This window comes from Lithobates pipiens, unplaced genomic scaffold (assembly GCF_037356315.1).
Source record: "Lithobates pipiens isolate NorthernLeopardFrog02 unplaced genomic scaffold, aLitPip1_a1.2 Scaffold_41, whole genome shotgun sequence".
Lineage (NCBI taxonomy): Eukaryota > Metazoa > Chordata > Amphibia > Anura > Ranidae > Lithobates > Lithobates pipiens.
Window position 1 is genome coordinate 4,064,924 of NW_027507861.1, and position 72,089 is coordinate 4,137,012.

Below are 72,089 nucleotides of genomic sequence, written 5' to 3' on the forward strand. Positions count from 1 at the left end.
TCCTAGGGGTGTGTTTCTAACTGTGGGGGGGCTGGGCTTTCATTTAGTGAACACTGATCTCTGCTCCAATCACATGGAGCAGAGATCAGCGTCACTAATTGCTAGGCAGAACGGGGAGATGCTGTTTACAACGACATCTCTCCATTCAGCCGCCCCGTGAGACGATCGCGGGTATGCCCGCGGTGATTGAGTCCGCGGGACCCGCGACCGGACTCACGGGGGTCCCGACCGGCACGCAAGCGCGCCGCCAGTGGCACGCTCGTGATGGCAGGGCGGCATTGAAGATTGGATGTACCTCTACGCCAATATGCCTGCCCGTGCCATTCTGCCGACGTACATCGACGTGTGCCGGTCGGGAACTGATTAAGGACCGCCTCACACCGATATACGTCGGCAGAAGGGCACAGCTGGGTTCAAGCAGGTACGTTGCCCTTTAAATGCCCAGCATTGACCGTGGCAGCGGGACCCGCAGGCATAATCGCCGTCGGTGTCCCGTAATTGGGTTACAGAGCTGAAGAACGAGGAGAGGTAAGTGTAAACAAACCTCTCCTCGTGCTTCCTACTGAGCCTGTCACCGATCGTCTGTTCACTGTTATAGGAAAAGACGATCAGTGGCGTCAGACGCCAAGCCATGCCCCACTACAGTTAAAAAAACACATACACACTTAACCCCTACACTGACCCCTAGTGGTTAACCCCTTCACTGCCAGTGACATTTTTACAGTAATCAGTGCATTTTTAATTGCACTGATTGCTGTATTAATGCCAATGGTCCCAAAAATTGGTCAAAATTGTCTGACGTGTCCACCATAATGTTGCAGTCATGATAAAAAACGCTGATCGCCGCCATTACTAGTAAAAAAAAAAAAATATTAATAAAAATGCCATAAAACTATCCCCTATTTTGTAAACGCTATAACTTATGCTGTATAAATGACAATGGTCCCAAAATAATGTCAAAAGTGTCCGATGTGTCCACCATAATGTCGCAGTCACGACAGAAATCGCAGACCGCCGCGATTACTACAAAAAAATAATAAAAATGCCATAAATCTTTGCCCTATTTTGTAGATGCTATAACTTTTGCGCAAACCAATCAATATACGCTTATTGTGATTTTTTTTTTACCAAAAATATGTAGAAGAATACGTATCGGCCTAAACTGAAGGAAAAAAATATGTTTTTTTTATATATTTTTGGGAGATATTTATTATCGCAAAATGTAAAAAAGAATGCGTTTTTTTTTAAAAAAATTGCCGCTCTTTTTTTGTTTATAGCGCAAAAAATAAAAACCGCAGAGGTGATCAAATACCACCAAAAGAAAGCTCTATTTGTGGGGAAAAAGTATGTCAATTTTTGTTTTTCCACATCGCACGACCGCGCAATTGTCAGTTAAAGTGACGCAGTGCCGGATCGCAAAAAGGGGCTTGGTCCTTTAGCTGGAAAATGGTCCGGGGCTTAAGTGGTTAATGCACAGATATCGATAAATATAATATGTATACATTTAATGTTGTAGTTAGGTCCAGACTGGCAACACTTGATAAATAGACAGAAAGTAATAACAAATAAATCTGGGTATAGATAAAGTCATTAGGATCTTATTATTCCATGATTAGAGAGAAATAGTGGTAACTGAAGGCTCTACGCATTTCGCGGTATTGTAACCGCTCATCAGGAGCATACATCATGGAATGATTTAAAAAAAAAGAAAATATTTTATATAAAAAAAGGAAGAATAAATAAATAAGCGGGAGACGAGGAAAATATATCGGAATAGTTTAGTTATGTAAAATAAATTTAATGTTGTGCGTCCAACTCACGTCTGCATCCGCGATCCAGTAAAACAGCAACCAGGATCACAAAAAAAACGCTGCCGGGCGCCAGTGTGACCTGTGGAAATGATATAACTGCCACAGGCACATCCAGTATGGGAGGGTGCAATTAGTGTAGGATGCAGAGATCCATGTGGGAAACCTGAATGAGACAAACCATATGTGATGGGTCTGTTGAATGTGTATGGCCCTTGTACACACGGGTCGGACATTCCGACCACAAAATCCGTCTGATTTTTTCCGACGGATTTTGTCCCAAACTTGTTTTTGCACACACACACGGTCGGACAAAGTTGTCGGAAAATCCGATCGTTTGGAACGAAGGTGACGTAGAAAACGTACGACGGGACAACGTAGAGGCCAGTAGCCCCAATAGCTTTGGTCTCCAAATTTCTTCTGAGCATGCGAGGCACTTTGTGCGTCGGAAATTCTCTACACACACGATTGGAAAAAGTCAGATCGGATTTTGTTGTCGGAAAATGTTAGATCCTGCTCTCAAATTTTTTCAGTCGGAAATTCAGATGGGAAAAAAAGTCCGCTAGAGCTCACACACGATCGGATTATGTTGTCGGAAAATCCGATCGTGTGTGAGCTCTAGCGGACTTTTTTTCCCATCTGAATTTCCGACTGAAAAAATTGGAATTTTTCCATCTAAATATCCGACCCTGAGTATGGCGGGGGGCATATGAGAAAAATGTAAAATAGAGTGGTATAGGGACTAGCATGAAATGAAAAAAAAAAAGGGTTTAAATTAAAAAATGGTGTAATAATACAACTGAGTGAGGAACAGAAACCAAGAAAAAGCCCAAACATAAAAAAGGGGGAAGAAAAGATGTGGGAAGGATAGAAATGGAAAGAGATGTATTACCTAATGTGCTCAGTGATTAGACATAGTCCAAACACGTGAATGTGATCGATCGGGGGAAAGAGAGTGGTATGTTTACCCAACCTAGAGGATGCCTATATAGGTGTACCATCACGGTCCCACCCCCAACGTCAAGCCCACAGATCACGCCTGAGAGTGGAGCACTTTCACCTGGGAGACTCAGCCATCTGGTGATAAGTGCCGATCCATCTCCCCAGTGTGACCGCTGAGCGATGACACACTGCTGGCAACGCTGAGCCACGAGGACGTCTGATGCTGTGTTTGTGGGGACACTATACTATTGGGGACACTATACTAATCGGGACATTATACTATTGGAGACACTATACTGTTGGGGACAATGTACTATTTGGGGACACTATACTATTGGGGACATTTTACTATTGGGGACACTATACCGTTGGAGACACTATACTATTGGAGACACTATACTGCTGGGGACATTATATTATTGTAGACAATGTACTATTTGGGGGCACTACACTATTGGAGACATTATACTATTGGGGACATTATACTATTGGGGACACTATACTATTTGGGGACACTCTAATATTGGGGACATTATACTATTTGGGGACACTCTAATATTGGGGACATTATACTATTGGGGACATATTTTTGGGGACAATGTACTAGTTGGGGACACTATACTATTGGGGACACTATACTAATGGGGACATTATACTATTGGGGACATTATAAGGAATGAGCCCTGCTGCAAAGCATTGCATCAAAAATTGTAATTAAACGCCGCTATTAAACAGGGGCTGAAAAAATTGGGCCTTAGACACTGGTGCTGGTGCCCCGACACTGCAACCTCTCCCATATACTCTAGTTGTAGTGCAGAAATGAGCCCTGCTGCAAAGCATTGCATCAAAAATTGTAATTAAAAGCCCCTGTTAAATAGGGGCTGAAAAATTGGGCCTTAGGCACTGGTGCCACGACACTGCAACCTCTCCCATATACTCTAGTTGGAGTGCAGGAATCAGCCCTGCTGCAAAGCATTGCATTAAAAATTGTATTACATGCCCCTATTAAACTGGGGCTTAAAAATAGGGCCTTAGACACTGCTTGCTGGTGCCACAACACTGCAACCTCTCCCATATACTCTAGTTGTGGTGCAGGAATGAGCCCTGCTGCAAAGCATTGCATCAAAAATTGTAATTAAACTCCCCTGTTGAACAGGGGCTTAAAAATTGGGCCTTAGGCACTGGTGCTGGTGCCATGACACTGCAACCTCTCCCATATACTCTATTTATAGTGAAGGAATGAGCCCTGCTGCAAAGCATTGCATCAAAAATTGTAATTAAACGCCCCTGTTAAACAGGGGCTTAAAAATTGGGCTGATGGCATCACCCAGAACCAAAAATGTTCTTCCAAGATATCAGTGGAGGAGGAAGAGGATAGACAATCAACATAACAGGACAGTCACTCAGCATCAGCATAGGCAGTCTTGAAGGGATGTGATATTTAAAAAAAAAAAATTATTCGGTTACATCAGCTTCAGGTGCTTGGTAGCTGTGGGTGATCCAAGACTGATTCATCTTTATGAAGGTCAGTCGATTAACCGAGTCGGTGGACAGGCACACCCTGTGATCGGTAACAAAGCCACCAGAAGCACTGAAGGTGCGTTCCGAAAGAACGCTGGATGCAGGACAGGCCAGTAGCTCAATTGCATACTGTGCAAGCTCTGGCCAGTGATCCATCCTCAAGACCCAGTAAGCCAGAGGATTTTTGGTGGGGAAGGTGTCCAAGTCTGACCTTGCCCCTAGGTATTCCTGCACGATGTAAATCAGACGCTGGCGAAGGTTGCTGGAACCGATCATACCTTAGGGCTGTGGACTAAAAAATTGTCTAAACGCATCGGTCAGATGGCCACCTTCTCCACCGCTCCTTCTAACCAATGCCTCAGCAACATGTTGTCCAGGACCAGGAGTTTGTAATTTCCCAGTCTCTGGGAACACATTGCACAGACCTTTCTGCAAGGCCTCCTGGAGATGTCTCATCCTCTGCTCCCTCTGCAATGGCAAGATAAGGTCGGAAACCTTACCCTTGTACCGTGGATCAAGGAGAGTGGCCAGCCAGTAATGGTCCTTGATGCGAAGAATACGAGGATCCTTCCGCAGGCTTTGCAGGATCAGGGAGGCCATGCAGCGTAGGTTAGCTGAGGCATTCGGTCCGGAGTCCTCTGGGTCATTAAGGACAACATGATCAGCAGCTACATCCTCCCAGCCACGTACAAGTCCACGGGTTTCTTGGGACTGTAAATCATCCCTACAAGACTCCTGCTGCTGCTGAGTGCCAGCCTCCACTTCCATGCTGACACAATCATCCTCCTCCTCCTCCTTGTCCTCTTCCTGTGTGATGGGAAGGACAGCAGGAACACTGTCTGGATAAAGGGGGCCTTGAGAGGCAAGGAAGTCCTCCTCTTCCTTCCTCTGTTCTGCCTCAAGTGCCCTGTCCATTATTCCATGCAGCGTATGTTCCAAGAGGTGGACAAGAGGTACAGTGTCACTGATGCATGCACTGTCACTGCTCACCATCCTTGTGGCCTCCTCAAATGGTGACAGGACAGTGCATGCATCCCTGATCATGACCCACTGGCGTGGTGAGAAAAAAACGAGCTCCCCTGACCCGGTCCTGGTGCCGTAGTCGCACAGGTACTCATTGATGGCCCTCTGCTGCGTGTGCAGCCGCTGCAGCATGGCCACCATTGAGTTCCACCTGGTGGGCATGTCACATATAAGGCGGTTCTTGGGCAGGTTCAACTCCTTTTGGAGCTCAGCCAGCCGAGCACATGCATTAAATGATCAGCGGAAATGCACACAGACTTTCCTGGCCTGCTTCAGGACATCCTGCAAGCCCGGGTACCTGCCCAAGAAATGCTGCACCACCAGGTTAAGGACATGAGCTACACAGGGCACATGGGTCAGTTGTACCTGTCGGAGGGCGGAGAGAAGGTTGGTGCCATTGTTGCAAACCACCATTCCTGGCTTAAGCTGGAATGACGTCAACCACCTCTCGGCCTTCCCCTGCAGAGCTGACAAAATATTTGCCCCAGTGTGACTCCTGTCCCCCAAACAAACCAGCGCAAGCACGGCATGGCATCGTTTTGCCTGCGTACTTGCGTAGCCCCTTGAACGCCTACGGAGCACCGCTGGTTCTGAGGACAGAGCACTGGAAGAGGCCATGGAGGAAGAAGAAGAGGAGGGGTGGAGGAGAGAGGTGTGTCACAACCAGTAGTAGCATTTTGGAGGCGTGGTGGCGGAACAACCTCCAACACTACTGCACCTTGTCCTGCATCCTTCCCAGCTGCCAGAAGAGTGACCCAATGGGCCGCGAAAGACAGGTAACATCCCTGTCCATGCCTGCTGGACCATGAGTCAGCGGTAATATGCACCTTACCACTGACCACCCTGTCCAGCGAGGCAAGAACATTGCCTTCCACATGCCGGTAGAGAGCCGGAAACGCCTTCCGTGAGAAAATGTTTGGGGACCTGTCACTGAGGAACCACACTTTGTACAAACTCACGGAAGGGGGCTGAGTCTACCAACTGAAAAGTTAGCAGTTGAAGTGCTAGAAATTTAGCCAAGCTAGCATTCAACCGCTGGGCATGTGGATGGCTGGGAGTGAACTTCTTTCGACCGTCCAGCAGCTGGGGCAGGGACATTTGCCTGCTATAATCGGACGTGGGTGTACTGCTAGCAGAGTGCCCGGAAGCACTTGGCTGTGACACACCTAATTCTACACCTTAATTCCTCTCAGAGCAGGTTTCAGAGAGGACTGAAGGTCTAGTGGGGTTGGAGATCCCAGCTGATGAGGAGCAAGGAGAGGTCTGCTTTGTTCTTTGGTGTGGGTCTTTGAAGTATGCTTGCCAACGAGCTGCATGGCAGGTCAACATATGTCTGGTCAAGCATGTGGTGCCCAAGTGGCTGATGTTTTGGCCACGCGATATACGCTTGAGACATATGTTGCAAATAGCAGCTGTGCGATCTGATGCACTCGTCTCAAAAAAGGCCCACACCAAAGAACTTTTAGAATAACGTACAGAGGCAGCGCCCTGCACAGGCGGAGCTCTGCGGTGTGATTCAGTCGGTGTGCTGCCCCTAAGCTGGCCCCCAGAGGGCATCCTGCCTCATTGGACATGTGCCTCCTCCTCCTCCTCTCTCCTACCAGGCACCCACGTGGAGTCAGTGCCCTCATCATCCCCTCCCTCTTTATCACTGGAGCAAACCTGGCAGTATGCTGCAGTTTGTGGAACATGACTGCCAGATTGCTGTCCTTCTTGAGCATCCCCTCTCTCTGCACTCACATTACTGCCTTCCTCTAGCTGAGTTTCATCATCAGAGCCTACAAAACACTGGGCATCCTCCTGGAGCATGTACCCAACACTGTGCTCAAAGAGTTCAGGGGACTCCTCAGGAGGACGTGGTGGGTCTTGGGAAGGAGTCACTGATGATGACATTGAGACGAGGGAAGAGGATGTGTTGGCAGCTGCTTTGCTAGTACCCTGAGCCTGGGTGAGAGAGGATGAGGAGGATGAAGAGGGCTTGGTCATCCACTCTACCAAGTCTTCGGCATGATGTGGCTCAACATGTCCAGCTGTTGAAAATAAAGACAAGCGTGCCCCATGGCCACGTGCTGATGATGATGATGCACTGCATCCACGACCAGCACTGTTGTCTCTAGACACAGAGCCCGCTTGCCCTCTTTTATTGGCTCATGCCTGTCTGCCTCTCCTTGTTGGCCTTCCAGACATGGTAATGTCCTGAAGGGAGATGGGAAAACCAACAATTGGGTAGTGTATATTGTGCTGGAGGCACACAACACCCACTAACTCCTGCAGATGCCTTTATTAAAAAACAGGAATTAAAGGGTAGATACCGGTGTATACTGTGCTGTGCTGGAGGCACACAACACCAACTAACTCCTGCAGATGGCAGATGGCTCAATTAGAGAAGACCTGTATAGGTGGATAATGGTGTATACTGCGGTCAGGGCACACAGACAACACCCACAAACTCCTACAGCTGACTGAAAGCTCTATTACAGAAGAGCAATATAGCTTGCTATATAGGTGGATATAATGGTGTATAGTGCGGTCAGGGCACGCAGACAAGACACCCACAAACTCCTGCAGATTGCTAAAAGCTTAATTACAGAAGAGCAAGAACGCTAAATCGGCTGATAACGATCGGTGTATACTGTGTTGAAGGTACACAGAGAACACCCACTAACTACTACAGACGCCAACACACTACACAAGGCCGCCACGCTGGCGGCCTTATATAGTGTGGGGCATGTACTACACAGCCTGAGCTATGATTGGCCACAGGCATCCTGCCTGTGGCCAATCATGGCTCTCCTCGCTGCTGGTGCTGTGATTGGCCAAGCATGCGGGGTCACAGTGCATGCTTAGCCAATCATGAGCCAGCAATGCACTGCGATGGCGCAGTGCATTGTGGGCCGTGAGCACCACACAAATTTGGCACGAATGGCCCATAACGTTCGGTATTCGCCGAACGTGCGAACAGCCGATGTTCGAGTCGAACGTAGGTTCGACTCGAACATCAAGCTCATCCCTATTGGGGACATTATATTATTGGGGACAATGTACTATTTGGGGATACTATACTATTGGGGACACTATATTAATGGGGTTATTATATTAATGGGGTTATTATACTATTGAGGACACTATACTATTGAAGACACTATACTATTGGGGACATTATATTATTGGGGACAATGTACTGTATGGGGACGTTATACTATTGGAGACATTATACTATTGGGGACACTATTTATGTTTTGTCTGATCAGGATGACAGGCATTTCTCCCTGAAGGCAGAGCGCTCTAAACACGAGGTAAATGTGGTGCAGCATTTATCCCGGGCCAGCTGTAGTGTAGACTTTGACACGCTGCAGGCAGCGGGGGCTGGGCGCTGTACCTGTGCCTACCAGGTGTATTATAACGCCAGCATTGCACACACAGGGGCTGGACTCCCCATGTACAAGGGACCTAAGACATACAATCAGATTGTCACCCATTCCACCAGACTCCTACAACTGGAAGATTACATTTTTGGGGGGATGAGTTGTAGAAGAACCCAGACCACGGTGTTGTGCGGTGAAAATATCATCCAACTTTATTAATCATATATTATGTGACACTTCAACAACAGAAGAAAAGAGATAGATTGTTTACATTTCTAGGATATATTTATACCATTTATATCATCTATGCTAAGAAACTAATTACCATATGACACGCCCCTCATTAATACCAGCCCCACCCACTTATGTAACCTTCTAAACATCCAAATCCCTGTAAATTACCAGAAGACACTTTAATCTTTTATCCATAACAAGCTGATTGGGTACAAGATAACCCAGAGCCCCTTTTTAAATATTGGTGCTACATTGGCTTTTCTCCAATCAGCTGGTACCATTCCAGTCAGTAAAAATTAGGAACAATGGTCTGGCAATTACTTGACCGAGTTCCCTAAGTACCCTCGGGTGTAAGCCATCTGGTTCCGGTGATTTATTAATGTTAAGTTTTCTAAGTCTAAGTTTAATTCTGTCCTCTGTTAACCATGGAGGTGTTTCCTGTGATGTGTCATGAGGATAAACATTGCAGTTTTTGTTACTGAAGCCCCCCGATTCCCTTGTGAAGACTGAGGAGAAGAATAAATTCAATACCTTTGCCATCTCCCCATCCTTTGTAACCAGATGTTCTTCCTCATTCTTTATGGGGCCACTATGGTCTGTCCTCCCTTTTTTACTGTTTATGTAGTTAAAGAATTTATTTTGCTCTCCTCCGCTATGTGTCTTTCATGTTCTTTTTTTTTTTTTTTCAAATGAAAAGGTTTATTGGAAATAAACAATCAGCATACAGTATATGTAAAACAAGGCCATTACAATGTAGTACAAAAAAAAAAAAAATGTGGTCACAGTGCGATGGAAGAAGGCACTTAACATAAAGACATCGTAAGACCAACATCAACACAGGTGAAGAAGTAATTATGAAACAATAAAACTTAGTCGATCTGATAGTTGAGTAAGTCTAACAGTGAACCAATGCTAAGAAAGGCAGTGTATAATAAATATAGGCATGCGCCATGTCTGTGGACATATTATAGCATCTGCCTGTAACATAACCGAACAAAAGCATCTAAAAACATACAGATGTAACAGAAAGAGTAAAAGGAGTACGAAGTCAATTAGTCATTTCAGTAACATCAAGAGAGATGGAGGGATGCGGTCTCGGACCTCAAGCGATCCCTCTTGAAGAGACATCTAGAAAGAAAACAATAACTCAGCCCATAAAGGGTAAAGGGGGTGCAGGAAAGACCGGGGAAAAAGATAAAATAAAAAGAAAAACAAAGTCCCATACAGGGAGAGAGAGGGGAGTAAGAGGAGTATAAAAAATATATACGATGGGGCGGTATGTACCTCACCTACACATCTAAGAAATGTTTGGTGTAATAAGCGGGGAGGTGCTAAAAGGATACAATCTTGCCTAAAGAGAGTAAGGGGAGTATGGCACACCTATAATTTGGTTCTGGGAACTACGCCTCGCCAACTGTGAGCAAAAGTTTATATTCATTGGACAATTTAAAATGAGTCCAGCAGGACCAAACAGTCCTATATTTGTTAGCTGTATCTTTAGATTGATGAATGAGCTCCTCCATCTCAGCAATTCTGGAAATGCGCCGAAACCAATCAGCCGTCGTGGGAATTTTTGTAGATTTCCAGAATGCAGGGATGCACATCTTTGCCGCATTAATTAGGTGTAGAGCAAGTGAGCGGTGATAATGTCGGAAGGGAATGGAAGAATAATGTAGTAGCATTTGGGCTGGAGAAAAGTCAATTTGATAAGTCGTGACATCAGAAGTAATTTTGTGGACTGTTTTCCAGAAGGGTTGGATTTTGGGGCATGACCACCAAATGTGTAACATTGAACCAATACCTTCACAACATCTCCAACAAGTGGGAGGTATTGATGGGGAGATCTTGTTCAACTTAGTTGGGGTTTTGTACCATTTAGAGAAAATTTTGAAGCCATTTTCCTGGGCTGACACATTGATGGAACCCTTGTGGATAAGAGTATAAATGTTTTCCCAATCTGCAGAGGAAAGATTGATGGAGAGGTCTCTTTCCCAACTTTGGGTGGCAATGTTGGATTTAGGATCATGAGTCGAGAATAGTAAGGGATACACGCTGGAGACTAGGTGTCGCTGCTGTTCCGTTTGCGAACATAGAATCTCAAATGGGGAAAGTGGTCTAGAGAAGTCATCACGTTTGTGGGGATCATTAAGAAAGTGTCTTAGTTGGAAATACGTCCAGAGAGGGCAAGGTAAATCCTGACTTCTCGAGGGTACATCAGAGAGATTCAGAAACTTCCCATTAGTAAAAAGGTGTCGGGCCTGAAACTCAGCAAGAGGCCAGAATTCATTCATAAAGAGGGGAGATAAACCTATCGGGAAGTCCGGATTTTGTCTAATTGGGGTCAGGGGGCTCTGTATCGAGGAGAGACGATGAAGTCTGCAGGCCTTCTGAAATGCTTTTATAGTACTTCCTACGAGCGGGTGCTGCGTACAAGATTGGGGGGTATGAGTAGGGTCCAACCAAGGTAGTGAACCTAGCGGAAATCGAGCAAATACCTGTTCTATGTTGGTCCAAGCTTTCGAACTCCTGTGCACATTCCAATCAATGATACGTATTAGTTGGCAAGCCCAATGATATTTGGATACGTCTGGCAATCCTATACCACCTTTCAATTTGGGTAGGGAGAGTCTCTCAAGGCTGAGTCTGGGGCGTTGTTTACCCCACAGAAATTGACTAATGGCAGCCCTGTAAGAGGCAAAAAATGTCGGGGGAACTCGAATGGGGATAGTCTGAAAAATATAAAGCAAGCGAGGGAGGATGTTCATCTGCAGTATGGCTGCCCTGCCAAACCAGGAAAATAGTCCAGACGCCCAAGCTTTAAGATCCTTCTGAATGTTTTGGAGCAGGGGGATGTAATTGTATGAGTATAGGTTGGACAGGCGTGTCGGAAGTTTGATTCCTAGATAAGTGATGGCGTCATTTACCCATCTAAAAGGGGAATTTGCTTTGCACCTTGAGAGATCAGCTGGGGGCAAAGAGACATTCAGGGCTTCTGACTTAGTAAAATTAATCTGGAGGTTAGACATGGTCTTAAAAGTGGCAAAGTCTGCGAGTAAGTTGGGAAGTGACGTGTGGGGTTCTGTCAGGAAAAGAAGGATGTCGTCCGCAAAGGCGGCAAGTTTATATGTGGTGTCTGCTATTGTGACTCCTTTAATGTCAGGATTGGCTCGAAGTCGTTGAAGCATCGGTTCAAGAGTCAATACGAATATCAGGGGGGAAAGGGGACATCCTTGGCGCGTGCCATTCGACACGGAGAAGGCGTTCGACAGGGTTCCATTAACACGCACCCTCGCGGTTGGGACTGAGTAGAGGGCTAAGATATATTGAAGCATGTGTTCACGTAAACCTATCTTTTTGAGAACTGCCGACATATAGTCCCAGGCCACCCTGTCAAACGCCTTCTCCGCATCAAGGGACAGAAAGAAGCCTTTGTGTTGGGAACATGAGAGCCAATGGTGAATATTGATAGCTTTGGTCGTATTGTCTCTTGCCTCTCTGCCTGGGATAAATCCTACCTGATCTAAGGAGACCAGGTCAGGCAGAAGAGGCAAGAGACGATTAGCAAGCATTTTAGCGTAGATTTTAAGGTCCACATTTAGTAAGGAAATGGGCCTATAATTAGTCACTAGGGAAGAATCTTTATTCGGTTTGAGGATTACGGAAATGTGGGCTGTTAGTAAATCTCTAGGAGGGGGAGAACCAGAGGCTAGAGAGTTGAATGCTGCTAAATAATGAGGTTTAAGGGAATCAATAAAAGTCTTGTAATAACCCGTCGTCAATCCGTCCGGACCCGGGCTTTTACCAGGTTTCAATTGTTTGAGAACTGTATCCAGTTCCGTTGAAGATAAGGGTCGTTCCAGGTCCAAAGCAACATCCTCAGACAGAGGATCGGGGGCGTAAGAAGCAAGGAAATCTTCAATCAAACGAAGACGAGAAGTAACCTGTGTGAGGGGAGCATCAGGGCCTAGATTATATAGTTGGGAATAATAATGTACAAATTGGTTTGCGATTTGATCATTAGCAGATAGTTTCTTACCTTGAGGGTCAACTATAGAATGAATGGTCATATCTGCTTTTTTCTTTCTGAGAGCCCTGGCTAGGTATTTACCAGCCTTGTTGCCATACTCGTAAAAGGTTTTATGTGCGAGGGCATAGTTTCGTCTGATCTGAACATTTAACGCCTCTAGAAGCTCCCTGCGGGCCTGAAGTAGATCTGGAAGGGCTGCTAACGCTAGAGAATTTTTATGGGCAGCTTCTAAAACGTGTATGCGCTTAGATAAATTAGAAATGTGTGCGATTCTATCTCTCTTCCTCTTGGACGCAATTGCCATAAGTTCTCCCCGTATAGTGCTTTTATGCGCTTCCCAAAGCACCATAGGGGAGACCTCTGGTGAGGAATTTTCTTGAAAATAAAGATTCAGTCGTTGAGTTATGTTGGTGGTGACAGTTTCGTCCGTAAGAAGTGATGGGTCCAGTCTCCATATAGAGGATCTATTGAGGATAGAGTGTGCTATGTCTACAGTCAGTGAGATCGGACTATGATCTGAGAAATACATAGGGTGGATCGAAGTGGCGCGTATTGAGGGCAGATCAGCTTGTGAAATAAACATATAATCTATTCTGGAGTACTTATTACGAGGGGATGAGTAAAATGTGAAGTCTTTGACATTGGGATTTAACGTTCTCCACGAATCATGCACTGCTAAATCGCGCAATCGCTTCTTAATTGTCTTAAGTGCAATGTAAGGTACAGAGGAAGCCCCATTAGACGTGTCGAGGGAAGGGTTCAAAGGGATATTGAAATCCCCTCCCAAAAATAACATGCCTTCCTGAAATTCAGCTAGTTCTCGAAGAGTCGCACTGAAAAACGGGACCTGCCCAGTGTTGGGTGCATAAATATTGGCAAAGGTGACAGGTTTGCCGTAAAGCGTGCCTTTCACAAAAAGGAATCGCGCGTCTTTGTCAATACAAGTATCCTTAAGGTGGAACGGGCAGTGTTTCGCTATCAAGATGGACACCCCTTTGGTTTTTGCCACGTGGTTAGTGGCATGGAATGCGGTAGGAAAGCGGGCATTGGAGAATTTCGGTGAAGACCCCGTTTTAAAGTGCGTCTCCTGGAGAAAGGCCACGTCTGCTTTGTATCTGTGTAGCCCGAGTAAAACTTGTGAGCGTTTCTCAGGCAAATTCAACCTTCTAATATTGATAGACACTATAGTAGTGAGTACTTTTTTAGAACTACAATGCGGTTTGGCCATTGTTATCAGATCAGAGTAAGATACCTAATATCCTGAGGACGTGTGATCACTAACAGAGAGGAGCAAGTGTAATTTGTGAGAGGCGTAGGCCCAGAACCAAAGGCCGGAAACTAGACTGGTGCGGTAACACAAAAAAAAAAAAAAAAGAAAAAGGAAACAGAAAGATATCCACTAAAAGTCAGTAATAAGGTATATGGCTATTAGCAAGAGCCTGCTTGCTAATCAGTAGGGAACAGAGAGACTGAACCCTAACAAATAAACCAAAATGAGGCAGTGGGGAGAATTAATACAACAGTTGAAAAACCCAAATAATAGGTCCACTGAGTGGGGTTGGCTAGAGACAGCGGGTAGTGGTGTAGCGACGACAACGGACTAGCGTTAGCCGACTAGAGAGAGATTAAAAAGTAGATTAAGGGAGGAACGCTCATGTAGAGCGAGAGCAGACAATTGGGAGCTCGCCCACACCCCAGGACTAAGGTACGATGTGTAATAAGGAGCCACATTGATTTGGCCATGTCCACGCTAACGGTGGGGCAATGTGTATGCTCAGTGAGCAGGAACGTGGACCGACAGAGCTAAGAAAAGAGGCAAAAGAAAAATGAAAAGAACCCTGTGTGTCTAACCAGTTTTAATGCTAAACATATGACCACCAATATAGCCATTTATAAATAAACCTCTATTCCCTAGGACCTGAGAACATAGGGAGAACAAGCAAACTGTCTCGGGGTATCAGATGCAGGTGGAAGCCCTCCCATGCTGTATCCAATAGGAAGTGACTGGGACATGTGGAGAAATGAAAGACATTGGGAGAGAGAATTCCCTCAATTACATACGTTTACCAGTTTTTTTTCTCTTTTTTTTTTTTTTTTTCTTTCCCTTTTTTCTTTTCCTCTTTCCTTTAAAATATAATCTGGTGAGAATACACTGGTCTAGAGCTTTAGGGAGAGGTAATGCAATAACATCCTCAGGTGGAACAAATAAAATATGTGCAAGAACGCATGTAGGGTGCCCTGACCCGGAACGACACCCCGAGACAGCAATAAGCCAAGACAGAAATATCTAAAATTTTACTATTAAAGAGGAAATTAATAACTAATCAAAAGGGACCGAGAGCAACTCCATGTTAAATAATGAATCATATAGTATCACACATATTTGACATTGAGAGGAGGGGGAAGGGGAGACAGCACTAGGAAAGAGAGTTGAGGCAAAATCCAATAGTAGTTACCCAGGGCGAAAGCAACGATAGGGAGGCCAAGGTAATGGGTCATAAAACAGTGTTGAAGTAGTTCAGAGCAAAGACAGGCTCTAGTGATCCCTTAGCCGGGACAGCGGGGCCCGTCAGCAATGCAGGAAACTAAGCAGGTGACTTAGCAAGCCAAAGAGATTTTTCAGCGTCGCTCCTCAACGGTCTCGACGAGCTCTCCTGGGATGAGGAGCCTTGGTCGGGCTTAGACCGTGTTGCGGACCAGCAGCAGCGGGATGTTCTCTCGGAGCAGAGGGTGATCTTCTCCTCCTGGGGCGTGCATCCTGGGTATCCATTCCCTCTTCGATCGGAGCAGATCTTCGGAAAGCCGCCGGTCTGAAATCCGCATACCAGTCCGGAACCGCGGTGAACGGTATTTCAAGTGTTTCGCAAAAATAGCGTAAATCCTCTGGAACCCTGAGGAGAGCAGAGCGGCCGTGTGCAGACGCAGATAAGCCGAACGGGAACCGCCAACGATAGGGGATTCCCTTGGCCCTCAATACTTCCAGGAGTGGGCGCAGTTCCCTCCGACGCTGCAGGGTGATGCCTGACAAGTCCTGGAACATTTGTACAGTTGCACCATTATGAGTAAGCGGGTTTGCGTCCCGAGCCCTCCTCAGTATTTCCTCCTTCAGCTGGTAATCAATCACACAGCAAATTACATCACGAGGAGGATCGGAATCTTTACCCCTCAGGCGTAGAGCGCGGTGAATACGCTCCATACCGATCGGGGTAGATGGAGGCCTGTCCAGTAATTCATTGAAGAGGGATGTTACCTCCACTTGTAAATGCTCTGCGTCGATGGTTTCTGGCATGCCACGGATGCGGAGGTTGTGCCTCCTACCGCGGTTATCCAGATCCTCGATATGTCGGTTGAGGTCCCTCAGCTGTAAGGTATGCGTATCAATTGCTTGACAGGAACGGCGGAGCACTGTGGAATGAGATGCCATTACCGTCTCCACTTCCTGCACTCTTCCTGTAATAGTTTGAATATCTACTCTGAGGTCAGAGATGGCCGCTGTGAGGGCTGCGGTTAGAGTCTCTTTTATATCGGTAGCCACCGATCTAAGGTCTTGCAGACTCGGTTGTTGTTGTGGCGTGAGTACAATGCCCTCATCCTCCATGGGGATTCGCTGGCGCGCAGCATGGGATCTGCCTGAGGCTTGTGAGGTGCCTCGTGGTGCCGCCATGTTGCTGGCCTGGCTCCGGAACATTTCAGGGATGTTCTGACTCACGCGCCCGGTATGCTCTCTAGGAGATCTGGAGCGGGATGCAGACGAGCTTCGGGAAGACGTTCCCATGGTGCTGGAGGTGAAACGGGTGTAGAAATCCTCCGATATAGGCTGAAGAGTCTCTCAGTCGGCCGGAGCTAAAGGATTAGGCAGCCATTCTCCACCGAGGTCAAGCCACGCCCCCCGTGTCTTTCATGTTCTATCTTAGCCGTCCTTATTGCACCCTTACATTTCTTGTTGCATTCTTTATAAAGTTTGAATGCTGATGATGATCCCTCAACCTTGTATTTTTTTGAAGGCCTTCTCCTTTGCTTTTATATGCATTTTTACATTGGAGTTAAGCCATCCAGGACTTTTTTTTGCTCTTTTAAATTTATTACCCAATGGGATGCATTGGCTAATGCCCTTATTTAATATGGTCTTAAAGCAAACCCATCTCTCCTCCGCTTTCTTTGTTCCTAAGATTTTATCCCAATTTATGCCTTCTAGTAAGGTTCGTAGTTTAGGGAAGTTGGCTCTTTTGAAATTCAGTGTCCTTGTATTCCCCTTATGTTTCCTATTTGTGTGATTTATATGGAAGCCAATTGACCTGTGATCACTGTTCCCTAAATTGCCCTATATTTCCACATCTGTGATCAGGTCTGTATTGTTGGTAATCAGTAGGTCCATTAACGCTTTATTTCTAGTTGGTGCGTCTATCATCTGGCTCATAAAATTGTCCTGCGTGACATTTAGGAACTGGCGAACCTTAGATGAATGCGTGGTTCCCTCCGCCCAGTCTATGTCTGGATAATTAATATCCCCCATTATGATAACACTTCCCATCATTGCTGCTAATCCAAATTCTGATAGCAGATCAGTCTCCCCTTCCTCCCTCAGGTTATTGAGGTTAACCTGGCATTCTGCCAGTATTTTTTTCCCCTTAGAAGCTCTACCCATAAGGATTCCACCTCCTCCCTAGTTCCCTTAGTGATGTCATCTCTCACATTGACTTGTGCATTATTCTTGATATATAGGCATACCCCTCCCCCTTTTTACCCTCTCTATCCCTACAATAAAGGGTATATCCTTGAATGTTTGCCAGCCAATCATGAGAGCTGTTGAACCAGGTCTCTGAAATTCCCACAAAATTCAAATCCTCCTTGTAGGAATATGACCACACACTCAGCACTTGGTAAGCTCAGATCTCTTGTAGCTGTGCTGTGTGAATAGTCTATTGAGATGAGTAATAGCTTAACTGTGTACGAAGATATTAAGTATATGTGATCTTAACCTAATGGAATCCCTGAGACATTCAGCAGAATCAGATGGAACACAAGTAGCCATCTGAACTTAAGTGGTATTGTTGAATGCATCCCATAAACATCAGCAGCTCAGTGTTGAAAGGCCTACGGCAGCTTGGAACATTGCTTTCTCCCCAGAGACTTCTCCCTGGCTGGGTTCCCAGTCACAGACCTGCCTGTAAAGATGTCATCCATGATAGGAGATGAAACATGTAAAGGAGCCATTAGTCATGGGAGGGGAAGTAGAACATGTAGTCGAAGGTTTGGAGAAGGTGGGCTTAACTGGAGCACTCAAGCCTGGTTTAGGGTTTATCAATAGTCAGAAGAATCTGAATGGACTTTTTCCAGTGAGGCTTCAGAGGCTTTGCAAGATGCCACTTGACCCCATTCTAGCCTCCGACAATGAGGCAGTCTTGGTCAAGTATTGGCTCAGGATCTAGCAATGAAGAAAACACTTGGGAACACAGCTCCATATACCACATGTTTAGTCAAAGCTCCACAAAAAATAAAAAGATGAGAATTATGAGGAAAACAGTTCAGTCATCAGTGCTTATCTGAAAAAAAGGTAAAAAAAAAAAAATCACAGATCTTCTAAGTGTGTGTCTGATAGGCATAAGCACTAAAGTCACTGCATCTGATCATTGCATTCCAATTTGCTCACAAATTTGTTTTTTTTTCGTATTTCTAAAGTAGCATTTTATTGTTTCACTTTTTCCCTAGCTTGTGGGATGACGTTGGGGCTGATGGGACAGACACAATTCCTTTAACATCCCCCTGCTTCCAGAGTTTCCACTCTACAAGCTTCTCTGCTGAAGCTGGTGAATCCTCTGTTGATAAATTAGCCCGGTATTAACTGTAAAATCTTTGTCACATTCTGAGCATTAAAATCACTTCTCTCCAGTGTGAACCCTCTGGTGCCTGATAAGGTGTGACTTCCTTGTAAAAGCTTTTCCACATTCAGAACACTGATATGGCTTCTCTCCAGTGTGAACCCTCTGGTGTCTGATAAGGTGTGACTTCAATGTAAAAGCTTTGTCACATTCAGAACACTGATATGGCTTCTCTCCAGTGTGAACCCTCTGGTGTCTGATAAGGTTTGACTTCAATGTAAAAGCTTTGTCACATTCAGAACACTGATATGGCTTCTCTCCAGTGTGAACCCTCTGGTGTCTGATAAGGTTTGACTTCAATGTAAAAGCTTTGTCACATTCAGAACACTGATATGGCTTCTCTCCAGTGTGAACCATCTGGTGTGTGATAAGATTTGACTTATTTGTATAAGCTTTGCCACATTCGGAACACTGATATGGCTTCTTTGCAGTGTGAACCATCTGGTGTGTGATAAGCTCTTTCTTGGTTATAAAAGCTTTGCCACATTCAGAGCACTGATATGGATTCTCTCCGGTGTGAATAATCTGGTGTCTGATAAGATTTGACTTCATTGTAAAAGCTTTGCCACATTCAGAACACTGATATGGCTTCTCTCCAGTGTGAAACATCTGGTGTCTGATAAGCTCTTGATTGGTTGTAAAAGCTTTGCCACATTCAGAACACGGATATGGCTTCTCTCCAGTGTGAACCCTCTGGTGTGCGATAAGCTCTTGATTGTTTGTAAAAGCTTTGCCACATTCAGAACACGGATATGGTTTCTCTCCAGTGTGAACTCTCTGGTGTTTGATAAGATTTGGCTTAATTGTAAAAGCTTTGCCACATTCAGAACAATGATATGGCTTCTCTCCAGTGTGAACCCTCTGGTGTGTGATAAGCTCTTTCTTGTCTTTAAAAGCTTTGCCACATTCAGAACACTGATATGGTTTCTCTCCAGTGTGAACTCTTTGGTGTGTGATAAGCTCTTTCTTGGTTCTAAAAGCTTTGCCACATTCAGAGCACTGATATGGTTTCTCTCCAGTGTGAATCCTCTGGTGTGTGATAACATCTGACTTCTGTGTAAAAGCTTTGCCACATTCAGAACACTGATATGGTTTCTCTCCAGTGTGAATCCTCTGGTGTCTGATAAGCTCTCCCTTGGTTGTATATGTTTTGCAACATTCAGAACATTGATACAGCTTCTCTCCAGTGTGGACCCTCTGGTGTATGGTAAGCTCTCCCTTGGTTGTAAAAGCTTTGCCACATTCAGAACACTGGTATGGTTTCTCTCCAGTGTGAACCATCTGGTGTGTGATAAGTTTTGACTTAGTTGTATAAGCTTTGCCACATTCAGAACACTGATATGGCTTCTCTCCAGAGTGAACCCTCTGGTGTGTGATAACTGTTGCCTTGGTTGTAAAAGCTTTGCCACATTCAGAACACTGATACGGCTTCTCTCCAGAGTGAACCCTCTGGTGTGTGATAACTGTTGCCTTGGTTGTAAAAGCTTTGCCACATTCAGAACACTGATACGGCTTCTCTCCAGTGTGGACCCTCTGGTGTATGGTAAGCTCACCCTTGGTTGTAAAAGCTTTACCACATTCAGAACACTGATATGGCTTCTCTCCAGAGTGAACCCTCTGGTGTGTGATAACTATTCCCTTGGTTGTAAAAGCTTTGCCACATTCAGAACACTGATATGGCTTCTCTCCAGAGTGAACCCTCTGGTGTGTGATAACTATTCCCTTGGTTGTAAAAGCTTTACCACATTCAGAACACTGATATGGCTTCTCTCCAGTGTGGACCCTATGGTGGCTAAAAAGTTTTGACTTCAATGCAAAAGTTTTATCACATTCGGAACACTGAAATGGTTTCTCTTCATTGTGAACCTTCTGGTGTGTGAAACATTTTGTCTCCATTGTAAAACCTTTGTCACGTTCCAAACAAGAAATATCTTCTAAAAAAAGTCTCTTATGTATTCATGGGTTGGACTTTACTGTAAAGCCAAAGTTACTTCCAGAGAACGGAAGGACTTCTCTCCTGTTTTCTGAGGCTGGATCATTATTGAAGAGGATCCAAAACATTAATGACATTTAGAACATGGATATGTCTTGTGTCCTGCGTGAATCCTCCAATGAATTGCAATAATGAATTTCAGTCAATTATAACACTGATATGGCTTGTTTCCCGTGTTTTATTGATGAAGGCCAACATGACCAAAAACTTGGTTCATCAAATCCACCTGTAGAGAAAAACAAATAGAAGTCAGAATTCAATAAAAAGGTTTAATAAAGCTGCTTCCTTTTTTGACATTTATTATTAGCTGCTTCCTGCTCGGACTATTGTAATATTACGGCCAAGCAGCAAAACTGTAGTTCTGGGAGAACAGATCTCATGTGGCCCTGTAGGGCCAAGCTCCAGTGAAATCTGTGACTCGTTGTTTTCACTGGACACAGCAGGTGACTGATCAGTGTACTGGCCCGCTGCCGGTACCATGTGATCGCTGTGACCAATCAAAGCGGATCACATGACAATTGTAAACAATGAATGGCTTATAGCAATGAAAGGCACTGCTATAAGCAATCAAAGTGTGTAAAAAAAACAAAACTGATTACCGCCCCAAAGTAGTACAATGTTACTATGGTAACACTGTATTGCTTTGGTCACAGTATGTATGTAAAAAAAATATATAAAAAAAAAAAACTTGAAAATACTTAATTTATTTTTTACATACTGTCACCAGTTGGTGTCCCTGCTGACCTCCACACCCGTTATATGATGACGCTGTACTGCACTGGAGACAGTAAATAATCCAAAATATTGTAACAATGACAACTTCATAAAACCTGCTATGCCTCTTACTAAATACCTTGGAATGTCTACTTTCCAAAAAGTGTTTGGGGGCTATTTGTGCCGTTCTGACATTTTAGGGCCTCGAAAAATTAGATTGACCATCATTACATCAGGATTGATCGATTTCCAGATATATATCCCAGTTTGTGGACTCTATAACGTTCCTACAGACTAAATCATATACACTTATTTGGGATATTTTCACCAAAGAAGTGTAGCAGAATACATTTTCCAGGATGGGAGAGGCTTTGAAGAAGTCCTGGGAGGTGACCATAGGAGGAGGTTACGTGGGAGCTAGAGAGTAGTAGGTCTTGTGAGGAATGAAGAGAACGGTTTGGTTGGTATTTTAGGACAAGGTTGGTGATGTAGCTGGGGGCAGAGTTGTAGGGGGCTTTGTAAGATGTTGTTAGTATTTTGAATTTGTAATAGGTAAGGGATTGTCAAACAAAAGAGTCCCCCTGGCATTATTGAACCTCTAACAGGTAGGAGAGGTTGTGGGGAAAATTGTGTGCAAAAGTAAGGACTGTATACCATCTGGTCAAACGTTTATCTCTGGACAGTGCTGGAAAAGGGGGATTTGTGAGCAAAGAATAGGATATGATCTGTCTAGGTGAATGTGTGCCCCAAATCTCTTCCCATGTCAGAAGGATTGGAGTTGTGACATTTTTGTTTTGATTGGTAAGGAAGTGATGATATGGAAATTGTGTGACCTGTTGGCTGACTTCATCTTTATTCAGACATCATGCAGGAATGCATTGTCACCTGACCCGGCTGTAACGCTCATTAATAAGTGTCTAAATAAATGCATAATCCCTTGCCAAAGACAATACATATATATATAGCCATTTAAATTGTTTACAGGGGTTATGGCTGAAGCTGGCAATTCTGTTTTGCATAAAAAACGATCTAAGCAGCTGATTAGCTGCCGGATCACTTTTAGCCCCCATACACACGCTCGGAGAATCCGTCGGAATGTGTCCTATCGGGCCGTGTTGTCGGATAATCCGACTGTGTGTGGTATGCATCGGACTGTTTCCGTCGGAATATCCATCGGACCAAATTTTCCAACTTGTTGGAAATATTTTCCGACAAACTGGTCCGATAGGACATACTCCGATCATGTGTAGAGAATTCTGATCGGACAAAGTGCCACGCATGCTCAGATCAAATTCCTACATCAAAGCTATTGGCTACTAGCCTGAACGTAGTCCCATCGTAACGAAATTACGTCATCACATTCTGAAAGATCGGATTTTTCCACAACTTTGTACAACCGTGTGTATGCAACAGTTTCGGACACAATCCGACGGAAAAAAAATCAGACGGATTTGGTTGGCAGAATGTCCGACCGTGTGTACGGGGGCTTAGAAGCAGTCAGAAAGATCATCCGTCCTCCCGTTGCTTGCCGGTGTTTCTCGGGATTACTGTACTTACCTGTTTTCAAGCCTTTTGGTATTAAAGTACTGAGAGTATAGATCCAGTATTTCTCTTTACATAGTAAAACCCTCAAATCAAAGTCTCCTCTCCTAGGGGATACATTTAGGGAAAGATCCCCTTCACTTTCAGGCCATCTGTTTTTCCCGTGTGGATTTTCCTAAAATATTGTACTAAGAGATTCTCTTTTTCTTTCTCATCTTTTACAGGTTTCTTGATGTCCCTCAGATGTTCACATATATGGATTTTTAATTGTTGCTTTCTTTTCCGTATATAGAATTTTTTACATGGACATTCCAACATGTAAATCACTTTGCTTGTAGAGCAATCAATACATCTTTTAATTTTAAATGTTTTAAATCGATCCGAATCAGTGAATATCTGAGGAAAATGAGAGGTACAGAAACCATGAATCAGACTGAGACAGAAGTACAATTAAATCACACTTGTTTATTAATAAAAATAAAAAGGTAAATAGAAAAAGCGTAGTCAACGCATAGCCAGAGTCCAGTAACCGGATCGAGTAGTCAGCCAGGCCAGAGTTCAATAACCAGATCAAGTAATCAGCCAGGCCAGAAGTCAGGGATACAAGTAGAGCAACAGCAAGCAGGATAAGGAGCCAGAAAGGATGTCAGCAAGCCAGTCTCTAAACAAACCACAGGAGATGGTTTCAGTGATGTGACCAGGGCAAAGGCAGAGGTGAAGTGAGCTGGAAGGCTTTAAGTAGGCAGGTCAGACGAGCATCATCAGGAACAGCTGGTAACTGTGGAGAGAGAAGAGAGCTGGCAATTAGCCGACAGCTGAGCAGCCAGCCCAGAGAAGGAAGGGCTAAGCCAGCCCTGACAGTATCCCCTCCTCAATGACCGCTCTCCCTCGGAGGGCCACCGGGCTTGAGGGGAAATCGTCTATGGAACTCGCAGAGGAGCACAGGGACATGTACGTCAGAGGATGAAACCCAGGAGCATTCCTCCAGACCATATCCCTTCCAATGCACCAGGTACTGTATGCGCCCACGGAACCTACTGGAGTCAACAATGGATTGTACCTCATACTCCTCATGGTTCTCAACCTGAATAGGGTGAGGACGTGGCACCGAGGTGGTAAATCGGTTACAGACCAACGGTTTCAATAAGGAGACATGAAACACATTTGAGATGCGCATACTAATCCTGCAAAGGATATGGAAAGGCCCAATAAACTGAGGTGCAAAATTCAGTGAGGGAACACGAAGCCGGAGGTTGTGAGATGACAGCCAGACCCTGTCCCCAACCTGGTAGGAAGGCGCAGGCAGGTGTCTGCAGTCAGCATGGAGTCTGTACCTATCATTAGCATGACGCAAAGCCTCCTGGACTTGTACCCAAGTGGAACAAAGATCACGGAGATGCTCCTCTACTGCAGGAATACTCTGCGGAACAAACGAGTCAGGCAACATGGAAGGTTGGAAACCATAATTTGCCATAAATGGAGACAATCGGGAGGCAGAATTCATGGCACTGTTGTGAGCAAATTCTGCCCAAGGTAATAGGTCAGACCAGTTATGATGGTCAGAAATATAGCAATGTAGGAATTGCTCCAAGGACTGATTGACTCGTTCTGCGGCCCCATTAGACTGCGGGTGATACGCAGGAGAGAACGCAAGCTGGATTCCCAACTGTGCACAAAAGGCTCGCCAGAACCGGGAGACAAAACTGGCTGCCCCTATCCGAGACAATCACTTTGGTTAGCCCATGTAAGCGAAAGATCTCCCAAGCAAAAATGGAAGCCAGTTCCTTAGAGGTGGGCAACTTCTTAAGTGGAATACAATGAAACATCATTGAGAACCAGTCAGCCACCATAAGGATAACAGTGTTGCCTTGGGAGTTGGGCAATTCCACAATGAAATCCATAGACAGGTAAGTCCAGGGCCTCTCTCCATTGGGTATGGGTTGTAGGAGGCCCACTGGAAGGTGTTGTGGAGTCTTACTCTGAGCACACACGGGACAGGCAGCTACGAAGGCAGTAACATCAGCCCGTAGGACTAGGCCACCAGAATTGTTGGGAAATGGCTCAAATGAGTTGATTCTTCCCAGGATGGCCAGCTGCCTTGGGAGAATGGTAAGTCTGGAGCACAGCAGTACGGAGACTCTCTGGGACAAAGCGGTCACACGGTTTATCAGGAGGAGCATGGACCTGAGCAGCAAGAATTTTGTCACCCAAAGGAGAAGTAAAACTGGTGCGAACCGTAGCCAAGATATGATCAGGAGGAATCATAGGAACCGGAACCAACTCTGGCTTGGAAGTGGAGGAAAATTGTCATGACAAGGCATCAGCCCTTACATTCTTAGTACTGGGTAAGAATGAGACAAGGTAATTAAAGCTTGACAAGAAAAGAGCCCATCGCGCCCTTCTGTGATAGAGTCGCTTAGCCTCAGACAAGAATGTAAGACTCTTATGGTCAGTAAGAATAAGAACGGGCACAGTGGTACCTTCCAGGAGATGTCTCCATTCTTTCAGGGCTAAAATTATCACCAACAGCTCTCTGTCACCAATCTCATAATTGCACTCAGCAGGTGACAATTTCTTGGAAAAGTAGCCACACGGATGCATAGCGCTCTCAGAGTTAGGACGTTGAGACAGAAGGGTGCCAACTCCAGTCTCAGAAGCATCAACTTCTAGGATAAAAGACAACGTAGGATCAGGATGTGCCAAAACAGGAGCAGAAACAAAGGCAGCCTTGAGAGTCTCAAAGGCCTTAATGGACTCCGGAAACCAACTTTGTGGGTTACTGTCCTTTCTGGTCATATCAGTCAGGGGCCTGACCAGAGACGAGAAGTTACGAATAAACTTCCAATAGTAGTTGGCAAAGCCCAGGAAATGCTGCAGAGGATGTAAACCCACAGGTCGAGGCCACTGTAGGACTGCCGAAAGTTTCTCTGTGTCCATCAAAAAACCAGCAGTGGAAATGACATAGCCCAGGAATGTAACCTGTTCACGATGGAACTCGCACTTCTCCAGTTTACAATAGAGATTTTTCTCTCTTACTTTCTGAAGCAAACGACAGACATCTGTGTGGTGGCTCTCCAGGGACTTGGAAAATATGAGGATATCATCGAGATAAACCACCACACACAATTGCAACAAATCTCGGTGGACATCGTTAATTTTTTCCTGGAAAACTGCCGGGGCATTACAAAGGCCAAAAGGCATTACCAGGTATTCATAATGGCCTATTCTGATATTAAACGCAGTTTTCCACTCGTCGCCCTCCTTAATCCTCACAAGATTGTATGCCTCTCTCAAGTCAAGCTTTGCGAAAACCGTTTCTCTCTTGAGGCGGTCAAATAACTATGTAATCAATGGAATCGGGTAGGCATTCTTAAGCATGACACGATTGAGACCCCTATAATCTATACAAGGTCTCAGTTCACCGCTCTTCTTTTTCACAAAGAAGAAACCAGCACCAGCAGGAGACGAGGACTTGCGCATGACCTTATCCTCCAAGACCGACAAAGGGTAAACCCGACCATGAGGAGGTATAGCACCAGGTTGAAGGTCAATTGCGCAATCATAAGACCGGTGTGGAGGCAAACTACCGGCTTGATCTTTATCAAAGACATCGCTAAAAACGCGGTACTTCTCCGGCAGGGAGGGGAGTAAAGAGGTGCACAGGACCTTGGATACCTTCAGGAAACATGTCTCACTGCATTGTGGTGACCAGGAGAGAACCTCAGCACGGAGCCAATCAAAAGAGGGGTTGTGCCTCTGTAACCAAGGATAACCAATAAACAGCGGAAACCTGGGTGAGGAAATAACTTGGAATTGGATTATCCCATGGTGAAGATCCCCTATGGCCATGGACAATGGAACCGTCTCATCAGTCACATGGGCAGGCTGTAAAGGTCTCCCGTCAAGAGCCTCAATGGCAAGTGGAGTGTCACGCAGCTGCAGCGGAATCGAGTGCTGCGATACAAAGGCAGCATCAATGAACAGACCTGCAGCCCCAGAGTCGATTAGAGCCTGTATCTCGATGGACGACTCAGCCCAAGAAAGGGTGACCGAAACCAGGGGCTTATCCTTCTGGATAACTGGGAACGAAACAACGCCACCTAAGGTCTGTCCATGACAGGACCTCAAGGTTCGGGCGTTCTCTGGACGGGTAGGACAAGACTTCAAAAAGTGACTTGCCTGGCCACAATAAAGGCACAATCGCTCCCTCCTCCTAAAGGCTCTCTCATCTGCAGAGAGACGCGTGAAGCCAAGGTGCATGGGTTCATCTTCACTGACCAACTCGGTACCAGGAGGCATGGAAGGTGAGGGAGGCATGGCTGGGGCTACAAAGCTTGGAGGCAAATGTACAGGAGGCTTCCGCAAGCGCTCCTTAAGAGAAAGTCTTTCTCTGAGTCTGGAGTCAATGAGGATGGCAAACGAGATCAAGCTCTCCAGCTCAGTGGGTATATCTAAGGCTGCTATCTCATCCTTGATGGAATCCGAGAGACCATGAGAAAAAGCAGCCATGAGGGCCTCATTGTTCCAAGCAACCTCTGCTGCCAGAGTATGGAATTCAATGGCATAGTCGGCAACAGTTCTCATACTCTGTTTGATGGACATGAAGCACTTGGCAGCAGAAGCGGAGCGTGCGGGAACGTCATATACCCTTTTAAAGGAGGCCACAAACTGAGGGTAACTCAAGACAACAGGTTTTTGCGTCTCCCATAGAGGGTTAGCCCAGGCCAAGGCTCTCTTAGAAAGCAAAGATATCACAAAACCTACTTTGCTTCTGTCCATGGGAAACGCCTCGGGCAGCATCTCGAAGTATATCTCAACCTGATTGAGAAACCCTCTGCATTGAACTGGATCAACCCCAAATCGCTGGGGAAGCGGAACAGAACCAGACATACCTCTTATAGAGGTAATACTCGAGGCGGGTGCCTGCACAGAGACTTACGCAGCAGCAGGGACGGCCTGTGACTCAGGTTGTACCGGAGCAGCCACCGTGGGGGATTCCAGGTGAGCCGTGCGATTCAGGAGCGTTTGTAACGCCAAGGCAAACTGATCCATGCGGTGATCTTGCACATCCAATCTGGAAAAAATATTACCAACAAGTGGATTGACTGTATCTCCTGAATTCATGGCCTTCGCCTACTGTCAGAAAACATGAATCGGACTGAATCAGAAGTACAATTAAATCACACTTGTTTATTAATAAAAATAAAAAGGTAAATAGAAAAAGCGTAGTCAAGCATAGCCAGAGTCCAGTAACCAGATCGGGTCGTCAGCCAGGCCAGAAGTCAGGGATTCAAGTAGAGCAACAGCAAGCAGGATAAGGAGCCAGAAGGGATGTCAGCAAGCCAGTCTTTAAACAAACCGCAGGAGATGGTTTCTTGTGATGTGACCAACGCGAAGGCAGAGGTGAAGTGAGCTGGAAGGCCTTAAGTAGGTAGGTCAGACGAGAATCATCAGGAACAGCTGGTAACTGTGGAAAGAGAAGAGAGCTGGCAATTAGCCGACAGCTGAGCAGCCAGCCCAGAGAAGGAAGGGCTAAGCCAACCTTGACAGTATCCCCCCTCAATGACCCCTCTCCCTCAGAGGGCCACCGGGCTTGAGGGGAAACCATCTATGGAACTTGCGGAGGAGGACAGGGGCATGTACATCAGAGGATGAAACCCAGGAGCGTTCCTCCAGACCGTACCCCTTCCAATGCACCAGGTACTGTATGCGCCCATGGAACCTACGGGGGTGACAACAATGGATTGTACCTCATACTCCTCATGGTTCTCAACCTGAATAAGGTGAGGACGTGGCACCGAGGTGGTAAATCAGTTACAGACCAACGGTTTCAATAACGAGACATGAAACACATTTGAGATGTGCATACTAATCCTGCGAAGGATATGGAAAGGCCCAATAAACTGAGGTGCAAACTTCAGTGAGGGAACACGAAGCTGGAGGTTGCGAGATGACAGCCAGACCCTGTCCCCAACCTGGTTTCTAGTGATGTGACCAAGGCGAAGGCAGAGGTGAAGTGAGCTGGAAGGCTTTAAGTTGGCAGGTCAGACTAGCATCATCGGGAACAGCTGGTAACTGTGGAGAGAAAACAGACCTGGCAATTAGCCGACAGCTGAGCGACCAGCCCAGAGAAGGAAGGGCTAAGCCAGCCCTGACAGGTACATTGAATGAAAGTAAAAATGAGTGAATTAGTAGATAGAGAATGTTGAAAAAGGACAGACAGGGCAGACATGTGACCCCCTGATAGTGCTAAGGGTTAAATATTTTTCTACCCCAACAGAAAGAAATAATACAGCCAAATGAAAAGCCCTATGGGAAACCTCCCAAAGTCTCAAACAGGAAGATAGGGATTATCGAGGCACCCACTGATTTGGGAGCCTTATTTTAAGGCTTTGGCTAGCTCCTTCCCCACTACCTACCTGAGCATACACCTGAAAAAAGGAGAACATGCCAGTCCGCACCTCCAACTGCTGCTACTTATCTGTTATTTAACGGATTTGGGAATTCATTGTTCTAGACTTTGATCTTAAGCTGACGTTGACCTGTAGCCCCATCCTGACAGCTGCCCCACTTGCTCGTTATATGAAGCTACTCTATCTGAGCTAAAATATAGGTTTTTGATCGTACTTACACCTACTCTTTACACCTGATGGAGGTGGAAATGCGTTGGATACCAGGGATCACCATCCACTGGAGAGTACTAATATCATTTTATATGTACTGTTGTATCATGTTTTGTGCTATGTTTGTTTTATCATACAAAATTTGTTGTTAGACGTCTTTTTATGATTGTCTGATCCACTTGTTTCATGTAACCAATAAACATATTTCTATGTTTAATGCCCCGACAATTTGGGTTTTTGCCGAACAGCTGAACAGCCAATGTTCAGGCTTAATTCATGCCTGGGCAAAACTGTTTGCCCATCACTAGTGTATATATGTTGCAACCGCAACAGGAGTTACATGCCCTGTCATGGTTTGTGGGTGCCATGGTTGGTGGATGTCATGGTTGGTGGATGTCATGGTTGGTGGGTGTCATGGTTGGTGGGTGTCATGGTTGGTGGGTGTCATCGTTGGTGGTTGGAGGGTGTCATGGTTGGTGGGCGTCATGTTTGGTGGGTGTCATGGTTGGTGGTTGGTGGGCGTCATGGTTGGTGGGTATCATGGTTGGTGGTTGTCATGGTTGGTGGGTGTCATGGTTGGTGGATGTCATGGTTAGTGATTGGTGGGTGTCGTGGTTGGTGGGTGTCATGGTTGGTGGTTGGTGGGCGTCATGGTTGGTGGGTGTATGGCTGGGGGCTGTAGCACCTGCCAAGCATGACCCATTCAAGTGAATGAGGCCACTCTGCAAATGCCCTGCAACCTTGTGAGTACAGCAAACAAAAGCATTAAAGCAGGCAGCATTTTGTTGCTTTCTCACCAACTGCTTTAACCCCTTGGACTCCTCTGCATGCAGTTGTGGGGCACTTGTAGAGTTGCCCCATTTACTTGGGTTGGTTGCGATTGACAGGTGGTAGCACCCACCAAAAGCACCATGAAGAGTCCCCAAGCCTGAGCTGGACTATTTTTATTAACCAGTTCCTGACCACTGCACGCCGATGTATGTTGGCAGAATGGCACGAGTGGGCAAATGGGAGTACCTGCACGTCCCACCCTCCCCGTGGGCGGTGGGCGCAATAACGCCCCCTCCCCATGCCCGCAGCGTTCGGGTCCCTCCCCATGCCCGCGGCATTCGAGTTCATTAGGGGAGTGATCAGTCTCCAGGGCCAGGCCAATGATTTATGGTCTGGACTTGGCGATCACTTCCAAGGAATGAAGAGCTTCCCCTGCCTGTGTAAATGTAAACACAGACAGGAGGAAGCGATATCATCTCTCCTCGTGGAGTCTTTTCAATTCCAGTGAGAGAGAGGAGACATCTAACCATGAGTTGCACCAACAGCACACTAACACCAGTACACACAGGTACTCTTTCCACCCCCTGATCATCCCCAATCGCCCCCCCCCCGTTAACCCCTTCACTCCCTGTCACTGTGTCACCAATTGCAGTTTTCAGATTTTTCACTGATCACTGCATTTGTGACTGAAATAAGCATTAGGGCAGTTAGTATTAGCCCCAATTAGGTCTAGGTTACCCTCCCTAAGCCCCCCTAATAAAGGTTTAACCCCTTGATCGCCCCCCAGTTAACCCTTTTACCCCCTGTCACCAATGTCACTAATCGATCGCTGTATTCATGTCACTGGTGACGCTAGTGTAGCACTGACCCCCGAAGGAGCTGCTGGTTTTATTTGGGCTTACCGTTTCCTCCTTGTTTGCTTCTCCGTCTAGGGGTTCTTGTGGTAGATGGCCCAAAGAATGTGGAAAATAACACTGAATCCTCTTTTGGGTTATTTATTTAGAACATAAACAGAGTCTTTCAATAAAGGGTAGAGGGTTAGGAGTGAGTTCAGGTACTTAGATTGCAAAAATAATAGAAGTCCTTAGAGAAAATCCAGAGAATAAAGACCATTTCACAACTGGATTTAACAACCCCCAGATAGACCTCCTCGCACTAGGACTAGTAGCCGGTAGGGTGCTCGGTAAAGTCTCTGCCACAGACTTGTGATGTATATTTGAGCGTTTAAAGAGTTAACATACGGTAACAGGTTCTCTCAGCCGACCCGGCGATACCATATGAGTGTTGATCCAGGCTGTGTCCTTCAACTAAGCATCCAGGCTCCTTCAGAGAAGCCAGCCTTGCGCACGGCCTTCTCCTGAAGAGTCCTTCCCTGGGGTTCATCAGTTGCTGGGTCTCTCCCTTCATATGAGACGGCACCGGACCACCCTTGGATCAGTAGGCCCCGGAACTTCACTCGGGCCTGTCCCTGTAGTTGTGTCGCCTCGGGCCAGCCGGCCCCGAGACTTGGAATCCATGGTTCCACACCCCAGGCCAGGAGGGCCATGGGGCTGAGTCAGGAGGACCACCAGAACCGAACAGACAGAAAATCCAAAATGGAACCCCAAACCACGTGGCATCGATACCTTAAATACCACCCCCCAGAATGCACAGCAGGAAAACACTCCCACTGGGCTGGTTCCGAGAGACTAGTGGCATTCAAAGCACCCAGCTAGACTGTGTTTCTACTCTTGCCTGCAGTGACAGCGACACCTGTTGTCAAGAAGAAGCCAGTGCAACCCAGCTGGACTGGTTCTGAAACCAGAAATTTAGAGAAATAGTTCCAAAATCCAACTGTGGTTTCAGGCAAATTAACTTTTCAAAAAACAATAGTGTCTGCTCATCAGGAGCCAGCGCTATACGAGTTAGTGAGTTATGTGAGTTAGCCACTGATAATAGCACACTGACTGTCTAGTAGCACTGAACAGAGTCAGGTTCTATCTCTCTCCATTCCGCTATCGCACTGCAAATGGCTGCTCTGGGAAGGAACATTTTATAATGGGGTGGGTCTATGATCAATGAGCCATGATTGGATACAGTCATCATTACTATCTCCAATCATGGCTCTGACAGAGCTCTGTGCCCTGATTGGACAAATCCTTCATTGCTTTAGCCAAGCAGGGCTTCCAATGCACTGTGTGGCATTTAGTGCATTGTGGGGCAATCGGCGGGCCAAGCAAATGGTTGAATGCCCGGACAATTTGGGTGTTTGGCGAACAGCTGAACAGCCAATGTTCAGGCTTAATTCATGCCTGGACCAAACCGTTTGCCCATCAGTAGTGTACAGATGTTGCAACCACAACAGGAGTTACACGCCCTGTCATGGTTGGTGGGTGTCATGGTTGGTGGGTGGCATGGTTGGTGGTTGGTTGGTGTCATGGTTGGTGGGTGGCATGGTTGGTGTCATGGTTGGTGGGTGGCATGGTTGGTGGTTGGTTGGTGTCATGGTTGGTGGGTGGCATGGTTGGTGGGTGGCATGGTTGGTGTCATGGTTGGTGTATGTCATGGTTGGTGGGTATCATGGTTGGTGGGTGTCATGGTTGGTGTTTGGTGGGCGTCATGGTTGGTGGATGTCATGGTTTGTGGTTGGTGGGTGCCATGGTTGGTGGGTGTCATGGTTGGTTGTTGGTGGGTGTCATGGTTGGTGGGTGTCATGGTTGGTGGGTGTCATGGTTGGTGGTTGGTGGGTGCCATGGTTGGTGGGTGTCATGGTTGGTGGTTGGTGGGTGTCATGGTTGGTGGTTGGTGGGTGTCATGGTTGGTGGGTGTCATGGTTGGTGGTTGGTGAGTGTCATGGTTGGTGGGTGTATGGTTGGTGGCTAGTTAGCCAGTTAGGTGATTTGTTTCGAGACACTTTTTAGTCACTTGTTTGATCATCAAAGTGGCACATGTGTCACCATGCGATCTAATCATCGGGGCTTTCCCCAGCAGCTTGTAGATTCCCATATTAGGCTGGGGGAGAGAGCCTGCTTGAGATTTAATAATTTGCTCACTGTGAAGTAGAAGGATAATAAGAATGTTTTCGTTCTTTCCTCCCTTCATGCAGACACAGTGGTCCAAATTCCTACGGCGACTGGTGTTGTGGAGAAACCCCTCTGTGTCCACAAATATAACCTTAAATATGGGAGGGGTGGACCTCAACGGCCAGTTGTTGTTGCCATAACTAATTGCCTGTAAGGCCAGACGCTGGTACAAAAAAGTGTCCGTATATTTATTCCAGTTGGCTCTGCTGAATGCTTTTGTGCTATACAAAGATTCAGGAGGAACTGGATCCTTCCTTAAATTCCAGCAAGAGATCATCACAGCCCTTCTATTTCCAGACGGTGCTCCACCTCACCTTCCCAATACAAATGCAGTAAGCCGGCTGCATGGGAGGCATTTTCCTTATGTCCTCCCGAGTACCCCGACCAGGGGCGGACTGACAACTCATGGGGCCCCCGGCCAATAGGAGATTATGGGGCCCCCCAGGCAATCAGAGATTATGGGGCCACACAGTAGACACAAACACACACACACAGTATACAATCACACAGTATACACAAACAGGTTTCTATTGGCTGAGAAGGTACTGGAGAGGTGAGGCAGCTATAATCTTGGGATTTTTAGACCAAAAGGATGTCGGTAAGGGACATTTCAGAGACAGATGTAAAAAAAACACAGATTTTTACATACTGTCCCTGTTTTTACTGAGGCTGGCAACCCTGATGGGGCCCCCTAGTGGTATGGGGCCCTCGGGCAGTGCCCGAGTGGCCCAATGGTCAGTCCGCCCCTGACCCCGACCCAACCTAAACAAAAAGTGTCAGAAAGGGCTTTGTCTTCAAGTGGTTAGAAGAGTGGGTGATGTGCGACATAAGCTTCTAAATGTTGTGCATAAAATGCCAGGACAGTTCAACCCCCACCATGACTCCTTTTTGGAAACTAGACAACCCAAGCTATTTGCTGATCGGCATGTTGAGTCTATGAAATATTTTATATTTTGCCAAAAGTTTCGGGAAAATTACATTTGTTTTTTTATTTATTTTTTTTTGCACAAAGTTGTCACTAAATTATATATTGGTCAAACATAGCATGGTTATATGTGGAATTACATCCCAAAATACATTCTTCTGCTTCTCCTGAGTACAGGGATACTACATGTGTGTGACTTTTTGGGAGTCTAACCGTGTACAGGATCCCGAAATCCATCGCCGCCTTCAGGATTTCTAAGGATGTAAATGTTTGATATCACTCCTCACTACTAGGGATGAGCCGAACACCCCCCGATTCGGTTCGCACCAGAACTTTCGAACGGACCCCGCGTTCGTAACGAACGTTAGAACCCCATTGAAGTCTATGGGACTCGAACGTTCGAAATGGAAAGTGCTAATTTTAACGGCTGATATGCAAGATACTGTCCTAAAAAGGGTTTGGGGACCTGCCTCCTGCCTCAGGGGACATGGGTCACTGCAAAAAAAAGTTTTAAAAATGGCCGTTTTGGCGGGAGCACTGATTTTAATGACGATTAAAGTGAAAAAAAAAGTGAAATATTCCTTTAAATATGGTGCCTGGGGGGTGTCTGTAGTATGCCTGTGAAGTGCCACGTGTTTCCCGTGTTTAGAACAGTCCCTGCACAAAATGACATTTAACGGAAATAACACCATTTAAAACTGCTTGCGGTTTTAATGTTATATCCGGTTCCTGCAATATGGTTGAAAATCATTGAGAAAAATGGCATGGGTAGCCCTCCCTGCCCATTACCAGCCTATTTGGGTCTTGTACGCATATTAAGGGGAACCCCGTACCCATATTAAAAAAAGGAAATACGTGTGGCCCCCAGGCCCTATATACTCAGAACAGCAGTATACAGGCGGTGCAAACAAGACAGGGACTGTGTAGGTTTGTTGTGTTAAGTTGAATCTGTTTGTAATTTTCAACAGGTACATTTTTAAAGTGTAGCTCCAGTCAAAAAATCTATTTTTAAGCTTTTTGGAAAACATAGGGAAGGGTTATCACCCCTGTATAATTTGTTTTGTCGTACATCTTTTTTCATCTCACTTGCTGTTGTCTCCTTCCGTTTGCAAGTAGGAGATGTTTGTAAATTGGATGTTTGAAAGTGGGGCCTGCCCTATATGCTCTGCAGAAATGGTGGAACAAGGTGTTGGTTTTGCCACAACATTGTAAGCCCTCAAAGTGACTCTTGGTGGGCGCTGGAGCGCCCTGCTGTGAACGATTATATCAAGAATTGTAATTACATGCCATTGTTGAACAGTGGTAGAAAAATTGACCTTTGGTGGTTGTGGTGCTGGTGCCACAACACTATAAGTCCTCACCGTTACTCTGGGTGGGCACAGGAAGGGGCCCTCCTGTGAAATATTATATCAAGAATTGTAATTACATGTCCCTGTTAAACAGGGGCAGAAAAATTGGGCCTTAGGCACTGGTGCCATCACACTGCAACCTCTGCCATATACTCTAGTTTTATTGCAGGAATTAGCCCTGCTGCAAAGCATTGCATCAAAAAATGTAATTAAACACCCCTGTTGAACAGGGGCAGAAAAATTGGGCCTTAGGCACTGGTGCCATCACACTGCAACCTCTGCCATATACTCTAGTTTTATTGCAGGAATTAGCCCTGCTGCAAAGCATTGCATCAAAAATTGTAATTAAACGCCCCTGTTAAACAGGGGCAGAAAAATTGGGCTGCTGGCATCACCCAGAACCAAAAATGTTCTTCCAACATATCAGCGGAGGAGGAAGAGGATAGACAATCAACATAACAGGACAGTCACTCAGCATCAGCATAGGCAGTCTTGAAGGGATGTGGTATTTCAAAAAAAATTATTCGGTTACATCAGCTATAGGTGCTTGGTAGCTGTGGGTGATCCAAGACTGATTCATCTTGATGAAGGTCAGTCGATCAACTGATTCGGTGGACAGGCGCACCCTGTGATCGGTAACGAAGCCACCAGCAGCACTGAAGGTGCGTTCCGAAAGAACGCTGGATGCAGGACAGGCCAGTAGCTCAATTGCATACTGTGCAAGCTCTGGCCAGTGATCCATCCTCAAGACCCAGTAAGCCAGAGGATTTTCAGTGGGAAAGGTGCCCCTAGGTATTCCTGCACCATGTAAATTAGACGCTGGCGATGGCTGCTGGAACCAATCATACCTTGGGGCTGCGGACTAAAAAATTGTCTGAAAGCATCAGTCAGACGGCCACCTTCTCCACCGCTCCTTCTGACTGATGCCTCAGCAACACGTTGTCCAGGACCAGGAGTTTGTGACCTCCCAGTCTCTGGGAACGCGTTGCACAGAGCTTTCTGCAAGGCCTCCCGGAGATGTCTCATCCTCTACTCCCTCTGCGATGGCAAGATAAGGTCGGCAACCTTACCCTTGTACCGTGGATCAAGGAGAGTGGCCAGCCAGTAATGGTCCCTCTCCTTGATCCGAAGAATACGAGGATCCTTCCGCAGGCTTTGCAGGATCAGGGAGGCCATGCAGCGTAGGTTAGCTGAGGCATTCGGTCCGGAGTCCTCTGGGTCACTAAGGGCAACATGATCCGCAGCTACCTCCTCCCAGCCACGTACAAGTCCACGTGTTTCTTGGGACTGTAAATCATCCCTATAAGACTGCTGCTGCTGATGCTGATGCTGAGTGCCAGCCTCCACCTCCATGCTGACACAATCATCCTCCTCCTCCTCTTCCTCCTCCTCACCCTCTTCCTGTGTGATGGGTGGCACAGCAGGAACACTGTCTGGATAAAGGGGGCCTTGAGAGGCAAGGAAGTCCTCCTCTTCCTGCCTCTGTTCTGCCTCAAGTGCCCTGTCCATTATTCCACGCAGCGTATGCTCCAAGAGGTGGACAAGAGGTACAGTGTCACTGATGCATGCACTGTCACTGCTCACCATCCTTGTGGCCTCCTCAAAAGGTGACAGGACAGTGCATGCATCCCTGATCATGCCCCACTGGCGTGGTGAGAAAAAACCAAGCTCCCCTGACCCTGTCCTGGTGCCGTAGTCGCACAGGTACTCATTGATGGCCCTCTGCTGCGTGTGCAGCCGCTGCAGCATGGCCAATGTTGAGTTCCATCTGGTGGGCATGTCACATATAAGGTGGTTCTTGGGCAGGTTCAACTCCTTTTGGAGCTCAGCCAGCCGAGCACAGGCATTAAATGATCGGCGGAAATGCACACAGACTCTCCTGGCCTGCTTCAGGACATCCTGTAAGCCGGGGTACCTGCCCAAGAACCGCTGCACCACCAGGTTAAGGACGTGAGCTACACAGGGCACATGGGTCAGTTGTCCCTGTCGGAGGGCGGAGAGGAGGTTGGTGCCATTGTCGCAAACCACCATTCCTGGCTTAAGCTGGCGTGGCGTCAACCACCTCTCGGCCTGCCCCTGCAGAGCTGACAAAACATCCGCCCCAGTGTGGCTCCTGTCCCCCAAACAAACCAGCGCAAGCACGGCATGGTATCGTTTTGCCTGCGTACTTGCGTAGCCCCTGGAACGCCTACGGAGCACCGCTGGTTCTGAGGACAGAGCACTGGAAGAGGCCATGGAGGAAGAAGAAGAGGAGGGGGTGGAGGAGAGACGTGTGTCACAACCAATAGTAGCATTTTGGAGGCGTGGTGGCGGAACAACCTCCAACACTACTGCACCTTGTCCTGCATCCTTCCCAGCAGCCAGAAGAGTGACCCAATGGGCCGTGAAAGACAGGTAACGTCCCTGTCCATGCCTGCTGGACCATAAGTCAGCGGTAATATGCACCTTACCGCTGACCGCCCTGTCCAGCGAGGCAAGGACATTGCCTTCCACATGCCGGTAGAGAGCCGGAATCGCCTTCCGTGAGAAAAAGTGGCGTTTGGGGACCTGCCACTGAGGAACCGCACACTGTACAAACTCACGGAAGGCGGCCGAGTCTACCAACTGAAAAGGCAGCAGTTGAAGTGCTAGCAATTTAGCCAAGCTAGTATTCAACCGCTGGGCATGTGGATGGCTGGGAGTGAACTTCTTCCGCCGGTCCAGCAGCTGGGGCAGGGACATTTGCCTGCTATAATCGGATGTGGATGTACCACTAACAGAGTTCCCGGAAGCACTTGGCTGTGACACACCTAATTCTACACCTTCATTCCTCTCAGAGCAGGTTTCAGAGAGGACTGAAGGTCTAGTGGGGTTGGAGATGCCAGCTGATGAGGAGCAAGGAGAGGTCCGCTTTGTTCTTTGGTGTGGGTCTTTGAGGTAAGCTTGCCAACGAGCTGCATGGCAGGTCAACATATGTCTGGTCAAGCATGTGGTGCCCAAGCGGCTGATGTTTTGGCCACGTGAGATACGCTTGAGACATATGTTGCAAATTGCAGCGGTGCGATCTGATGCACTCGTCTCAAAAAAGGCCCACACCTAAGAACTTTTAGAATAACGCGCAGAGGAAGCGCTCTACGCAGGCGGAGCTCTGCGGTGTGATTCAGTCGGTGTGCTGCCCCTAAGCTGGCCCCCGGAGGGCATCCTGCCTCGTTGGACATGTGCCTCCTCCTTCTCCTCCTCCTCCTCCTCCTCCTCCTCCTCCCTCCTTCCAGGCACCCACGTGGAGTCAGTGCCCTCATCATCCCCTCCCTCTTCATCGCTGTAGCAAACCTGGCAGTATACTGCAGCTTGTGGAACATGACTGCCAGATTGCTGTGCTTCTTGAGCATCCTCTCTCTCTGCGCTCACGCTACTGCCTTCCTCTAGCTGAGTGTCATCATCAGAGCCCACCAAACACTGGGCATCCTCCTGGAGCATGTACCCAACACTGTGCTCAAAGAGTTCAGGAGACTCCTCAGGAGGACGTGGTGGGTCTAGGGAAGGAGTCACTGATGATGACATTGAGAGGAGGGAAGACGATGCGTTGGCAGCTGCTTTGCTACTACCCTGAGACTGGGTGAGAGAGGATGAGGAGGATGAAGAGGGCTTGGTCATCCACTCTACCTAGTCGTTGGCATGTTGCGGTTCAACATGTCCAGCTGCAGAAAAGAAGGACAAGCATGTCCCATGGCCACGTGCTGATGACAATGCACCGCGTCCATGACCAGCACGGTTGTCTCTAGACACAGAGCCTGCTTGCCCTCTTTTATCGGCTCGCGCCTGTCTGCCTCTCCTTGCTGGCCTTCCATACATGGTAATGGCCTGAAGGGAGTTGGGTAAAACAGTAGTTGGGTAGTGTATATTGTGCTGGATGCACACAACACCCACTAACTCCTGCAGATGCCTTTTTTATAGAACAGCAGAGTTAAAGGGGTATATACAGATGTATACTGTGCTGTGCTGTGCTGGAAGCACACACAACTTCCAATAACTCCTGCAGATGACAATCGGGCCCAAATAGAGAACAGCTATGTAGGTGGATAATAGTGGTATGTACTGGGTACAGAGCACGCAGACAGCACGCACTATCTCCTGAGTGACACTACTGACTGCAAGCTCTATTGTTAAAGATGGACCACTAGCTATATAGGTGAGGTGAATATCACGGTGTATACTGCGGTCAGGGCACGCAGACAATAACCAGAAAACAGCAGAGTTAAAGGGGTATATACAGATGTATACTGTGCTGTGCTGGAAGCACACACAACTTCCAATAACTCCTGCAGATGGCAATTGGGCTCAAATAGAGAACAGCTATGTAGGTGGATATAGTGGTATGTACTGGGTACAGAGCACGCAGACAGCACGCACTAACACTACTGACTGCAAGCTCTATTATTAAAGCTATATCACTAGCTATATAGGTGAGGTGAATATAGTGGTGTATACTGCGGTCAGGGCACAGACAGTAACCACTACACAAGAGCAAGATAGTAAATCAGCCAAAAACGATTGGTGTGTAACTGTGTTGAAGGTACACAGAACACCCACTGCTTCAGATGCTAACTAACACACTACACGAGGCCGCCTCAAAGGCGGCCTTATATAGTGTGGGGCGTGCACTACACAGCCTGAGCTATGATTGGCCACAGGCAGGATGCCTGTGGCCAACCATGGCTCTCCTCGCTGCTGGCGCTGCGATTGGCCAAGCATGCGGGATCACAGTGCATGCTTGGCCAATCGTGAGCCAGCAATGCATTGCGCCATCGCAGTGCATTGTGGGCCACGCGAATTTTGCCGCGAACGGCCCAAACGTTCGGAATTCGGCGAACGCACGAACGACCAATGTTCGAGTCGAACTTACGTTCGACTCGAACACGAAGCTCATCCCTACTCACTACCTATCATAGTTTTGAAGGTCATAAAATTCCAAGATAGCACAACCCCCCCCCCCCCCCAATTACCCAATTTTGGAAAGTAGACACCCCAAGCTATTTGATGAGAGGCATGTTGAGTCCATGGAATATTTTATATTTTGCCACAAGTTGCAAGAAAATAAATTTTATATATTTTTTGCACAAAGTTGTCACTAAATGATATATTGCTCACACATGCCATGGTTATATGTAGAATTACACCCCAAAATACATTCTTCTGCTTCTCCTAGTACGGGGATACCTCATGTGTGAGACTTTTTGGGAGCCTAGCCACGTACGGGACCCCGAAAACCAATCACCACCTTCAGGCTTTCTAATGCCGCGTACACAATTAGCCGACTATCTGTCGGACTTAGTCCGACGGACTTCCCGCCTGACTTTCCAAATGGGCTACTTGCCCACACACGGCACTTTTTCAGCGGACTAATACGGCGTACTAAGTCCGCCGTACTATCCGCCATACTTTTGAAATGAACGGACTCGCCCACACACGCGGAGAAAAGTCCGCTCATTTTGAGCGGGTCTCCAGGTAGGCGGGGCCCGCGAAGGAGACGTCGCTGGCCCCGCCACCTGGTATGGACTTAAAGGGGAACCCCAACGCCGAAAAAATCGGCGTGGGGTCCCCCCCAGGTCCACATCAGACCCTTTTCCGAGCATGCTACCCGGCCGGCCAGGAAAGGAGGGGCAAGCGAGCGCCCGCCCCCTGAGCCGTCCCAGGCCACGTGCCCTCAACATGGGGGTGCCTTGGGGAAGGGGGGGCCGCGCGGCCCCTCCACCCCAAAGCACCTTGTGCCCATGTTGATGAGGACAAGGGCCTCTTCCCGACAACCCTGGCCGTTGGTTGTCAGGGTCTGCGGGCGGGGGGCTTATCGGAATCCGGGAGCCCCCTTTATTAAGGGGGCCCCCCGGATACCGGCCCCCCACCCTATGTGAATGAGTATGGGGTACAATGTACCCCTACCCATTCACCTGTAAAATAAAGTACAAAAAAACACAACACACGAGGGTTAAAATAGTTTATTGCACAGCACCGGGGGTCTTCCGTCTTCAGGGGTCTTCTCGCCGGACTCCTTCGCTATCTTCTGCTAGCTCTTTTGCTAGTGGAGGAGCTCGGCTTTCTTCCTTGCCACCGCCGCCCTCTTCTTCCGAATTCGGGGGTCTTGTCCCCCTCTTCGGTTCTTCTGCCTGGCCACCGCGCCTTTTTCTAGCTCTTTTACAGGCGGTGGCCCGGTCTTCTGTCACCGCTGTCGTCGCCGCCTTCTGTTCTTCTCTTCCTCTCTTCAGATGTTGCCTCGTCGCATCCTCCGCTCACAATGGTTCCGACGCGACGCGTGGCGATTTATATAGGGACATCACCGGATGATGTCCCCGCCTATTATGATGCCACAGTCCCAGCATCCTCTGGGACTGTGACACCATAATGGGCGGGGACATCATCCGGTGATGTCCCTATATAAGTCGCCGCGCGTTGCGTCGGAGCCATTGTGAGCGGAGGATGCGACAAAGCAACATCTGAAGAGGAAGAGAGGAAGAGAAGAACAGAAGTCAGCGATGACAGCGGCGACAGAAGACCGGGCCACCGCCTGTAAAAGAGCTAGAAGAAGGCGCAGTGGCCCGGCAGAAGAACCGAAGAGGGGGACAAGACCCCCGAAGTTGGAAGAAGAGGGCGGCGGTGGCGAGGAAGAAAGCCGGGCTCCTCCGCTAGCAAAAGAGCTAGAAGAAGATAGCGGAGGAGTCCGGCGAGAAGACCCCCAAAGACGGAAGACCCCCAGAGCTGTGCAATAAACTATTTTAACCCTTGTGTGTTGTGTTTTTTGTACTTTATTTTACAGATGAATGGGTAGGGGTACATTGTACCCCATACTCATTCACATAGGGTGGGGGGGCAGTATCCGGGGGCCCCCTTATTAAAGGGGGTTCCCGGATTCAGATAAGCCCCCCGCCCGCAGACCCCGACAACCAATGTCCAGGGTTGTCGGGAAGAGGCCCTTTTCCTCATCAACATGGGGACAAGGTGCTTTGGGCACGGCCCCCCTTCCCCAAGGAGCCCCCCATGTTGAGGGCACGCGGCCTGGTAAGGCTCAGGAGGGGGGGCAGTTCGCTCGTCTCCCCCTTTCCTGGCCGGCCGGGTAGCGTGCTCGGACAAGGGTCTGATGTGGACCTGGGGGGGACCCCACGCCGATTTTTTTGGCATTGGGGTTCCCCTTTAAGTCCATACCAGGTGGCGGGGCCAGCGACGCATCGTTCGAGGACCCTGCCTACCTGGAGATGTGCTCAAAATGAGCAGACTTTTCTCCGGGTGGGAAAAGTCCGTTCATTTCAAAAGTACGGCGGACTGGCATGCGCACGGCCGGATTGTCCGCCGAAATGCAAGTCCGGCGGGAAGACTGGAGTGCAAAACTACTTTCTAAGTCCGCCGTACTTTCGGGTAAAAAAAGTACGCCGTAAGCTACACACGGGGAGATTGTCCGGCGGACTTGAGTTTGCCGGACTTTTCCACCTGATTGTTTGATCGTATGTACGCGGCATTAAAAGGCATAACATGGTGATATCACTCCTCACTACCTATCACAGTTTGAGGCCATGAAATGTCAAGATAGCACAACCCCCCCCCCCCCCCCCCCCCCAAATGACCCCATTTTGGAAAGAGGAAACTTCAAAGCTTTTTGCTGAGAGGCATGTTGAGTCCATGGAATATTTTATATTTTGGCACAAGTTGCGGGAAAATTTATTTTATTTATTTTTTGCAAAAGTTGTCACTAAATGATATATTGTTCAAACGTGGCATGGTTATGTGTGGAATTACACCCCAAAATACATTCTGCTGCTTCTCCTGAGTACGGGGATACCTCATGTGTGAGACTTTTTGTTAGACTAGCTGCGTACAGGACCCCGAAAACCAATCACTGCCTTCAGGATTTCTAAAGGCGTAAAATTGTGCTTTTACTCCTTACTACCTATCACAGTTATGGAGGCCCTGAAATGTCAAGATAGCACAGACTGCCCCAAATGAACCCATTTTGGAAAGTAGACACCCCAAAGTATTTTCTAAGAGGCAAGGTTGGTAATTAGGAGATCTCATTATTTTTGAAAATGAAGAAAGAAAATACTTTTTTTTTTTTTTTCAATTTTCAAAACTTTGTGACAAAAAGTAAGATCTGCAAAATACTCACCATACCTCTCATCAGATAGCTTGGGGTGTCTACTTTCCAAAATGGGGTCATTTGGGGGGGGGGTTGTGCCATCTGGGCATTTCATGGACTCCGAAACTGTAATAGGCAGTGAGGAGTGAAACCAAAAATTTACACTCTAATGCCGCGTACACACGACCGGACTTTTTGACAGCAAAGGCCCGATGGAACGAGTTCGTCGGACAATTCGATCGTGTGTGGGCTCCATCTGACCTTTGCTTGCCAAAAATCCGGTTGAAATTTAGAAATAGAACATGCTTTACATTTTTCTACTGGAACTCCGCCGGACCGAGAAATCTGTTCGTCTGTATGCTAATCTGACGGACAAAAACCGACGCTAGGGCAGCTATTGGCTACTGGCTATGAACGATCCTTATTGTAGTCCGGTCGTACGTCATCACATTCGAATCCGTTGGACTTTGGTGTGATTGTGTGTGGCCAAGTCCGTTCATTCGGAAAATCCGTGGGAACTCCGTCAAAAGTCCGTCGGAAAGACAGTCGGACTTAGTCCCTCGAAAAGTCCGCTCGTGTGTACGCGGCATTAAAAAAGCCTGAAGGCGGTGCTTGGTTTTCGGGGTCCTGTACACGGTTAGACTGCCTAAAAGTCCCCCACATGTGGTATCCCCGTACTCAGGAGAAGCAGCAGAATGTATTTTGGGGTGCAATTCCACATATAACCATGGCATGTTTGAGCAATATATCATTTAGTGACAATGTTGTGTAAATAAAAAAAAAACAAATGTAATATACCCATAACTTGCAGCAAAATATAAAATATTCCATGGACTCAACATGCCCCTCAGCAAATAGCTTGGGGTGTCTACTTTCCAAAATGGGGTAATTTGGAGGGGGAGGGGGTTTGTGCTATCTTGTCATTTCATGGCCTCCAAAACTGTGATAGGTAGTGAGGAAGTGAAATCACCATTTTATTGCCTTAGTAATCCCGGAGGAGGTGATTGGTTTTCAGGGTGCTGTATGAGGCCAGACTCCCAAAAAGTCCCCCACATGTGGTATCCCCGTACTCAGGAGAAGCAGCAGAATTTATTTTGGGGTGTAATTTGACTTATGCCCATAGCATGTGTGAGCAATATATCATTTAGTGACAACTTTGTGCAAAAAAAAAAAAAAGTTTGTAATATTCCTGCAACTTGTGGCAAAATATAAAATATTTCATGGATTCAACATGCCTCTCAGTAAATAGCTTGGGGTGTCTACTTTCCAAAATGGGGTCAATTGGGGGGGTCTTGTGCTATTTTGGCATTTAATGGCCTTTGAAACTGTGATAGGTAGTGAGGAGTGAAATCAAAAATTTGCACCCTTAGAAACCCTGAAGGCAGTGATTGGATTTCGGGGTGCCGTACGCGGCTAGACTCCCAAAAAGTCCCACATATGTGGTATCCCCGTACTCAGGAGAAGCAGCAAAATGTATTTTGGGGTGCAATTCCACATATAACTATGGCATGTGTGAGCAATATATCATTTAGTGACAACTTTTTGTAAACTTTTTTTTTTGTGTCATTATTCAATCACTTGGGACAAAAAAAAATATTCAATGGGCTCAACATGCCCCTCAGCAATTTCCTTGGGGTGTCTACTTTCCAAAATGGGGACATTTGGGGGGGGGGGGGTTGTACTGCCCTGCCATTTTAGCACCGCAAGAAATGAGATAGGCAGTCATAAATTAAAAGCTGTGTAAATTCCAGAAAATGTACTCTAGTTTGTAGACGCTATAACTTTTGCGCAAACCAATAAATATACGCTTATTGACATTTTTTTTTTTACAAAAGACATGTGGCTGAATACATTTTTGGCCTAAATGTATGACTAAAATTTAGTTTATTCGATTTTTCTTATAACAAAAAGTAGAAAATATCTTTTTTTTTCAAAATTTTCAGTCTTTTTCCTTTTATATCGTAAAAAATAAAAATCACAGAGGCAATCAAATACCATCAAAAGAAAGCTCTATTTGTGGGAAGAAAAGGACGCAAATTTCGTTTGGGTACAACATTGCATGACCGCGCAATTACCAGTTAAAGCAGTGCAGTGCCAAATTGTAAAAAGACCTCTGGTCCTTAGGCCGCGTACACACAGGCGGATTGTCTGGCCAACTAAGTTCGTCAGACAATCCGACAGACAGTCCGTCCAAATTTTGAATGAACGGACTTGACCACACACGATGAACAGACAGTCCGCCGAAAGCTTGCGCGATGACGTGTACAGCACGTACGACGGGACTAGAAATTTCGACGTCCAATACACTGCAATGCAACCTTCGCCGTGTAAATCCTTTCTGAGCATGCGCCAAACTTAGTCCGTCGAACTAGCCTACTCACGAGCGGATTGTCCGCTGAAACCAAGTTTGGACGGACAAAATTACGGAAATTTCCGAAAGACTTAGTCCGCCAGACTGTCCGCTGAAAAAGTCCGGATTGTCTGCTGAAACACGGTTCAGCGGACTAAGTTGGGCAGACAATCCGCCCGTGTGTACGCGGCCTTAGGCTGACAATTGGTCCGGGGCTGAAGTGGTTAAAGGAACATTTCATTTTTATTGTTTCACTTTAAGCATTAATAAAATCACTGCCTCCCAAAAATATAAATAATGCATATAAACCTTTAAAATGAGCGCTTTAGATTTTACATGTTCGTGTCCCAAAAATTTTAAGGCTTTATGTACACGGGACGTTTTTACAACCTCTCCTGAACGATTTAACTTGACCGACAGTAACCGTCATTTAAAACGTCCGTTTTGCCCACGTTTATATGTCGCGTTTGCGTTTAGAAGAGATTTTTTTGATGTTGTTTTCAAAATACCAACAAATGAAAAACACCTGTAAACGAAATGCAGCTTAATGTGAGTTACCGCGTTTAGCCGCGTTTGTCGCTTGAAATGCCTGTAAACTCTTAATGGTGTCTGCACATTTTTTTTTTGCCTGTTCACATGTTCTGCTGCAAATCGAATCGGGGGGGGTGTTTTGCTCATCCCTACTGAAAATACATGAGTTGACCTTAAGGGGTAACCCTGCCCATACCCCAAGGGGTCTGTGTGCCCCCCTCCCCCACCATCACATTACCTTTTATACTCTGCTTTCCACATCACACTATGGAGTTACCTCAATAAACATAGAGCTATCTGCTATCTATTTTGGGGACCTTTGGGGGGGGGGGGTGTCTGTGTCCTTCTTTCTTTGTAAATGTAAATTTTTCTGTAGTACATCCTTCAGCAAGAATGTGAAAAACAAAATGATGTCAAGCCCTCCCCCCCTCCCCCTTGGAGCCTGAAATGCATTGTAAGGGGGTACCTCACACAAAGCAAAATGCATACGGTCCCCAGGAAATAAATAACAGACCCTTTGAGTCCGATACAGATAGTAATGGACACACCATGCAAAGAAAGAAAAAGAGCACGATGTCCCCTTAGTGCCCGTTCACACAGGGGCGAAGCGACTTGCAGCGCGACTCACAGACGCGACCTGCACACGACTTCAGCGCCAACTTGCAAAACAACTTCTGTATAGAAGTCAATGCAAGTCGCCTGAAGTCGCCCCAAAAATAGTACAGGAACCTTTTTCTAAGTCGGAGCGACTTGAGTCGCTCCTATTAGAACGGTTCCATAGTACAGAACGGAGCGCGACTTGTCAGGCAGCCAAGTCGCCTGACAAGTCGCGGTAGTGTGAACGGGCACTGAAGGCTGCATTCACACCTGAGCGTAGCTTTTTCAAGCGTTTTTTGCGGCGTTTTTTACCGTGATTTGCGGCGTTTTTTACCGCGATTCGCGGCGTTTTTTTACCGCGATTGCGTCGTTTTTTACCGCAATTCGCGGCGTTTTTTGCCGCGTTTTGTCGAGAATTTGTGCAGGGCAAAAGGTCACCAATGTTAAGCATTGAGCAGATACAGCGTCAAAACGCTCATAGAAACGCTCGTTGTCGCGCTAAACGCTCAAATCGAGCGTTTCCATTCGTTTCTATGAGAATGAAAACGCCCAAATCAGCCCGATTCGCGCGACAAAAAAGGGTCCGGAACTTGTTTGAGCTTCAGGCGTAGGGTTTCAGGCGACTTGGAGTAGAGATGTGAACCATCTCCATTGAGAATAATGATTTTTTTCCCCTCCAGCGTTTTGTAGCTTCAGGCGTAGGGCTACAAAACACTCACGTGTGAATGGGATCTAAAACGCGATCCCATCCATCCCATCCCATCCCTTAATATGAGAACTCACCCTTGCTGGTCAGCAAAGGAAGTAACGAGCATGCAGCCGGGCTGGTCAGCAAAGGAAGGAACAAGCATGTGGCCCCCTTTGTACACCATATCGGGGTGCGCTGTATAGACCCTTACCAGTCTCCTCCTGGATCCCCTCTATTTCTGATGCTCCCGGTCCTCTTTATCTCCGGGGAGGATGTGTGGAATTGGTGACAAATAATAAGAAGTGGTTTGGCTTGGAGTGAAGTGGAGATTTTCTTTTCTTTCCTCTTTCAGAGTGAAAAGTTTCTGTCAATCTTGAAGGACGAGTCCTCTTCCCCCCTCACTCCCAGAAGAACCTCCTCACCCTCATCATCTTCATCTTCCTCCCAGATCTTTAGTAGACATCCAACCCCGGAGAACTTCTCCTCCATCTGATCTCCCCATTCCAATTCTCCAGCAGATATCAGATAGAAGAAACTCCAACCCAACTCAGGGGGAACCTTCCCAGATCCAACAACGTCCACCCAACTCTGACACCAAAGGAGAGAGATGGAGAGGAGGCTGAATGTCGTCCACATCCAGATCTCTTCACATGGGGGGTAATGTGACACCAAGACCATGCCACAGCTGCTTGTATGGCCAACACATTAGACAGGAACCCCTCCCCCATCAACAGATGTATAGAGACTAGGAATAGACAGCCCCCCCCCCCCCCCCCCCGGCTCTACAGACACACTGTGTATATACTGTATATAGAAGGTATATATTACATCACACCTCCCCCCACATTCTCTATATCGCTTCTTTACACATTCTGTATATCTAGATATAATGTCCGGGACACAAGGAAAGGGTAGGATGTCCCTTACATTGGTGTCAGTGGAGTAATACACTATATTCCCAAAAGTATTGGGACGCCTGCCTTTACACACACATGAACTTTAATGGCATCCCAGTCTTAGTCCGGAGGGTTCAATATTGAGTTGGCTCCGCTCTTTGCAGCTATAACAGCTTCACCTCTTCTGGGAAGGCCGTCCACAAGGTTTAGGAGGGTGTCTATGGGAAGGTTTGACCCATTCTTCCAGAAGAGCATTTATGAGGTCAGGCTGACGAGAAGCCCTGGCTTGCAGTCTCCGCTCTAATTCATTCCAAAGGTGTTCTATCAGGTTGAGGTCAGGACCCTGTACAGGCCAGTCAACTTCCTCCTCCCCAAACTCACTCATCTATGTCTTTATGGACCTTGCTTTGTTCAATGGTCCAAAGCATTTGGTGGAGGGGGGATTATGGTGTGGGTGGAGAGGGGATTATGGTGTGGGGGGAAGGAGGATTATGCTGTGGGGGAGGGGGGATTATGGTGCGGGGTTGTTTTTCAGGGGTTGGGCTCGGCCCCTTAGTTCCAGTGATGAGAACTCTTAAGGCGTCAGCACACCAAGACATTTTGGACAATTTCATGCTCCCAACTTTGTGGCAACAGTTTGGGGACGGCCCCTTCCTGTCCCAACACGACTGCGCACCAGTGCACAAAGCAAGATCCATAAAGACATGGATGAGCGAGTTTGTGTGGAGGAACTTGACTGGCATGTACAGAGTCCTGATCTCAACCCCAATAGAACACCTTTGGGATGAATTAGATCGGAGACTGTGAGCCATGCCTTCTCATCCAACATCGGTGTTTGACCTCACAAATGCTGTTCTGGAAGAATGGTCAAACCTTCCCATAGACACACTCCTAAACCTTGTGGACAGCCTTCCCGTTCCTGCGCCCAACAAGAGTAACTGTGAGGGGTTACAGTGTTCTGTCACCACCACCATCTAAGGCCTAATTTTCTGCAGAGTATTTAGAGCAGACCGTATAGTATATATACTTCTGTTCAGAGTATATAGTGCATGGGGGCCCCCACATAATTTTTTTTTTTATTTGGGTACGGGGTTCCCCTTAATATCCATACCCAAAGAGCCTGGTAATGGGCTGGGGGGGGGACCCATGCCATTTTTGTTCAATGATTTTTATCTAACTTGCCGGAACCCGACAATACATTACAGCTGTTATCAGTGTTAAATTACTTTTTTTCCTTTAGAAATGTCATTTTGCTCTTGGAGTGTTCTAAACACGGGAAACATGTGCCAGTTTACAGGCATACTATACACACCCCCCGTACGATATTTAACCACTTAAGGACCGCCACATGCCAATGCACGTCATCATAATGGCATGTACAGGCACAAGCACGTACATGTACGTGCTTGCCTTCCAGCAGGTGGGGGGTCCGATCCGGGATGGCCATTGGTTTCTGGCCATCCCCTCTCGATCACTCCTGGTGAATGAGAAGCTTCCACCCACTGTGTATAGTAAACAGAGGCAGGGAGGAAGTGATGTCATTCTCCTCTGGCGGTCTTTTTGACCAGACTACGAGGAGAAGAGAGAAAGTAAGTGCACCAAACACTACACTGACATGTAGGCACACATACCCCCCCGATCGCCCCTCCTCCCCCTTATTTACTGATCACTGCATTCAGTGTCAGTTGTGACAGTAAAAATTGTCAGGGTAGTTAGTGTTAGGGTAGCCCCCTACCCCCCAATAAAGGTTTAACCCCCTGATTGCCCCTAGTTAACCCTTTCGCCCCCTTTTGCCAGTGTCACTAAGCGATCGTTTTTCTGATCGCTGCATTAGTGTCACTAGTGTCGCTAGGTAGCTAGTTATTTTTTTAGGTTCACCGCCAGGTTTTTATAGCACTAGATACTCCCATATACTACCCAATAATGGTTTTAACCCCCTGATTGCCCCTAGAGTTAACCCTTTCACCAGCGATCACAGTATAAGTGTCACTGGTGACGCTGGTTAGCCAGTTAGTTATTTAGGTTCCCCGTCAGGTTTTATATAGCTTCAGGGACCCCCATATAATATCTAATAAAGATTTGAACCCCCTGATTGCCCCTAGTTAACCCTTTCACCAGTGATCACCGTATAAGTGTTACGGGTGACTCTGGTTGGTAAGTTTGCTTTTTATAGCATCAGGGCACCCACCATTTATTACCCAATAAAGGTTTAACCCCCTGATCACCCGGCGGGTGATATCAATTAGGTTTTAGGGTCAGGGTCTGTGTCGCCCCAGGCAGCGCTAGGTTAGTGCCAGTACCGCTAACACCCACACACAAAGCATACACCTCCCGTAGTGGTATAGAATCTGAACAGATCAATATCTGATCTGATCAGATCTATACTAGCGTCCCCAGCAGTTCAGGGTTCCAAAAAAACGCATTGTTAGCAGGATCAGCCCAGATACCTGCTGGCACCTGCGTTTTGCCCCTCCGCCCAGCCCACCCAAGTACAGTATCGATCGATCACTGTCACTTACAAAACACTAAACACATAACTGCAGCGATCGCAGAGTCAGGCCTGATCCCTGCCATCGCTAACAGTTTTTTTTGGTAACGTTTTAGATTTAAATCCTGAAGGCATTGCTTGGTTTTCGGAGTCCCGTACGTGGCTAGGCTCCCAAAAACTCCCCCACATGTGGTATCCCCGTACTCAGGAGAAGCAGCAGAATTTATTTTGGGGTGTAATTTGACTTATGCCCATGGCATGTGTGAGCAATATATCATTTAGTGACAAATTTGTGCAAAAAAAAAAAAAATTAATATTCCTGCAACTTGTGGCAAAATATAAAATATTGCATGGACTCAACATGCCTCTCAGTAAATAGCTTGGGGTGTCTACTTTCCAAAATGGGGTCATTTGGGGAGGGGGGGGGGTTTGTGCTATTTTGGCATTTTATGGCCTTCGAAACTGTGATAGGTAATGAGGAGTGAAATCAAAAATGTGCACCCTTAGAAACCCTGAAGGCAGTGATTGGTTTTCGGGGTCCTGTACACGGCTAGACTCCCAAAAAGTCCCACACATGTGGTATCCCCGTACTCAGGAGAAGCAGCAGAATATATTTTGGGGTGCAATTCCACATATAACTATGGCATGTGTGAGCAATATATCATTTAATGACAACTTTTAGTAAACTTGTTTTTTTTTTGTGTCATTATTCAATCACTTGGGACAAAAAAAAAATAATTCAATGGTCTCAACATGCCCCTTAGCAATTTCCTTGGGGTGTCTACTTTCCAAAATGGGGTCATTTGGGGGGGGGGGTTGTACTGCCCTGCCATTTTAGCACCTCAAGAAATGAGATAGGCAGTCATAAATTAACCGGTTCCCAACCAGCGCACGCCGATGTACGTAGACAGAATGGCACGGGCAGGCATATTGGCGTACAGGTGCGTCCAATCTTCAATGTCTCCCTGCCATTGGGAGCGCGCCGCCGGCGGCATGCTCCCGTGCTGGTCGGGACCCCCGTGAGTCCGGTTGCGGGACCCGCGGACTCGATCGACGCGGGCATACCCGCGATCGTCTCACGGGACAAATGAATGGAGGAAGTGGCGTGTAAGCAGCATTTCTCCATTCTGCCTAGCAACTAGTGACGCTGATCTCTGCTCCATGTGATTGGAGCAGAGATCAGTGTTCACTAAATGAAAGCTCAACCCCCCCACAGTTAGTAACACACCCCTAGGAACACTTAACCCCTACACTGCCACCCACTGGTTAACCCCTTCACTGCCAGTGTCATTTACACAGGAATCACTGCATTTATATAGCAGTGATTACTGTATAAATGACAATGGTCCCAAAAATGTGTCAAAAATGTCCGATGGGTCCCCCACAATGTCGCAGTCACAATAAAAATCGCTGATCGCCGCCATTACTAGTAAAAAAAAAATACTAAAAAATTATTAATAAAAATGCTATAAAACTATCCCTATTTTGTAAATGCTATAACTTTTGCGCAAACCAATCAATAATCGCTTATTGCGATTTATTTTTTTACCAAAAATATGTAGAAGAATACGTATCGGCCTAAACTGAGGTAAAAAAATGTTTTTTATATATTTTTGGGGGATATTTATTATAACAAAAAGTAAAAAATAATGTGTTTTTTTTCAAAATTGTCGCTCTATTTTTGTTTATAGCGCAAAAAAATAAAAACCGCAGGAGTGATCAAATACCACCAAAAGAAAGCTCTATTTGTGGGAAAAAAAGGATGTAAATTTTGTTTGGGAGCCACGTTGCACGACCGCGAAATTGTCAGTTAAAGCGACGCAGTGCCGAATCGCAAAAAGTGGTCTGGTCTTTGACCAGCAAAATGGTGCGGTCTGTAAGTGGTTAAAGGCTGTGTAAATTCCAGAAAATGTACTCTAGTTTGTAGACTCTATAACTTTTGCGCAAACCAATAAATATACGCTTATTGACATTTTCTTTTACTAAAGACATGTGGCTGAATACATTTTGCCCTAAATGTATGACTAAAATTGAGTTTATTCAATTTTTCTTATAACAAAAAGTAGAAAATATCATTTTTTCTCAAAATTTTCGGTCTTTTTCCATTTATATCGCAAAAAAAAAAAATCGCAGAGGCAATAAAATACCATCAAAAGAAAGCTCTATTTGTGGGAAGAAAAGGACGCAAATTTTGTTTGCGTACAACATTGCATGACCGCGCAATTACCAGTTAAAGCAGTGCAGTGCGAAATTGTAAAAAGACCTCTGGTCCTTAGGCTGTTAATTGGTCCGGGGCTGAAGTGGTTAAACAGAAACAATAAAAATGTCAAATTCCTTTATATAACATTTCAGGGGGGTCCTAATCTTGGGGGGTTCTAACCCTGCCTGTGAAGGGACATCTCTCTGATGTACAGAAAGTGCTGCAGCAGCGCTGACATTTACAAAGGAATAAGGGGTTTTATATTTCCGGCAATTCACATTTAATTGATAGTATTTATTTTTTTTTATTTTTTTTGAGAAACAAACACCGCATAGACCCCTCCAAGGGTCTGCTTTATATTTTGAGGGGCCCTTTTTAGAGGTCAGTGTACCTTTTGTTATAAATGTCTCCCAAAATGCATAAAAGACCCTTTTGAGTCTGGTATGGATTTTTAGGGGGTCACTCACACAAAAATACAAAAAAAAAGTGTGAGGTTCCTCTAAGAATCCATAGGGGATTCTTAATCCAAGCATGCAGTCAATCTGGCCAGAAAAGGGAGTAAGGAGCATGAGGCCCCCTCCTGAACCATATCGGGGTGCGCTGTATAGACCCTTACCAGTCTCCTCCTGGATCCCCTCTATTTCTGATGCTCCGGGTCTTCTTTATCTCCGGGGAGGATGGGTTGGAATTGGTGACAAATAGTGATGGACGAACGTTTCGCCCGGCGGTCGTTTCGCGGCGAATTTCCGACATTCGCGGTCCGCACGTTCGAACGCCTTTTTCCGTCGTTCGCCGCGGCGGACTTACGTGTTTAATGTATACAAGAACTTTAACCTTTGGTGACACGTTTATCATGTGATACAGGACAGCCAATTGAGACATGACAGCACATGGACACTTGGACATTCCCCCTAACCTATAAATACACCCGATCCGGTGGCCATTTTACATTCTTTCTTCTGTTACGATAGGGACAGGTTCCTGTGTGGAGTAGGGAGAGATAAACCACTAGCTATTTGGTACACAAAAGTTCTTTTCAGGACTGGTATAGGTGTTAGGTGTTGATAGGTTTGCTGTGCTGCTGATTCTTGCAGCAGCCTGAGTGTCTTTTGTTAGTTTAGAGAAAGGGAAAGGACGGTGTATGCTACAGGGACAGCCAGATTAGTCTTTCATCATCATCATCATCATCATCATCATTAGCTGTTACTATCAAGGTCCACAAAAGAGCTGTTCCAGTAACCACTAATCGTTCTCTTTTTTTGCCAATTTGTATAGGGACAGGAAGGAAGCAGTGTTGTCAGGCAGTGAGGGTAATTTTAAAGACTTGCTGTTATTATTAGTTCCACAAAGGTTCTTTTCAGGACTGGTATCAGTGGTACAGTAATAGGCTTGTACATGTATAATATTCTTTCTTCCAAATATAGAAAGGATATTATACTTGACTGCTGCCCTTCTGCTGCAGTCTGCTAAACATTCACAACTCACTTGTTCCACAAAAGTTCTTATAAGGACTGGTAACTTGTTATAGGGTGCTACGGTACATAGGCTTGAGTGCGGTACAGTCTGCTGTTCTGTAAGGACCGCTATCGGTCCACAATAGATAGGGTTGACGTGCACCACTGCTGACCGCTGCCCTATACTGCAGCAGTCCTTCAGCGGTATAGGGACTGACGTACAGTCTGCTAATCACTAACACACAACCTGCTTGTTCCACAAAAGTTCTTATAAGGACTGGTAACTTGGTATAGGGTGCTACGGTACATAGGCTTGAGTGCGGTACAGTCTGCTGTTCTGTAAGGACCGCTATCGGTCCACAATAGATAGGGTTGACGTGCACCACTGCTGACCGCTGCCCTATACTGCAGCAGTCCTTCAGCGGTATAGGGACTGACGTACAGTCTGCTAAACACTAATACACAACCTGCTTGGTCCACAAAAGTTCTTATAAGGACTGGTAACTTGGTATAGGGTGCTACGGTACATAGGCTTGAGTGCGGTACAGTCTGCTGTTCTGTAAGGACCGCTATCGGTCCACAATAGATAGGGTTGACGTGCACCACTGCTGACCGCTGCCCTATACTGCAGCAGTCCTTCAGCGGTATAGGGACTGACGTACAGTCTGCTAAACACTAATACACAACCTGCTTGGTCCACAAAAGTTCTTATAAGGACTGGTAACTTGGTATAGGGTGCTACGGTACATAGGCTTGAGTGCGGTACAGTCTGCTGTTCTGTAAGGACCGCTATAGGTCCACAATAGATAGGGTTGACGTGCACCACTGCTGACCGCTGCCCTATACTGCAGCAGTCCTTCAGCGGTATAGGGACTGACGTACAGTCTGCTCACTTCCTTGACCCAAAAAAGCACACCGTACTATATGCCCCTACCCTCCTCTTTGAAGAGGTTGAGCGGTGTCATATTTCTACTGGGGCTGCTTATGATATCCCTGTGCTGTGCTGACTTCCTCCTGGGGGTTCTTATTATGAAGGGATCACACTATCCCTGTGCTGTGCTGACTTCCTCCTGGGGGTTCTTATTATGAGGGGATCACACCATCCCTGTGCTGTGCTGACTTCCTCCTGGGGCTGCTTACGGTGCTGCTGTCAGTGCTGTATGTCACGGTGCTGCTGTCAGCGCTGTATGTCACGGTGCTGCTGTCAGCGCTGTATGTCACGGTGCTGCTGTCAGCGCTGTATGTCACGGTGCTGCTGTCAGCGCTGTATGTCACGGTGCTGCTGTCAGCGCTGTATGTCACGGTGCTGCTGTCAGCGCTGTATGTCACGGTGCTGCTGTCAGTGCTCTGTATTACGGTGCTGCTGTCAGATGCCTCTATCACGGTGCATGTGTCATTCCGGTATGTCACGCTGCTGGTGATCATCTCCTGCACCCTCTTCTTTGCCTACCCTGGTCCCTGACCTTCCCTCTCCTCCATTGCCTTCATTAGCTCCATAGTCCTGAATTGTTAGAACAATTTCCCAAATAAAATAAAAATGCTTGTAGTTATCGATCCCAAATTCACCTCATACATGTATTATGTCATTGTCCAGATGGTGGGACTACGTTTTACCCCCTAATAATTACCACGTGGCCGCAAATTCGACATGAAGGTTTGCAAAGTTCGCCTCCCATTGAAGTCAATGGGGCCCGCGGCGAACGTTCGGTTTCGCGAACGTTTGGGTCCGTTCGCATTTCGCTTTCGCGAAACGTCCCGTCGGAAGTTCGTCCATCACTAGTGACAAATAATAAGAAGTGGTTTGGCTTGGAGTGAAGTGGAGATGTTCTCTTCTTTCTTCTTTCAGAGTGAAAAGTTTCTGTCAATCTTGAAGGACGAGTCCTCTTCCCCCCTCACTCCCAGAGAGACCTCCTCACCCTCATCATCTTCATCTTCCTCCCAGATCTTTAGTAGACATCCAACCCCGGAGAACTTCTCCTCCGTCTGATCTCCCCATTCCAATTCTCCAGAAGATATCAGATAGAAGAAACTCCAACCCAACTCAGGGGGAACCTTCCCAGATCCAACAACGTCCACCCAACTCTGACACCAAAGGAGAGAGATGGAGAGGAGTCTGAATGTCGTCCACATCCAGATCTCTTCACATGGGGGGTAATGTGACACCAAGACCATGCCACAGCTGCTTGTATGGCCAACACATTAGACAGGAACCCCTCCCCCATCAACAGATGTATAGAGACTAGGAATAGACAGCCCCCCCCCCCCCCCGGGCTCTACAGACACTCTGTGTATATACTGTATATAGAAGGTATATATTACATCACACCTCCCCCCACATTCTCTATATCACTTCTTTACACATTCTGTATATCTAGATATAATATCCGGGACACAAGAAAAGGGTAGGATGTCCCTTACATTGGTGTCAGTGGAGTAATACACTATATTCCCAAAAGTATTGGGACGCCTGCCTTTACACACACACAAACTTTAATGGCATCCCAGTCTTAGTCCGGATGGTTCAATATTGAGTTGGCCCTTTGCAGCTATAACAGCTTCACCTCTTCTGGGAAGGCCGTCCACAAGGTTTAGGAGGGTGTCTATGGGAATGTTTGACCGTTCTTCCAGAAGAGCATTTATAAGGTCAGGCTGACGAGAAGCCCTGGCTTGCAGTCTTCGCTCTAATTCATTCCAAAGGTGTTCTATCGGGTTGAGGTCAGGCCAGACAACTTCCTCCTCCCCAAACTCACTCATCTATGTCTTTATGGACCTTGCTTTGTGCACTGGTCCAAATTATTTGGTGGAGGGGAATTATGGTGTGGGGGGAGGGGGGATTATGGTGGGGGGTTGTTTTTCAGGGGTTGGACTTGGCCCCCTTAGTTCCAGTGAAGGGAACTCTTAAGGCGTCCGCATACCAAGACATTTTGGACAATTTCATGCTCCCATAAAGACATGGATGAGCGAGTTTGTGTGGAGGAGCTTGACTGGCCTGTACAGGGTCCTGATCTCAACCCGATAGAACACCTTTGGGATGAATTAGAGCGGAGACTGTGAGCCAGGCCTTCTCATCCAACATCAGCGTTTGACCTCACAAATGCTCTTCTGGGAAGAATGGTCAAACCTTCCCATAGACACCCTCCTAAACCTTGTGGATAGCCTTCCTATTCCTGCGCCCAACAAGAGTAACTGTGAGGGGTTACAGTGTTCTGTCACCACTACCATCTAAGGCCTAATTTTCTGCAGAGTATTTAGAGCAGACCGTATAGTATATATACTTATGTTCAGAGTATATAGTGCATGGGGGCCCCCACATAATTTTTTTTAAAAATTTGGGTATGGGGTTCCCCTTAATATCCATACCCAAAGAGCCTGGTAATGGGCTGGGGGGGGGACCCATGCCATTTTTGTTCAATGATTTTTATCTAACTTGCCGGGACCCGACAATACATTACAGCTGTTATCAGTGTTAAATTACTTTTTTTCCTTTAGAAATGTCATTTTGCTCTTGGAGTGTTCTAAACACGGGAAACATGCGCCACTTTACATACTATAGACACCCCCTGTACGATATTTAACCACTTAAGGACCGCCACATGCCAATGCACGTCATCAGAATGGCATGTACAGGCACAAGCACGTACATGTACGTGCTCGCCTTCCAGCGGGTGGGGGGTCCGATCGGATCCCCTCCCGCTGGATGCGGCAGTCCGTTTCGCTTCAGGAGCGATCCGGGATGAGGGGATGGCCGTTGGTTTCTGGCCATCCTCTCTCGATCGCTCCTGGCGAATGAGAAGCTTCCTACCACTGTGTATAGTAAACACAAGCAGGGAGGAAGTGATGTAATTCGCCTCGGGGCGGTCTTTTTGACCGGACTACGAGGAGAACACTGAAAGTAAGTGCACCAGCACTACACTGACATGTAGACACACAAATCACCCCCCCCCCCCAATCACCCCCCCTCCCCCTCTCAGTCACAGTGTCACTGATTGCAGTGATCATTTATTTATTGATCACTGCATTTAGTGTTAGTTGTGACAGTAAAAATTGTCAGGGCAGTTAGTGTTAGGGTAGCCCCCTACCCCCCAATAATGGTTTAACCCCCTGATTGCCCCTAGAGTTAACCCTTTCACCCCCTTTTGCCAGTGTCACTAAGCGATCATTTTTCTGATCGCTGCATTAGTGTCACTAGTGTCGCTAGGTAGCTAGTTATTTTTTTAGGTTCACCGCCAGGTTTTTATAGCGCTAGGTACCCCGATATACTACCCAATAATGGTTTTAACCCCCTGATTGCCCCTAGTTAACCCTTTCACCAGCAATCACTGTATAAGTGTCACTGGTGACGCTGGATAGCCAGTTAGTTATTTAGGTTCCCCATCAGGTTTTTATATAGCGCCAGGGACCCCCATATACTACCTAATAAAGGTTTTAACCCCCTGATTGCCCCTAGTTAACCCTTTCACCAGTGATCACCGTATAAGTGTTACGGGTGACTCTGGTTAGTTTGCTTTTTATAGCATCAGGGCACCCACCATTTATTACCCAATAAAGGTTTAACCCCCTGATCACCCGGCGGGTGATATCAATTAGGTTTTAGGGTCAGGGTCTGCGTCACCCCAGGCAGCGCTAGGTTAGTGCCAGTACCGCTAACACCCACACGCAAAGCATACACCTCCCATAGTGGTATAGAATCTAGACAAGTGCATTCGTTTTCGTCCGAATGCATTTTCGTCCGAATTTCAGGTATTTTCGTTTTCGTTTTGACAAACGATGACGAAAGTGCAGATTCCGAAAAACGAAAGATCCGACATAAATAAATGCTTTTTTTCGTTTTCGTTGTTACAACAGTTCGATATAGAATAGGAGATTCGAAGTGACCGTTCGATATAGAATAGGAGATTCGACGTGACTCCATATGTCTATTGAACCTGTGGTCGAATGTGCCTAAGTTTCGTTTACCTCTATTAGTCCTATTATATAGAAAAGCTTCGACAGAGAGTAAATATTCGACATAGAGAGAACAGAATCGACAGAGAGAAACGATACTGGAATTGGGTGGGGGAAGTAAATTAAAAAAAAATAATGATAATATTCGACGGGATCGTTGCATGTTTATAATAATATTCGACGGGATCGTTGCACGTTTATAATAATATTCGACGGGATCGTTGCACGTTTATAATAATATTCGACGGGATCGTCGCAACTATACGACACTGCAATCGTACATTTCGGAAACCGAATGCTCCGCCTATAGGCTATATATAGTTTAGCAGCTCCATCGAATCTTCTTTATCCATTCGACAGATACCATAAGCCTTCCAAGACAGATTCGACCGTAATTCATGTGGATTTTCGGACGAATGCAATTTTTGCACGAAAAACGAAATAAATAAAAACGAATTTCGGGAGTAACTAAATAAATAAAATTTACGGACAAAAACGAAAAAACGAAACGAAATATTCTAGTCTGCACATGTCTAATAGAATCTGAACAGATCGATATCTGATCAGATCTATACTAGCATCTCCAGCAGTTTAGGGTTCCAAAAAAACGCATTGTTAGCGGGATCAGCCCAGATACCTGCTAGCACCTGTGTTTTGCCCCTCCGCCCAGCCCACCCAAGTGCAGTATCGATCGATCAATGTCACTTACAAAACACTAAACACATAACTGCAGCGATCGCAGAGTCAGGCCTGATCCCTGCGATCTCTAAAGCCCCGTACACACGAGAGGACTTATGTCCGACAGACTTCCGAAGGAGTTCCGCCGGAGTTCTGACAGACTTTTCGGCTGAGCGGACTTGGCCACACACGATCACACTAAACTCCGACGGATTCGAACGTGATGACGTACGACTGGATTCGAATAAGGAAGTTCATAGCCAGTAGCCAATAGCTGCCCTCGCGTCGGTTTTAGTCCGTCGGAGTAGCATACACACGAGCGAATTTTTCGAAGGGACCGGGTCCGGCAGAGTTCCTTCGGAAAAATTTGAGGCATGTTCCATATTCTAAAGTCCTTCGGACTTTGGCGAGTCAAAAGTCCGTTGCAGCCCGCACACGATCGAATAGTCTGACGGACTCAGTCCGTCGGACTTTGGATGTTGAAAAGTCCGCTCGTGTGTACGCGGCATAACAGTTTTATTTTGGTAGCGTTTTATATTTAAATCCGGAAGGCGGTGCTTGGTTTTCAGGGTCCCGTACGTGGCTAGGCTCCCAAAAAGTCCCCCACATGTGGTATCCCCGTACTCAGGAGAAGCAGCAGAATTTATTTTGGGGTGTAATTTGACTTATGCCCATAGCATGTGTGAGCAATATATCATTTAGTGACAACTTTGTGCAAAAAAAAAACATTGTAATATTCCTGCAACTTGTGGCAAAATATAAAATATTGCATGGACTCAACATGCCTCTCAGTAAATAGCTTGGGGTGTCTACTTTCCAAAATGGGGACATTTGGGGGGGGGGGGGTTTGTGTTATTTTGGCATTTTATGGCCTTCAAAACTGTGATAGGTAATGAGGAGTGAGATCAAAAATGTGCACCCTTAGAAACCCTGAAGGCAGTGATTGGTTTTCTGGGTGCCGTACGCGGCTAGACTCCCAAAAAGTCCCACATATGTGGTATCCCCGTACTCGGGAGAAGCAGCAGAATATATTTTGGGGTGCAATTCTACATATAACCATGGCATGTGTGAGCAATATATCATTTAGGGGACAGGGGCCAAAAGGGAAAGAGCGCCAAACAGACGCCACCCTAACTCTTTAGCATCCTGGATGGCGTAAGACAGAATAAGAGCTAAAGATGGGAGCTGAGCTGGCTGGCGAATAGTCTCATGTAAAACAAAGGGCAACCTGGACTTAGACACCTGATTGATTGAAAGGGGGTCAAATTACCAGCATTGCCCCCCGGGGCGCCCGTGCAGATTGAATGGAGGGGACATGTATATAAACTGCGGCAATCAAAAAATAGAAATAAAAATAATACCAATATGAATGTATCCAGGAATATGGAAAAATCTCAAAATATTAAGCATGTAGTCAGTGAAGAACAGCTGACTAAAATAAAAAAACTGTTATTGAGCACACTGATCCACATGGTGATACATATCTCATAAAATATGAACAATCCAATCAAATAAAGTTGGATGAAGTATTTAATAAATATAATTATATGAAAAAAAAAAAGGGGAAGAGGAACCCTATTTACAAAAAAGGTTTATAGCTAAAAGCCTCATTTAAACCTGGAGAGCGCGTAGCTCTCAGGGTAAAGATCCAGCGCGATTCACGCTGCAGCAAGATCTGATTGTAATCACCTCCTCGATCACCTCCTCGATCCCCCAGGTGATCGAGGAGGTGATTACAATCGGATCTTGCTGCACTGGATCTTTAACCTGAGAGCTACGCGCTCTCCAGATTTAAATGAGGCTTTTAAGGAGTCAATTTAAGTAGCCTTGATCCACCTGGTAAGATGCTACCTCATTTACCTGTTCACCCTAATCACTATGTCCAACTCCATATATATGTTTAATTATGTGATTATTGTTCTATTGATTGTGATCCTTCTTTCATATAGATCATATTGCATATGCACTATCTCAGCCTATGTCATTTCTTATGTAATTATACCTTTACTTAATTGTATTGGTAATTTACTTTCCCTTTTTTTTCTTAGTTTTTAATAAAAGCTGCATTGTCCTGAAGAAGCTCAAGGGAGCGAAACATGTTGAAATTAGCAGCATTTTGTCATGTGCAGGATTGGTAACATTTTGTGACCATTCGATCTACATCCTGTCTGTACACACTGACATGAACCTATGCTTTGATGTCTGTTTGTTTATTGTTTTAAACTTTGTCTTACGACTAATAAAATTATTGTTCATTTTTCTTTTATATTGGGTATTTTCTCTATTTACCCCTATTTGGGTACCGTTTAAAAGTCCCGGAGGTTGGTTACCCTCCAGCCCCGTTCCTTTGTCCCCTTTCTCTACGTTTTGTATTTAATATTGGGATGTGGTACCCCTAAGCAATTGACCTTTTTGATCACTTCATCTTTGTATATTTCTTGAGTCTTCAATGGTGTTGCTTCTCTCTATGGATCATATGGATCACTGGTCATCAACCACCTGTCCTCAGGTCCCACTAACAGGCCAAGTTTGCAAGATAACTGAAATACATCACAGGTGATATCATTTGCTGCTCAGTGATTGCCGTATTCTAGTCTGCATCTCACCCAAGGTAATACTTAAAACCTGGCCTGTTAGTGGGCCCTGAGGACAGGGTTGATGACCACTGCTATGGATGGTCCCTCTTGGCTCCTCTGATGAGCCTTCTATGGTTGGGGTTATTTCTATGGATGGTCCCTCTTGGCTCCTTAGATGATCCTTCTATGGTTGGGATTCTCTCTGTGGATGGTCCCTCTTGGCTCCTCTGATGAGCCTTCTATGGTTGGGATTCTCTCTATGGATGGTCCCTCTTGGCTCCTTAGATGAGCCTTCTATGGTTGGGGTTGTTTCTATGGATGGTCCCTCTTGGCACCTCTGATGAGCATTCTATGGTTGGGATTCTCTCTATGGATGGTCCCTCTTGGCTCCTCTGATGAGCATTCTATGGTTGGGATTCTCTCTATGGATGGTCCCTCTTGGCTCCTTAGATGAGCCTTCTATGGTTGGGGTTGTTTCTATGGATGGTCCCTCTTGGCTCCTCTGATGAGCATTCTATGGTTGGGATTCTCTCTATGGATGGTCTTTCTTGGCTCCTTAGATGAGCCTTCTATGGTTGTGATTCTCTCTATGGATGGTCCCTCTTGGCTCCTTAGATGAGCCTTCTATGGTTGGGGTTGTTTCTATGGATGGTCCCTCTTGGCACCTCTGATTGAAGCTGTGCATTGTCCTCTCAGCACCAGGGGAGACACAGACAGGGCAGTCTCAGGGAGGATCAGGGGGTCCTTCTGCTGTCTGTCCTGGGGGGGGTGGTGTCTGCGGGGGAGGATAGATGCTGGATGCAATAAATTGAGAAGTGGGGTCAGTGTGCGGTCTCAGGACCTGGTGGGGCAGAGATGAGGGGTAAACACCTTGGGTGGGTGCACTAGGGACACCTACACCTCCCGCTGTGTTGTGCGAAATGTACCAATGCAAAAAATAATTAGAAATTCTATTAAGCTGGGAGATTTTTAGTTGTTTAAACTGAAACAATAAAAATGTCAAATTCCTTTATATAACATTTCAGGGGGTCCTAATCCTGGGGGGCTCTAACCCTGTCTGTGAAGGGACATCTCTCTGATGTACAGAAAGTGCTGCAGCAGCGCTGACATTTACAATGGAAAAAGGGGTTTTATATTTTTGGCAATTCACATTTCATTGATAGTATTTATTTATTTTATTTTTTTGAGAAACAAACACCACATAGACCCCTCCAAGGGTCTGCTTTATATTTTGAGGGGGCCTTTTTAGAGGTCAGTCTACCTTTTGTTATAAATGTCCCCCAAAATGCATAAAAGACCCTTTTGAGTCTGGTATGGATTTTTAGGGGGTCACTCACACAAAAATACAAAAAAAAAGTGTGAGGTTCCTCTAAGAATCCATACGGGATTCTTAATCCAAGAATGCAGTCAATCTGGCCAGAAAAGGGAGTAAGGAGCATGAGGCCCCCTCCTGAACCATATCGGGGTGCGCTGTATAGACCCTTACCAGTCTCCTCCTGGATCCCCTCTATTTCTGATGCTCCCGGTCCTCTTTATCTCCGGGGAGGATGTGTGGAATTGGTGACAAATAATAAGAAGTGGTTTGGCTTGGAGTGAAGTGGAGATGTTCTCTTCTTTCCTCTTTCAGAGTGAAAAGTTTCTGTCAATCTTGAAGGACAAGTCCTCTTCCCCCCTCACTCCCAGAAGAACCTCCTCACCCTCATCATCTTCATCTTCCTCCCAGATCTTTAGTAGACATCCAACCCCGGAGAACTTCTCCTCCGTCTGATCTCCCCATTCCAATTCTCCAGCAGATATCAGATAGAAGAAACTCCAACCCAACTCAGGGGGAACCTTCCCAGATCCAACAACGTCCACCCAACTCTGACACCAAAGGAGAGAGATGGAGAGGAGGCTGAATGTCGTCTCTGGAAGTTCCATTCAGATTTCTCCACATGGGGGGTCATGTAACACCAAGGACATTCTACAGCTGCTTGTATGGCCAACACATTAGACAGGAACCCCTCCCCCATCAACAGATGTATAGAGACTAGGAATAGACAGGAACCCCTCCCCCCATCAACAGATGTATAGATACTGAGAATAGACAGCCCCCCCCCCCCCTCCCCGGGCTCTACAGACACTCTGTGTATATACTGTATATAGAAGGTATATATTACATCACACCTCCCCCCACATTCTCTATATCGCTTCTTTACACATTCTGTATATCTAGATATAAAATCCGGAACACAAGGAAAGTGTAGGATCTCCCTTCCATTTATTACAGGTATGTGTATATAGTGCAGGCAATGTACCCTGTGCTTTACATATACCCTGTATACTGTACATTCACATCAGTCCCTGTCCTCAGGAGCTTACAATCTAAGGTTCTGAACTCACATTCATACATACACATACTGGGGACAATATACACAGGAGCCAATTCACCTCCCAGCATGTCTTTGGAATGTGGGAGGAAACCAGAGTAACCCGGAGGAAATCCACCCAGGGAGAACATGAAAATTCCAGGCAGGTAGTGCCAAGGTTGGAATTCAAACTAATGACCTCTAGAGCGGACAGGTGGAAGTGCTAATCACTTAGCCATTGTGATGTCATTTGTGTCAGTGGAGTAGTATGCCCCTTACATTGGTTTCAGGGGAGTCATATGCCCCTTACATTGGTCTCAGGAGAGTCGTATGCCCCTTACATTGGTCTCAGGGGAGTCGTATGACCCTTACATTGGTCTCAGGGGAGTCGTATGACCCTTACATTGGTCTCAGGGGAGTCCTATGACCCTTACATTGGTCTCAGTGGTGTAGTATGCCCCTTACATTGGTCTCAGGAGAGTAGTGATGGACGAACTTCCGACGGGACGTTTCGCGAACGCGGCCGATAGTTCGCAAACCGGAACGTTCGCGGCGGGCCCCATTGACTTCAATGGGAGGCGAACTTCGCAAACCTACAGGTCAAATTTGCAGCCACAAAATAATTAATAGCTGTGCAAACATAGTCCCACCACATGGCCAATGACATAACACATGTATGAGGTGAATCTGGGATCCACAACTACAAGCATTCTTTTTTTATATGTGAAATTGTTGTGACAATTCAGGACTGTGGAGCGCATGAAGGCAATGGAGGAGAGGGAAGGTCAGGGACCAGGGTAGGCAAAGAAGAGGGTGCAGGAGATGATCACCAGCAGCGTGACATACAGCAATGACACATGCACTGTGATAGAGTCATCTGACACCAGCACCGTGATAGAGAGCACTGATATCAGCAGCGTGACATAAAGCACTGACATCAGCAGCGTGATATACAGCACTGACAGCAGCACCGTGATAGAGAGTACTGACATCAGCACCGTGATATACAGCACTGACACCTGCACCGTAAGCAGCCCCAGGAGGAAGTCAGCATAGCACAGGGATGGTGGGAGCCCCTCATAATGAGCATAGAACAGGGATGGTGGGAGTCCCTCATAATGAGCATAGCACAGGGATGGTGGGAACCCCTCATAATGAGCATAGCACAGGAGGATGTCAGCATAGCACAGGGATGGTGGGAGCCCCTCATAATAAGCAGCCCCAGGAGGATGTCAGCATAGCACAGGGATGGTGGGAGCCCCACATAATAAGCAGCCCCAGGAGGATGTCAGCATAGCACAGGGATGGTGGGAGACCCTCATAATGAGCATAGCACAGGGATGGTGGGAGCACCTCAAAATATGCACAGCAGAGGTACAGCCCCAGGAGGAAGTCAGCACAGCACAGGGATGGTGGGACCCCCTCATAATATGCACAGCAGAGGTAAAGCCCCAGGAGGATGTCAGCACAGCACAGGGATGGTGGGAGCCCCTCATAATAAGCAGCCCCAGTAGAAATATGACACCGCTCAACCTCTTCAAAGAGGAGGGTACAGGCATATAGTACGGTGTGCTTTTTTTGGACAAGGAATAGAGCCAAATGAAGAAAGAAGGTCTGTGTGCTCGTTTAAAAAAATTGTTTATAGACATATACATGGTCTACTGGTCCCATGTGTTGAATTCCTCCGAGATCCATGCCTCATTCATTTTTAGAAATGTGAGGTAGTTAACACTGTCGTGAGCTAGGCGAGTACGCTTATCGGTCACGATCCCCCCTGCTGCGCTGAACGTCCTTTCGGACAGGACACTGGATGAGGGGCAAGCCAACAGTTCGATTGCAAATTGGGCAAGCTCTGGCCAGAGGTCAAGCCTGCCCACCCAGTAGTCCAGGGGTTCATCACTCCTCAGAGCGTCCACATCGGCCGTTAACCCGATGTAGTCGGACACCTGACGGTCTAGGCGTTCCCTGATGCTGGATCCGGATGACACCTGTCGATGGGTCAGCTGAAAGAATGACCTCATATCCGAAGTCACCAACACATCTTCAAACCGGCCTCTTCTTGCAGGCGCTGTTGGATTGGTACCCGCAACTCCTTCTCTGGGAGTGGGAATTGCTCCTCTACCAGCGTACGCAAAGGCAGAATGCAGCATTTCTCGAAGCAAGGCCTGGAAGTGCTGTATTCTTTTTTTGTTTACAAACGATTTTTATTATTTGTAAGGTCAGAGTATAAAACAGTTAAGCGAAGGTACAGGTATAAAAGTATATGATAATAACAATAAATGTAGTACAGGAATATAACAAGGATTATGGTTAAATGAATCATAGAAAAGAATCTGTAAATTTGCACATTGTTGTATTGTTGGCTATATATAAGTGGTAGAGGTGGGAAGGGTTATATAGCAATTGATACTTGAATGTTGCGGCGGGGGGGTGGAAGATAGTAAAAAGCTGAGCCTAGGTTCCCCTTTTCTCACCCCATACCTCCCATTCTCTCTTAAATTAAGAGAGCGGTATCCCATGGTATCCACTTCTTTTGGTAAAGGGGGGAAGTGCTGTATTCTGACAGCCCTCTGTGACGGCGGTAACATTTCCGCCATTTTGTGTTTGTACCGGGGGTCTAAGTACGTTGCCACCCAGTACTGGTCCTTGACCCTTATGCTTTTTATACGGGGGTCCCTATTAAAACACTGGAGCATGAAGGCCCCCATTTGCACTAAACTGGAAGTGGTGTGGTGGCCTGGCTCCTGCTCATCATCCAGGATAATGTCGTCCTCTTCATTCTCCTCTCCCCATCCACGCACAACAGGGATCCCAGAAAGGTTTAAAGCATGCTCTTCTTGCTCCTCCTCATCCGCCCCGGCACCATCCTCCTCTGACTCCTCTTCAGACTCCTGTTGTTGACTTGTCTCAGATAGAGTAGCCCCCCCCAGGAATTCATCCAGCATTGCGACTTCCTCATCTTCCCGCTCCTGCTCCTCCACAGCTTGATCAATGACACAACGCAATGCACGCTCCATAAAGAAGGCATAAGGTACCATGTCACTGATGGCGCCATGGCTGCGACTGACCAGTTTGGTGATCTCCTCAAATGGCCGCAGAAGTCTGCATGCATCGCGCATGAGCAGCCACTGGCGCGGTGAAAAAAACCCAGCTCCCAGAACCTGTTCTGCCGCAGAGTTCATATAGGTAGACGTTAACTGCACGTTTCTGCTGGAGCAGCCTATCAAGCATATAGAAGGTTGAGTTCCATCGCATCGGGCAATCGCAAATAAGACGTCTGACCGGTAGATTGTGTCGCCGCTGAATGTCAGCAAGGTGAGCTATGGCCGTCTTCTGAAATGGGCCGAGATTTTCCTTGCCTGCCTCAAGATGTCCTGGACCCCAGGGTATTTGACAAGGAATCGCTGCACGACCAAATTTAAGATGTGTGCCATGCATGGCACGTGCGTGATTTTGCCCTGTTTCAATGCGCTAAGCAGATTGGCACCGTTGTCACACACCACTTTACCAACTGTCAAATTGAGCGGTGTTAGCCACTGATCTGCCTGTGAACGCAAAGCTGAAAGGAGTGCCGGGCCAGTGTGGCTCTTGGCTTCCTGGCACAACAGACGCAGCACGGCATGGCAACGTCTCACCTGGCATGTCGAATAGGTTCTGGGGAGCTTGGGCGGCGCAGCGGAAGAGATGCTAGCAGCGGAAAAGGAGGAGTCAGCCTAGGAGGAGAGGGAGGAGGATGGAGTAGGAGGAGGAGGAGAAGAAGAGTCAGGCCTGCATGCAATCCGTGGCGGTAAAACCAAATCTACACGGGTGCCACGGGTTACATGCTTGACGGCCGTCAGAAGGTTCACCCAGTGGGCAGTAAAAGTGATATACCTTCCCTGCCCATGTTTGCTAGACCACTTGTCTGTGGTCAGATGTATCTTGGCACCGACACTGTGTGCCAGAGATACATTCACTTGCCGCTGAACATGGCCATATAGCTCTGGGATGCCCTTCTGTGAGAAATACTTCCTTCCTGGGACCTTCCATTGTGGTGTTCCAATGGTCACAAATTTGCGAAAGGCCTCCGAGTCCACCAGTTTATATGGCAGTAGTTGGCGGGCTATCAGTTCTGACAAGCCAGCCGTCAACCGTTGGGCAAGAGGGTTATACGGCGTCATCATTTTTTTACGCTCGAACATTAGGCCCACGGAAGCCTGCCTTTTTGCAGAAAAACGTGAGCTTGGCGTGATGGAAGGTGGAGTGGAGGACAATTGTGAGGAGAGAGGAGAAGGAGAAGTAGAAGACGAGGCTGGACGGTGAGAGCCTGCAGTGTGGCTTTGTGTGTTCCGTTGCTCCCACTGGGCTCGGTGATGGCTGCTCATGTGCCTTCTTAAGGCAGTCGTCCCTAGGTGAGTGTTGGGCTTACCGCGACTAATGCGTTGACTGCAAAGATTGCAGATGGCAATTGTCGGCAGCGGACACGTTAAAAAAAGCCCACACTGCGGAGCCATGTGCCGGAGTCCTGGGAGCGCCAGATGTGACCGTACATGGTCGATGACTCGCTCCTGATACATTTGCAGTCTGCTTTGTCCCTCCTGTGCAATGTAAGTTATTCCTGCTTCTCCTCCCTATCTGCTGGTCCATATCTCCTTCTGAACTCCCCTCCTCTTCCTCTCTTGTGGGCACCCACGTGACATCACTAGACACGTCATCATCAACGTCACCTTCCCCACCGCTATAAGTAGAGATCTCGGAGTAGGCAGCAACACCGGGGACCAACCTCCTCCTTGGGCTGATCTGGGTACTGTCGTCAGACTGCTGAGTATCGGTTGTTGCTACCTCCTCTTCCTGATTCAATGCCAAGAGTGGCTGCGCATCAGAAATGTCTTATTGATATGGATCGGAAAATAATTCCTGTGACTCAAGCGGAAGGTATGAGGTGGTGGTGGTGGTGGTGGTAGTGTCTTTGGGGGTGCACATAGCAGAGAGTGAAGAAGAGGGTGCAGATCGAGAGGATGAGGAGGGTGCAGAAGAGTAAGGCTGAGCGAGCCACTCAACCAAGTCTGGTGCGTCCTTTAAAGTAATTGAACGCACCTTCTGCAATTTGCCACTTAGGCTCAAGCCTGTTGCTCCTGCCCTACCCCTACCACCCCTGCGGAAGGGCCTGCCTCTTCCTCTGCCTGTCATTTTTTTAAATGACCCTGTGACAAAACTCTCAGTCCCTATACCGATGAAGGACTGCTGCAGTATAGGGCAGCGGTCAGCAGTAGTGCACCTCAACCCTATGTATTGTGGACCTATACCAGTCCTTATAGAATGGCAGACTGTACCTCACTCAACCCTATGTACTGTAGAACCCTATACCTTACCAGTCCTTATAAGGACCTTTGTGGAACAAGTAGGTTGTGAATGATTAGCAGACTGCAGCAGAAGGGCAGCAGTCAAGTATAATATTCTTTCTATATTTGGAAGAAAGAATATTATACGTGTACAAGCCTATTACCATACCACTGATACCAGTCCTGAAAAGAACCTTTGTGGAACTAATAGTAACAGCTACTGATTAAACTGACCCTCACTGCCTCACACACTGCTTCCTGCCTGTCCCTATATAAACTGACAAAACAGAGGCTACTGGAACAATAACTGGTTACTGGAATAGCACTTTTGTGGACCTGATAGTAACAGCTAATGATAATGACTAAACTGACTGTCCCTGTAGCACACACCGTCCTGTCCCTTTCTCTAAACTGACAAAAGACACTCAGGCTGCTGCAAAAATCAGTAGCTCAGCAGTGCCTCAAACCTATATCCTGAACTACACCTAACACCTATACCAGTCCTGAAAAGAACTTTTGTGGACCTAATAGCTAGCGATTTGGGTCACTGCAATCTCTCCCTGCTCCACACAGCAACCTCTCCCTATAGTGACAGAAGAAAGAATGTAAAATGGCCGCCGGATTGGGTCTATTTATAAGTTAGGGGGAATGTCCAAGTGTCCATGTGCTGTAATGTCTCAATTGGCTGTCCTGTACCCCATGATGGATGTGTCATCATAGGTCAAAGTTCTTTTACACAGAAAACACGGAAGTACGCCGGGCGAACGGCGGCAATAGTCCGCCGATCGGGCGAATCGCGAACAGCCGAAATTCGCCACGAAACGACCGCCGGGCGAACCGTTCAGCCATCACTACTCAGTAGGACGGCTGTGTGGGAGATCCTGAGGCCAACAGTCAAATGTGGTGACCAATAGGAAAGTGGACCGGATGATGGATGGAGAAACATGACCGAGGGAAAAGGGATAAAGGTCCCGCAGCTCAGACACGAGATCAGTGAAGGATCCTCAGTAACGTAAAAAAACACAAAGTAGTCAAAATCCGGGAATACACAGAAAAATCATCCACACTTCCATTAACCCCTTCCATATCGGCCACCCCTCCTCCTTCCATACCGGCCACCCCTCCCCCTTCCATACCGGCCG

At 46.8% G+C, this 72,089-nt stretch overlaps 1 protein-coding gene across 1 annotated transcript; it reads right to left on the reverse strand.

The window, feature by feature from the left end:
- Positions 1–15,570: 15,570 nt before the first annotated feature.
- On the reverse strand, positions 15,571–48,681 carry LOC143956797 (uncharacterized). The gene is made up of 2 exons (XM_077466971.1): positions 48,254–48,681; positions 15,571–21,018 (listed from the first exon to the last, which is right to left on the reverse strand). The coding sequence occupies exon 2, from the start codon at positions 20,693–20,695 to the stop codon at positions 18,797–18,799; it is 1,899 nt and encodes a 632-aa protein (XP_077323097.1). The 5' UTR covers positions 20,696–21,018; positions 48,254–48,681; the 3' UTR covers positions 15,571–18,796.
- Positions 48,682–72,089: the final 23,408 nt, after the last annotated feature.

What these genes read in the sequence shown, in the direction of transcription:
- LOC143956797 (XM_077466971.1), bottom strand. Translation starts at nt 20,695, where the DNA reads ATGGAGACAAAATGTTTCACACACCAGAAGGTTCACAATGAAGAGAAA.